Source organism: Periophthalmus magnuspinnatus, chromosome 16, assembly GCF_009829125.3.
Source record: "Periophthalmus magnuspinnatus isolate fPerMag1 chromosome 16, fPerMag1.2.pri, whole genome shotgun sequence".
Lineage (NCBI taxonomy): Eukaryota > Metazoa > Chordata > Actinopteri > Gobiiformes > Gobiidae > Periophthalmus > Periophthalmus magnuspinnatus.
In genome coordinates this window covers 31,018,643-31,090,344 of record NC_047141.1, presented here as the reverse complement: position 1 = coordinate 31,090,344, position 71,702 = coordinate 31,018,643, and the positions used below count along the sequence as shown (strand labels likewise).

Sequence of the window (71,702 nt, the reverse complement as noted above, 5' to 3'; positions counted from 1 at the left end):
TTTATTTATCTTGCATTGATGTTTTGCTTGGTTTGCATTGTGATTTTAATGTTTTTTTTTATTCTCTAAAGCACTTTGAATGAAATCTTTTGTGTTTGAATTGTGCTATACAAATAAACTGGCCTTACTTTTAATCACCACAGATGTTTTTTATTGAATATAGCCTGAAAAACAAGCATTTGTGCTGTGAAATGGCTCGCTTCTCCACAGATCTGACCTGCAGCTACATGCAAAATTATAATAGTGAGTATGCAACTAACTGGGGCTTTTGTGTTTCTGTGTAAAATGAAATTAAAAGTGTAGAATTAACACATTAACACACACATTTCTGCAAAAATATTCAAGTCAAAATACATACATTCAGATAATATTGTTTTATTTGGTCAATTATTTTATATTTATTAATTACATACAGAAAAATTAAGGCACTTGCCATTTATTTTGTGGTTTAAGTTTGAAAAATCAAGATTGTGTTTGAAATGCAAATTGTAAACACGTCCAAGAAAGTTTGAGTTTGAGAAAAGACTGAAACCAGGACTGAACCAGGACTAAAGCAGGACTAAAGCAGGACTAAAGTAGGACTAAAGCAGGACTAAACCAGGACTAAACCAGGACTAAAGCAGGACTAAAGCAGGACTAAACCAGGACTAAACCAGGACTGAACCAGGACTAAAGCAGGACTAAAGCAGGACTAAACCAGGACTGAACCAGGACTAAACCAGGGCTAAACCAGGACTTAAGAGTAAAAAGTAAAAGTATTTCACACAAGTATTGTTCAAATGTAGTGATATTTTGGTCACAGTCACAACACGAATCAGTTTCTTCATTTTTTTATTTTTTTTAATGAATTTTGTGTGTTTATTTTTGTTTTGCTCAAAGTTGAAGCTTGAACTCGAAAACTTTACTCAGGATGTTTCCACGAACATGGTAAAAATAACCCCTCAAATCATTAAAAAAGTACTTTTACTTTTCAGTCCTGTGCAAAAACGCAGTGCAGTAGAACGTACACACACTGCTCTCAAATGTACTGCAATAAAAGTAAAAAGTACACACTGTAAAAGTAAAGTACAGATACCTAAAATTCTACTTAAGTCCAGTACTTTCCTACTTTTACTTCATTTCCTTCCACGACAGTCGACATCAATCACATATTTTGGTTTGAATAACGTCACCACTTCCTGAAGCTAAAGATAAAACATAATTGCCTTTTTATTTAATTATACTGACAGAAATTACTACTTACTACTTGAACTTTGCACCAGTTTTGTTTCACGTGAACGGGCTCTGGAGTTACACAGATATTAACCCGAAACGACGTCAACAAATCTGTAATCTGACAGTTAAACCATCAAATTCTGACCTGTCCAGCTCCATTTTAAACTACAGGGACTCGATAATGTGACGAAAACCGTGCAGTGCGATTGACTTTATCCCTCTCACACTGTTTGGATCGAAACGCTTCTAAACTTTCACTTTCGTTCATCTGGAAAAAGCGGTAATTCCATTCATTTAACTGGACTCAAGTGTTTAAGACGTTGTCAGGCACTTTAAGGCTTCCCTTAGACCTTCATCCAGTGACGGCTCTCTTTGGAGTCATGTTGAATCCTTATCACCTGACTAAATACCAACAAGACTTTGTGGCCTACTGTACACTCCTCGCTCGTAGACTAGTTTTATTAAACTGGAAAAATGCATTGCCTCCATCGCACTCACAGTAGATTAAAGACATACTATATTTTATGAAAATGGAAAAGATCAGACATACCCTTAATGGACACTCCAATAGGTTTTTTGAAATCTGGCAACCCTTTCTTAAATATGTAAAAGAAAAATTGGATATAATAATTTGATACAAGCCCTTTGTTATTATAGTTTCTCATTACATTGTAGCTCTTTTGTTTTACAGCTGGAGTTGATTCCAAGCTCCTGTGCTATGGAATCAACTCCCTGCTGATGTTAAACAGGCCCCCACAGTCTCTGTATTTAAGACCAGGCTTAAAACCTTCCTCTTCGGTATAGCGTATGACCAGGTTACTTAGTGAGGGAGTTAGGGTTATTAAAACCCGGGATAAGATAAGCTGCAGTAGGAGTAACTAGCTGGGGGAAGTATGGCAACCTGAGCACTATCCTCTACTTTGCCCTATTTTCTCATCAGCAATGCTATTCACATGTTGTCCCCTGTCCCACTCCCCCTGTGGAGTGTATCTCTTTCAGATGCCCCGATGACAGTTGGACCTCCTCCTTGCCTGGCTCTCCTCCTCCTCGCCCGGCTCTCCTCCTCCTCGTCTGGTCTCCTGGCCGATTTCTTATGTTGTCTGATTTTTCCTGTTGTGTCTGATTTTTCCTGTTGTGTCTGATTTTTCTTGTTGTGTCTGATTCTTCCTGTTGTTTTGTTTTTTGTGTGTTGGTGGCACGGTGACTGAGTGCCATCACTCATGTCTCACAGCAAGAAGGTTGGTTGGATCCCCTGGTCACCAGGCCTTTCTGTGTGGAGTTTTTCATGTTTCTCCCCGTGTCTGGATGGGTTTCCTCCGGGTACTCAGGTTTCCCCCATCAACCAAAACATGAACGCCCTTCGAGACAACTGTTGTTGTGATTTTGGGCGTTACAAAAATAAATGAATTGAATTGAATTGAATTGAGATGTGTCGAATTTATGTAATTATTATAAACCTATTTTGTTTCTTTTTATTGCTTTATTAGTTTTTTGTTGTTTTTTTTGTTGTTGTTTTTTTTTCTTTCTTTCTTTAGTTTACTTTTACTTGCTTCCTATTTAGTTTTATTTTGTCTTTGTGTGACTTTTGGGGTTTTCTGTGTGGGAGGGTTGGGTTCTATGCTGTGTTCATGTATAACTGTTGTCATAATGCCTCTTTGTTTAACACAAAAATCTTTATAAAGTTAAAAAAAAACAAAAACAAAAACAAAAAACTGGAGAATTTGAGAAAAGTTTTGTCGCACAAATAGCTACGTCTATTCATGATATCTGTCTGAAGGGGGAGGAGCTAACTGCACGGAAACCTGTTTGTTTACAGTGTTTGTAGACTCGGTTTAATGAGCTGTAAGTGTGAACTGTCCCTGAGTCATATTTGGCCTGAATCATTATGCAAAATATGCCTCAGTGATGTGACCAAACCTGGAGAAGCGGCTTGGGTGAGCAGCGAAATGAAAACGATTTTTCCAGGTCACAGAATGGAATTTTTCACACAGATTCTCCAGGAGGTTTTAAAAATGGCTCTTTAGTCCATTTAGAAGTTTGCGTAATCGCTCATTTGTTGAAGTCTGATCCAGAGTAAAAGAAAAAATCTGTCAAGTGGACAAAAAGTTGTAGGAGTGAAGACGTTTGGCTGCTCGTCCAAGCTTGGACGAGCAGCCAAACGTCTTCACTCCTACAAGCCGCTTCCTCAGTTCTAGTCAGATTACTGCCGGACACTGCCTTATATCTGTCTGAAGGAGGCACTAAACTACACTGAAACTAACGCATAGACCTAGCAAACAAACAGAAACCGTAGTGTCGCCCAAAAGTCAGTGACAGTTGAAAAAAACTCATAACTCTTTTGTTTCTAAATATTTTTCTTGTATTTTTCCAGAGCATTTAGAACAATCCTTCCCACATTAATCTGAGAAAATACAGCACCGAGGAACGAACCCTCATTGTACAGTGGAACTTTGAGTCACATGGGTCAAATTTGACCCAATACCAGAGATGCCCCGAGCGTAAACGCCATTAAAGGAATAATAAGTGTTTTTCAAAGACAGGGGGCAGTATGTGATCTCCACAGACCTGACTAGTCCTGATTTCTTCCTGTGGGACGATCTTAAAGAAAAGGTGTTTGTGAATAAACCTCAGACGACTTAATAAACGACTTAAAACGTAATATCGAGGATCAAATACGCCCGGAAATGCTTTAAATGTGACGTAAAGTGAGTTGGATCGGGCTGTTCAGGGACAAACCGAACATTTTTACTTCCCCTAGTTTAAGTCGTGACAAGTTTAAGTGTAAGTGAATAATTATAAAGGTTAATATTGCCAAAAATCTCAGAAGATTCAGTTTATCTAAGGCTAAAATTTGGTGAGTTTAACTTAAGAATTATAGGAGCGACTGAAGATTTAAAAGTGTCCACGTGTAATCTGACCAGAACTGAACAAGCATCGTGGAAGAGCAGCCAAACTTTTGTCCAGTTTGTATATTTTTTTTATTTATTTTTTTAATACAGTCCATGTAGAACTTATTTTAGGTCAACACCAGCAGCTTTATGCAAATTAATACAACCACGATGACAATAGCAGCGCCCACGGCAACTTCCGCAATTAAACGAATAGTAATATGCACATGACTCACCTCTAAGAGAAATCCATTTTTTTGCAGGTGTAGAAGTGACTCCAGAACGAGCTGAGGGGTAAAAACAGACAGATGAGAGGTAAAAACAGACAGATGAGAGGTAAATACAGACAGATGAGAGGTAAAAACAGACAGATGAGAGGTAAAAACAGACAGATGAGAGGTAAAAACAGACAGATGAGAGGTAAATACAGACAGATGAGAGGTAAATACAGACAGATGAGAGGTAAACAGACAGATGAGAGGTAAAAACAGACAGATGAGAGGTAAACACAGACAGATGAGAGGTAAAAACAGACAGATGAGAGGTAAACACAGACAGATGAGAGGTAAAAATAGACAGATGAGAGGTAAATACAGACAGATGAGAGGTAAATACAGACAGATGAGAGGTAAACACAGACAGATGAGAGGTAAACACAGACAGATGAGAGGTAAATACAGACAGATGAGAGGTAAATACAGACAGATGAGAGGTAAAAATAGACAGATGAGAGGTAAAAACAGACGGATGAGAGGTAAATACAGACAGATGAGAGGTAAAAACAGACAGATGAGAGGTAAACACAGACAGATGAGAGGTAAACACAGACAGATGAGAGGTAAAAACAGACAGATGAGAGGTAAACACAGACAGATGAGAGGTAAACACAGACAGATGAGAGGTAAATACAGACAGATGAGAGGTAAAAACAGACAGATGAGAGGTAAAAACAGACAGCTTACATGTCTGATCACCAGGAGTTTGTTAATGTAGATGAGCTCCGTGGACACAAACTCCCACAATGCATCCTGTTGATTCCTCTGAGTCTTTGTCATTAACTAAACAAAAGACAAAAAGTCAACAAATAGTACTTATATTTAGCCAGAATAGATAAGGCAGTTAATGAAGAACCAGAACTAAACTAGGACTAAACCAGGTCTAAACCAGGACTTAGCCAGGTCTAAACTAGGTCTAAACTAGGTTTAAACCAGGACTAAACCAGGACTAAATCAGGACTAAATCAGGACTAAACCAGAACTAAAGCAGGACTAAAGCAGGAGTAAGCCAGGGGCGAGAAAGGACAAAGCCAATGACAGAACCATTACTAAACCATGTCTAAATTAGGACTGAATCAGGACTGAATGAGGACTAAACCAGGTCTAAACCAGGTTTAAACAAGGTCTAAACCAGGTTTAAACAAGGTCTAAACCAGGAGTAGTGTACAGTTTTTAGGTATAGTTTTTTACTTTATTACAAGGGTGTCCAAACTTTTCTCATTAAACATACTCACATATAAAAACACAGACAAAGCTGAGGGTCGATTGAGGACCATAGACGAATACAGTGAGTATTTCAAATCTGTGTTATTATTACAAGTTAGACTGAACCACTAGACCTTTATTCACACTGACATCTTCAATGGGACTCATTAAATATTTAACATGAGCAGTAAGTCAATTTTCAGCAATGTACACTAAAAATTACTGTTTAAGGTAATATGGGCCAATTCACCTGGAACTTGAGGGCCAAGAAAAATTGGTCTGAGTGCTGCAATTGGGCCCCGGGCCACAGTTTGGGCATGCCTGCTTTATTAGATTTGACAGCTGGTATCTGTTCTTTCTACTTCACTACATCATGTTTGAAAAGTAAAGATTGCCTCAAAGGGCCAACGGGTTATTTTTTGAGCATATTCATGGTGACATCTTGGCTAATGGTTCAAACTAAATTAAAAAACATAAATTATTAAGTATCTGATTCAGCTTTTTTGGCCAAATTTTAAGTAGTTCTATAAATCCATGTGAAACAAGTCTCTCTGATCTTACTGAATGTGAGTGCACGATGTCGGTCCAGTTACTCTCCAGAGACGTCCCGTGGTTTTCTTCGGCCCATCTCCACCTCAGACTCACAGGGACAGTGAACGCCTCCAGACTTTGCTTCAGCAGATCCAGCTGCCCGGGCGTCTGCAAACAAGAGTACAATATTATACAAATGTTTTTTAAAGCATTTTTTTACATTGTTGGTGAGACAGTGGCTCAGGTGCTAGAGATTCTTGCCCACAAACTCAGAAGTTAGAGGTTCTACCAGTGTTTATTGCTATTTATACTATTGTGTTGTTCATGTGTATGTTGTGTAAAGATGTTTTATTTTATTTTATTCTATTCTATTTTATTCTATTTTATTTTATTCTATTTTATTCTATTTTATTCTATTTTATTCTATTTTATTCTATTTTATTTTATTCTATTTTATTCTATTTTATTCTATTTTATTTTATTCTATTTTATTCTATTTTATTCTATTTTATTCTATTTTATTCTATTTTATTTTATTTTATTCTATTTTATTTTATTCTATTCTATTTTATTCTATTCTATTCTATTCTATTCTATTCTATTTTATTCTATTTTATTTTATTCTATTTTATTTATTATTATTATTTTTATTATTATTATTATTATTATTATTATTATTATTATTATTATTATTATTATTATTATTATTATTGCAAGACACAATTTAAGATGAGATGAGGTTGGATCCGTGAGAATGAAGAGATGTTTTGATTTAATTTATAACACATAAATTACTCACACTTAAAGAGCCCATGTTACACTATATTCTGATGAACATTTTGCGTAATACCGCACCTTTAAGTTCACAATTAGGCCTTACAATTATCAGTTTATTACTATATTTAAACCTGTCATTGTTGTACTATTGGTTTTTCAAACTCTGACTTCTCAAAGAGACATAAATCACCAACAGTTTACTCTTTTTGTGTTATTTTCCACATGTTTGCACAGTCTTGTTGCATCTCTTTTTACCTACCAGTTGGTTGACATGTCTCGCCCCAGGACACGGCTAAAAGTTTTCCGTTCGTGTGCGAATACTCTCCCACAAAGCCATTATTTTAGACTAAGTAGAGGTTTGTTTTGCGAATGAATCTTGTACCATTTTATTTCAGGCCGCGTCTTGTCTCAACATAAATGTGAGTCAAAACTTTAAGACTATTATGATTTTATAAACAAATACGCTCCCTGCTTTGTTCTAGGGTTGGAAAAAGTATTAAAAGTCGGATACTAATCGATACTGAAATCACAAAGCCCTGATCTCAGTCCTATTGCAAATTTACGGGCAGATCTGAAAAGAAATGTGTGAATAAGACGGCCACAAACTTGACTCAGTTACACTAGTTTTGTCACGATGAACGGGGCCAATTATTGTGAGAAGTTTGTGGAAGAATAACCAAAACTTTTGACTAAAATCAGTTTAAAGTTTAAATGTATATAAACTTGTGACGTTGAAAAAAGTCATGAAAAAATGTCTTTAAAAATCCTCGTCTCATTATTCTGGCTTTTTGCAAATAGAAATAATTTTGTTGATCCTAATTGACCAAAAACAGGAAAATGACATTCTATTGTTTAAAGACAGAGTGTTTTTATTATCGTCGTGGTATCGGAATCTATGTTAAGTATCGTGTCTATTCCTTTGAAAAGAAAACATATTTTTAATTTTCGTGACACAAATAGACGCCCGGGCGGAGGTTTAATCTGCTCCAGTGAAGCCTGAGGTTTGGCTGTTTGTCTGAGTGACACTTCAGGACATGTTTGAATCTGCAACAGAGCGAGAACCAGAGAGAGGACGAAATATGGACTAAACCAGGACTAGAACAGGTCTAAAGCAAGACTAAAGCAGGACTAAACCAGGACTAAAGCAGGACTATAACAGGTCTAAACCAGGACTAAAGCAGGACGAAATATGGACTAAACCAGGACTAGAACAGGTCTAAAGCAGGACGAAATATGGACTAAACCAGGACTAGAACAGGTCTAGAACAGGCCTAAACCAGGACTAGAACAGGTCTAAACCAGGACTAAAGCAGGACGAAATATGGACTAAACCAGGACTAGAACAGGTCTAAAGCAGGACGAAATATGGACTAAACCAGGACTAGAACAGGTCTAGAACAGGCCTAAACCAGGACTAGAACAGGTCTAAACCAGGACTAAAGCAGGACTAAATATGGACTAAACCAGGACTAGAACCGGTCTAAACCAGGACTAGAACAGGACTAAATATGGACTAAACCAGGACTAGAACAGGTCTAAACCAGGACTAAAGCAGGACTATAACAGGTCTAAACCAGGACTAAAGCAGGACGAAATATGGACTAAACCAGGACTAGAACAGGTCTAAACCAGGACTAAAGCAGGACTAAATATGGACTAAACCAGGACTAGAACAGGTCTAAAGCAGGACTAAAGCAGGACTAAATATGGAGTAAACCAGGTCTAAACCAGGACTAAAGCAGGACTAAAGCAGGACTAAAACAGGACTAAATATGGACTAAAGCAGGACTAAATATGGACTAAACCAGGACTAAACCAGGTCTACAGCAGAAGGAGTGTTACCTCTGGAGCCGGGTTCTTCTCAGACTGATTGAACAGGACTAAACCCGGTCTAAACCCAGTCTAAACCCGGTCTAAACCCGGTCTAAACCCGGTCTAAACCCGGTCTAAACCCGGTCTAAACCCAGTCTAAACCCAGTCTAAACCTGGTCTAAACCCGGTCTAACCACGGTCTAAACCCGGTCTAAACCCTGTCTAAACCCGGTCTAAACCCGGTCTAAACCCGGTCTAAACCCGGTCTAAACCCGGTCTAAACCCGGTCTAAACCCGGTCTAAACCCAGTCTAAACCCGGTCTAAACCCGGTCTAAACCCAGTCTAAACCCGGTCTACAGCAGGAGGAGCGTAACCTCTGGAGCCGGGTTCTTCTCAGACTGATTGAACAGGACTAAAGCCGGTCTAAACCTGGTCTAAACTCAGGCTAAACCCAGTCTAAACCCGGTCTAAACCCGGTCTAAACCCGGTCTAAACCCGGTCTAAACCCGGTCTACAGCAGGAGAAGTGTTACCTCTGGAGCCGGGTTCTTCTCAGACTGATTGAACAGGACTAAACCCGGTCTAAACCCGGTCTAAACCCGGTCTAAACCCGGTCTAAACCCGGTCTACAGCAGAAGGAGTGTTACCTCTGGAGCCGGGTTCTTCTCAGACTGATTGAACAGGACTAAAGCCGGTCTAAACCTGGTCTAAACTCAGGCTAAACCCAGTCTAAACCCGGTCTAAACCCGGTCTAAACCCGGTCTAAACCCGGTCTAAACCCGGTCTACAGCAGGAGAAGTGTTACCTCTGGAGCCGGGTTCTTCTCAGACTGATTGAACAGGACTAAACCCGGTCTAAACCCGGTCTAAACCCGGTCTAAACCCGGTCTAAACCCGGTCTAAACCCGGTCTAAACCCGGTCTAAACCCGGTCTAAACCCGGTCTAAACCCGGTCTAAACCCGGTCTACAGCAGGAGGAGCGTTACCTCTGGAGCCGGGTTCTTCTCAGACTGATTGAACAGGACTAAACCCGGTCTAAACCCGGTCTAAACCCAGTCTAAACCCAGTCTAAACCTGGTCTAAACCCGGTCTAAACCCGGTCTAAACCCGGTCTAAAGCAGGAGGAGTGTTACCTCTGGAGCCGGGTTCTTCTCAGACTGATTGAACAGGACTTGTCTCAGAGCTGCTCGGGGTTTGGTTGTTGCAGACGTCCCTTTGCTCACGGTGGCAAAGTCCGTCACCACCTTCTGCTTGGTTCGCCTCTGGATGAACAAAACAGCACAGGTTTTGGTTAAAGCTTCACTGTGACACTTTTCTGGTGGAGATCTGACTTTGCTTGTTTCCATGACAAATTAAATGTTCCACAGTGTCGCCTTAAACATGTCTACCTTGCATTTATTGAATTCCAAGTGTTTTTGTTGCAGACGATACCTTAAAAAACATCACCTCTCCACAGATCTAGCTTGTAATTCATGATAGTTTCCATAGAGACACTTGACTTAAACCGTGGAACATTCCAGTATGTTGATTTTACTTTTTAAAAATAAATCTACAAACAGAAAAGACCCAAAACTCAAACATTAAAACCTAAAACTTATAATAAAAGTGCATTATTTAACTTTTGTGGTGGATCATTGTTTTGACCTGAATGTTCCGCAATGAGGCCTTAAATTTATCTATCTTCATGAAAAAAGTAGATAACATCGACAGTCCAAGTTACAGGTCAGATCTGTGGAGAATTTAAGACCTTGATCATAGTAAAAATACATGTTTTTCAAGGTATTTTTTTGTCTTTCTTGCAGTAAAACCCTGTAATTGTATAAATGCAGCGTAGATGAGTTTAACACCTTTAAAAAGCCCATTTTTCTGTTTTCTGATCTTTGTTCTGATGCCGTTTCCTCGTCACAAGAGTCCATTTTGTGTAAAACAGGACTGAAGATGGACGTCTCAGTCTCTACAAACGTTTAACTCTTGTATTTTCTGATCCTTCCTTTAAAAACAGCAGCCCCAGACTCCGCTCGTACCTGGTAGCTGTAGAACTTCTTGTGGCTCTCCGCTGACCCCCGGTGGTGCAGTGTGGGTTCTACAGGAGCAGGAGACGCGTCCCCTGGGGTCTCTCTCACTTCACCGTCCCTCTGCCTGTCCCCCTCCGTCCACGGCTCCGCCCCCTCGTCCACAGAAGAGCCGTTCACTCCTCCGTTTAGGAGAGGAGCTCTGGAGAGGCTGGAAGAGGGAAACAAGGAGAACATGGAGATCTCAGAGGGGTTTTATGTATGTGAGTCTACGGACTAAAACAGGACTAAAGCAGGACTAAACCAGGTCTAAATCAGGACTAAACCAAGTCTAAACCAGGACTAAACCAGGTCTAAACCAGAAGAGGAGCTCTGGAGAGACTGGAAGAGGGAAACAAGGAGAACATGGAGATCTCAGAGGGGTTTTATATATGTGAGTCTATGGACTAAAACAGGACTAAACCAGGTTTAAACCAGGTCTAAATCAGGACTAAAACAGGACTAAACCTGGACTAAATCAGAACTGAACCAGGACTAAACCAGGTCTAAATTAGGACTAAATCAGGACTAAACCAGGACAAAACCAGGACTGAACCAGGACTAAACCAAGTCCAAACCAGATCTAAATCAGGACTAAATCAGGACTGAACCAGGACTGAACCAGGACTGAACCAAGTCTAAACCAGGTCTAAATCAGGACTAAATCAGGACTAAATCAGGACTGAACCAGGACTAAATTAGGACTAAATCAGGACTAAACCAAGTCTAAACCAGGTCTAAATCAGGACTAAACCAAGTCTAAACCAGGTCTAAATCAGGACTAAATCAGGACTGAACCAGGACTGAACCAGGTCTAAATTAGGACTAAATCAGGACTAAACCAGGACAAAACCAGGACTGAACCAGGACTAAACCAAGTCCAAACCAGGTCTAAATCAGGACTAAACCAAGTCTAAACCAGGTCTAAACCAGCTCTAAACCAGGTCTAAACCAGCTCTAAACCAGGTCTAAATCAGGATTACCTCTACATGCACTAAAATGACAAACACATGATCAGTTTTTAAGACTTTCTGTCTCTGGGTCACAGGGAACAACATGATTAAAGTCACAACAGACAATCATTTATTCTATTTATTGTATTTAGTGGTTAAAAGTTCAGAATAAAACTTTAAACGCAGAATGCAGAACCTCAGCTCATTGAAAATCCTCTCTGTGTCTGAGGTTTTCTCGTTGTTTGACTTGTGAGCTCAAAGCAAAGGCGTGTCTGTGTCGAGTGTTTGCTCAGGACTTTTAATGGAACATGTTTTATTTAAGACCTGTTTCTTTTGAAGCAGCAGGAAACGGACACGGAGCCATATTTACATTTGGAGGGTTGTCCAAAGTTTTATAGTAGTATTATAAATACTACATTATAAAAGTAGAATAAATGATACTAAAACTCAAAACTAGACATTTGATAATAAATAATACCAGGGCTAAACTCGGACTGAACCAGGACTAAACCAGGACTAAACAAGGTCTAAACCAGGTCTAAACCAGGTCTAAACCGGGACTAAACCAGGTCTAAACCAGGTCTAAACCAGGACTAAACCAGGTCTAAACCAGGTCTAAACCAGGACTAAACCAGGACTAAACCAGGACTGAACCAGGACTGAACCAGGACTAAATGAGATCTAAACCAGGACTAAACCAGGACTAAACCAGCACTAAACCAGATCTAAACCAGGTCTAAACCAGGACTAAACCAGGACTAAACCAGGACTAAACCAGGACTGAACCATGACTAAACCAGGACGACACCAGGACTAAACCAAGTCTAAACCAGGTCTAAATCAGGACTAAATCAGGACTTAACCAGAAAAAAGTCACATTCACAGAACAGAAATAAAGGTTTTCTGAAAATCTTTAGAAAATAGAAGAAGTACAACCTTTTAACGCTGAAAATCACGTTCTATTGTTTAAAAAAAGAGTTATTATTGTCATCGGGGCTGACATGTCAAAACGCAAAAGAGCGACAAAAGAAGTCCAAAAGAATGACGTTTATTTGAGTTAAAAGCTTAAATAAAACCTACGTATGATGGATGTACAACTTTGCATTGCTGGGCTTTTAAACATTAACAACTGTTGAGTCATTTTCCCGGGAGCGACCCCCAAACGCCTCTCAACGAGTCTTGGCGTGATTTTTCCCAGATTTGTTCCCTTGGCTTTGAGCTTTCTATCAATTTTTAAACTCGTTCACGGGTTTGTGGAGTCGTGGAAGTGGCAGCTCGGGTTTAGACGTGGGCAGAAGGACCACCCCAGAGACGACGTACGGCCATGTTTGGTCAGGGACAGGACGCAATTGTGAAGGACGAGATCGCAGACGAGGTAGAGAGTTGAGTTTTCCAGTTGTTAAAGCCCGAGAAAAGTGCCATCTATAGAAGGTCGGTCCTATTTACCACTGTCCGTACAAGCTCATAAAAGGATGTACCGTTAGCTGTTGACAGGAAGGTGGAATACGTCGCTAAAAGATGTTTGCAGTCACCGAAAAGACGTATTACGAGGCGTCTGTTCAACGTAAAGATGAAGAGCTGTGTCCTTAAAATACGTCTGTGTCGCATCCTACTGAGAAACAAGTTCCCCTAAATGTTTAAGACGCACAGAATTCAACACAAGTAAACACAAATAAAACTAAAATCATGGTTACAGAGGACAAAGGGACAGAGGACAGATGATGCGGTTACTGTTTTTTACTGTTAATATGTAAATATGTGTATATGTGTAATTAACTTATTTATTAGAACACGACAGCACTTTAAAATGACTGGAAGCACTTTAGCCACATACACACTTTAGAAATATGTACTTAGACTGTATGGAGAGTGAATTTTTTGTGATCTGTGGAGATGTTTGATTGTTGTTTGTGTCGTCCTGTCTCTTGTCTCGTTTTAGATGTTGAGGGACTGCGAATGAAAATTATCTGTGCAGCGAAATTCAGCACATTTACACGTGTATTTTTTTACTGGTGTTTATTAATGTGCATTGTCCCTTTTAAATAAATAAATAAATTAATTAATTAAAAAAAAAAATAAAATAAAATAAAATAAAATAAAATAAAATAAAATAAAATAAAATAAAATAAAATAAAATAAAATAAAATAAAATAAAATAAAATAAAATAAAATTAAATTAAATTAAATTAAATTAAATTAAATTAAATTAAATTAAATTAAATTAAATTAAATTAAATTAAATTAAATTAAATTAAATTAAATTAAATTAAATGGGAACGGTTTAACTGAAAATTGACACCATTTTGCTAAGGATAAACTGAACTGAACTCAGCAAAAGAACAAAAGAACTGTTGAATTTACCTCCATCTCAATCAACAAACTGATGGAACTGACTTCATCTACATGTGGCAATGTCCCTGGAACATCCACAGATCAGGGGTGGATGCTCCAGACCTGAAACCAGGGACTGAAACCAGTTTGAGCTCTGTGTATTGGACTAAACGGTTCACATTTAGAGACAGAAACAGGACAGTGCTAGAGTAAATAGAGTTAAGGTTACGTCATAAGATAGTGCAGCTTCACGAAACCCAAAACGCAGGGCTGAAGTTCTCCACAGTGACCACGTCTTTGAACGGTGATGGTGCAAAGTGCCCACGTTTGGAAGAGTTTGGAAGTGAAGCTAAGTGAGCGGAGTATAAGTAAAGATCACACTGAAACTCCTCTGACTCTTTGTGGCTTGGAGCACATCAAACTGAAACTTCTCCACCACTTTGCAGCTTGGAAGACACATCACACTGAAACATCTCCACCTGTTTGTGGACTGAAACACATAAAACTGAAACTTCTCCACCTGTTTGTAGCTTGGAAGACACATCACACTGAAACTTCTCCACCACTTTGCAGCTTGGAAGACACATCACACTGAAATATCTCCACCTGTTTGTGGATTGAAACACATAAAACTGAAACTTATCCACCGGTTTTAGTTTGGAGCACATAAAACTGAAACTTTTCAACCTGTTTATCGGTTGGAGCACATCAAACTGAAACATCTCCACCTGTTTTAACTTGGAGCACATCAAACTGAAACTTCTCCATCTGTTTGCAGTTCAGAGCACTGCCTTCATTCTCTCAAATGAACCCCAGGGGGCGCCACGCTCTGCAGACTTTTTCTAAGCAGGAGTCCGGTCTTCCCACGGGGAGAAAACGCCGCTTACTTCAAACTGCGGTATCGATTTGTCTAATAACCAACACACATCTGGTGCAACGTGCAAAAGATTTTCCAGTTTTCCAAAGTTCGACCTCTTTTATGGACATTTATCTAAACTTTTTCAGTCTGTGTTCACTTTGATTCAACGTCAGTCCCTAAAACTTTAAACGTCGACTTTATTTTTGGCCAAATTACATCTTTTTGGCTACAACTTTAATCTCAAAATATCACGACTTTTACGTTGAAATGTTACGACTTATTCTTTTATTTTCGTAGCTCGCGCATCATTTATTTTTTCAACGTGACACTTTTACGCCGCCGTAGAATCAGTATCGAGTATCGAGGCTTTTCCTGAGCATTTTGGCGTCATTTCTCCATCAAAATAACTGCGATTAATGACAATACGACAATAAAGTTTAATCCTTTGAGTAGTTTTGATGCTAATACGGTTTAAACTCTGTTCTAATGATACTTCAGTAGTTTTTTTCTGCATAATCCGGTGATATTTTGTCGATTATCTTTCTGAACAATCGCAGCTATAAACGAGAACCATGTCGTGTTCCATTTCAACCAGGAAACTCCCCGTTCTGTTAAACACAATGAGTTCCTGGTTTGTTTAATGAATAAACAGCAGCGTGACATAAAATCCACGTCCAGAAAACACCTGTCAGGACAATTAAAGCGACTATTTGCTGATATCGATCGAATAAACGTGACCTCTCTGCGCTCCCTAGAGATGCGATTTACTGTTAGTTTCAAAAGAATTGGACACGATGGACACGTCGTTTATGTTATAATTTAGTGTTTCGGTTCAAGACGATGGTCCAATCAGAGCCTCGTTTGTGTCTTTCATTTGGGTTTGCAGGTTCAACGCTAAAATCCAGTTGGTTTAAACCTAAAACGACTCATTCTGATCGGAATAGTCGCTCGATAAAACCCCCGTCAGAGCTAGTGCGGCGTCTGCAGCGGCGGGATACACTGTCCGTACGTTAAAACGCCGGAAAACTCGTGCGTCGTTTATCTGCAGGTTTAGGCTCTGGCAGCACAGGTTCGTTCGTGATGGAAGAACCTTTTTTTTTTAACCCTCCTGAGACCTGGTGTCCTCATATGTGGACAACACGTTTTTGGTTTGTCGAGGCCACAGTGCAAATTATTAGATGAAGAATAACAGCAACAATGTAAATATGTTATATATATTCATTTTTAACCGTTTAGAATGTTTAGAATGTTTTATTTACATTTTTTTTGTTTTTCTTCCTGCTCCTGTCAGCAGATCTTCACATGAGACACATTGTTCCAAGAGGCACAATTGTTGTTTCTCATTTTGTTTTTAGATTCAGGACAAATGTTGCTGTTTCAGGGTCTTAATAAATAGTTTTTGCAAATAATTATTCAAATGTTTTATCAAAATGAGTAAAATGTCACATATGAGGACGTTTGATTTGTATAATTTTTTCTCAGAAACTACATAATGTAAAAAGATAATTCTTTGTATTTAGACTCATCAGGTCCAATCAGCCCAAATAACAAAGAGAAATTAAAAAAGCGACGCAAGAGCTGGAGTCTCAGGAGGTTAAAACTGTAAACGGCCAAAACATGTGGACAATATATAAATGTAATGTCGTTTATTTTGTTATAAAGGTGTAAAATGTCCCGGTTTTCCCGTGTATCACTCCACTCTGAGCATTCACATTGTTCTACTTCCTGATTCAGTCACATTGTTCTACTTCCTGATTCATTTTTCTGATCTGTAGAACGTTAACGCCCACTGCTCGAGTAATTTAAAACACCGGTGCAGGCTCGAGCTTCTTCAGACTCCGTTAGACCCCGGCACAGTCTCTCCGTGTTCTGCCTTTACCCCGACAGAATCTCAATAACCGACAATAAACATCTACAAAACGATCCCTGTGCGTCTGCGTTCGCTCTTCAAGAAACAGAACAGAAACAGACAAACGCGTACAGTTTGTTTCATTATCAATAAAGATGAAGATGTGCAATATATTTAAGTGGAGAGGAGGAAGAAGATGAAGAAGAGGAGGAGGAGGGTAGTTATTTGTACTCGGATTCACTTCAAATCTCTCATAACTTTTGATTGAACCTCTTGTTTATGTTTGTGTTCACACTTCCTGTTCAATATCAGTTAGAGGAACAATTACTTTTACAGTACAAGCAGTAAAATACTGGACTTAAGTATCATTTTTATGTATCTTTTCTTTACTTAAGCACATTTTTACACTGGATATTTTTACTTTTACTTCAGTACATTTGAGAGCAGTATCTATTTCTACATTTTTGAACAGGACTGAAAAGTAAAAGTACTTTTCATTTGATTTGAGGAGTTATTTTTACCGTGTTTGACTAAAGTTTTCAAGTTCAAGCTTCAACTTTGACTAAAACAAAAATAAAAACATAAAATTCCTAAGAAAAATGAAGAAATATGTGTCATTTTAAACCAATATCACGACATTAAACACAAATGAACAACACTTTTACTTTTTACTCTTAAAGTACATTTATACTACAGTACTTTTACTTCAGTAGATTTTGTCATGTGATACTTTACGTGTACACACTTCCTGTTCAGTTTATTTTAGAGGAACAATCACTTTTGGGGTAGTATTTATCGTGGTACTTTTTCTTTGTAGTACTGGGACATTTTTGGTTATTTTTTCTGAAATATAAGTTTTCAGATGTAGAAGTTTTAATTATGAACCAAAACGACACAAACTAACGTCTTAAGAGTTTAATTCTTTATTTACACAGCGCAACATTATGTAACTTTATCGCACATTTAGAACACATATGTCAAACTCAAGGCCCGTGGGCCAAACGCGGCCCGCCACATCATTTTATGTGGCCCGTGATGAAGTAAATTAAAAGGTACGACTGTTTTAAAATGTCAGTTTATCATTAGATACACAGTTAAACAGACATTTGTTCATATCTATGCAAATCCATAAGCAATATTTGTCACTTGAATAAATAATAAATATAGATTAACACGATTCAAAATTAGTTGCATTTATTTTACATTAAATTTGGTTACATTTAGTGACATTTATCTTACAGTTAGTTACATCTGGCCCTTTGAGAGCGACCATTTTGTTGATGTGGCCCTTTGTGAAAATGAGTTTGACGCCCCTAATTTAGAATAACTTTTTGTGAATAATTCTGCTTCAATATTATCGTTTATCGTCTTTATTTACGTCGGCGACACTGTGTATCGCACTTTAATATGTGATATCACGACAGACCTTTGTGTATTTACTGAAACTTAATACAGTTTAGGGTTTTTAAAGCAGGTTTTGACGAGGAAAATTAGATTAAAAAAAAGTCAAACTAATGCGACAAAGACAAAAGTAAAAGATGCAAGATCGAAAGAGTTATGTTAAAATCTCCAAATACAAGCGACACTCTAAAAATCACTGTTAAACTGACCCGTGTCACCAGGTGTTTGCAGCACAAAGAGAAACCTGATTATCGCAAACTCACACCAGAAATCTGATCTAATTACTGGGTTATCAGATTATTCTAGTGACCAGATTTAAAGCGGAAGTGTGAAAGTGTAATACGAGTACGATTCTGTCTCAGTAACTTGTGAAATAATAAAAATACGTCTGTTTTCACGCACTTTTCCAGACGGACTCTTCGCTCTCTTCTTTCTCTGAGGTGACGGGCTGGAAAACGTAGCCCAGGGGTGTCAAACTCAGACGCTAATGAGCAAAGCATTCTGGGATTCGTAGTATTAGAGGTGTTCTATACTGGAGCTCTAATACGTGTTTGATGAGCTCGCGGGCCAAAAATATTTATATCGTGAGCCAAATTTGACCCATGGGCCTGAGTGTGACGCGTCATAGCCTAGACAGTGTGCGCATGTCAGAGGATTCGAACTAGCAACCTCGCGCTCCAACCACTAAGCCACTAAGCCTGTAGAAACACATACAGATACAATGTTTACGGTAAATAGTCACGTTTTTATGCAGCGCTTTTCCACTTTCAAGACACTTTACATCAAGAAACCAGTGTACACAAATACTAGGGGGAGGTGGGTTAAGTGTCTTGCCCAAGGACACAACAGCAGCATTAATCTGTGGGAGCTGGACCTCTCTAACGATGAGTTTCGAACCTCCAACCTCCAACCGAGCCACTGTTTAAGCTCTACCTCTGCTGCTTTAGTACACACATTTCAGACTAATACTTTGGACCAGTACTTGGTAAAATATGTGTCTAAATACTTTATATACTCACAGGAAGTAACTGAGGAAGAGAGAAAACAACTTATGGTCAACCATGATCTGATTTCTGTTTCATCATGATGTGATGAAGAAGAAAATATGGACATAATAATAATAATAATAATGGTAATGTAATAATGATAATAATGATAATAATGATGATAATAATAATAATAATAATAATAATAACGGTAATGTAGTAATGATAATAATGACAATAATGATGATAATAATAATAATGATGATAATAATAATAATGATAATAATAATAATAATAATGATGATAATAATAATAATAATAATAATAATAATAATAATAATAATGGTAATAATGGTAATGTAATAATGATAATAATAATAATAATGATAATAATAATAATAATAATAATAATAATAATAATAATTGCAATAATAATAATAATGATAATGGTAATAATGATGATGATAATAATAATAATAATGATAATGATGATAATAATAATAATAATAATAATAATAATAGTTTCATGCAGCAGAGTTGGACAGGAGTGTATATGGTCTGAACAGTGGCAGAAGTAATGAAGTAGAAATAGTAAAAGTACTGGACTTAAGTAGTATCTGCACTATCTGTACTTTACTTAAGTCCATTTTACAGAAGATACTGTACAACTTTTAAATATATTTTTTGCACTTTTCTCCTAAATTTGTTTGACTTTTACACAACAGAAAGTTATTTAAAGATCAGCTCATGCAAAAATAATTCAAGTACAAGAAGTAAAGTACTGCACTAAAGTAGGATTTTTATGTATCTGCACTTTACTTAAGTATATTTTACAGTGGATACTTTTTACTTTTACTGCAGTACATTTGAGAGCAGTATCTGTACTTTCTACATTTTTGAACTGGACTGAAAAGTAAAAAGTACTTTTCATCTGATTTTTTATGTTCGTGGCAAAATCCTGACTGAAGTTCTCAAGTTCAAGCTTCGACTTTGAGCAAAACAAAAACACAAAAAACTGATTGTATGTGTCATTTTAAACCAATATCAGGACATTAAACACAACACAAATGAACAACACCTTTACGTTTTACTCTTAAAGTGCATTTTTAAACAGGTACTTCAACAAAACGGATCACTTCCTCAGCTCTGGACAGACACATATCAGAGAGTTTCACATGTTTAAATCTCTGTCCCACATCCTTCACCTGACGTCACCTGACACACAGCCGCCGTGACACATGGAGACGAGGAAAGTCACACCAAGAACGCCTCGCTTTTCTCAGGGAGCTTCTGTCTCAGTGGAAATATCTGCACGAAAATGGTCGACTTTATGGAAGCGAAGGCGAGAAATCAAGAGAAAAAACTCCACAGAAACACACAGACAGAGACTTCAAAGCACTGATGCAACGCTTCTCATCACAAACCACTGTGTTTACTCTGCTCTCACTGGCAATAATCCAAATACTCACACAAGATAATGAAAGAAATGTGTCTAGATAATGATTTTTTACCAGATTATGTCTTTTAAAACCAGGAGGAGGAGGTTTGTTTTATACCAGACTAAATCAATCACTGCTTAAACATAAATTGGTTGGTAATTAGCATGACACAGACTCTAGAGAAAGTGACAATTCTTAAAGAAATATCTGCTGTACACATCCCAAACTAGTATAAATCAAACTAAAAGCACTTGTACTTTCATAGCAGTAAAACACAGGTCCAATCTGCAGCAGCTTAATCATTAAAAATAGGTTGTTTTTGGAAGAGTTTGGAAATGAAATGAGTCTGAATTAAAAGTCTACAAGTCCTGTCACTGCCCCAACACTATATCAGACTAAAATAATGATTTTTAAGAGAGTTTGTGAAAGAAAAACTAAGCCTAGACCAAAGCTTTAAGACGCAAACAGAAGAACAGAAGAGAGTGAACGAGTTTGGACAGAAGTTTTTGGCACAAATAGACAAGAAAAAACAACAAAAACAACATCAGCCTGTGAAAATAAACTGCTCTGTGCATTTCCACCAAACGTTTAAAGTGTCTTACCTGTTCTTGGCTGGATCCATTTTGTTTTACTCGATCATCTTTGGTTTCTCTTCTCTCCACCTCCTCCACCTCCACCTGGCGCTGCGCTCTCTGTGCGCACGGGTGCTTTGGGTCGGGGCCGCCCCTTTGCGCTTTCACCTGCGCCGGCCCACTCCAAAAAAACACTCACCGGACAGGAACAACCGGATCCGGCCTCAAATCTGAGCCTAGAGCCGCAGAAGGAGGCGCGCGGGGAGGGAGGTGCGGCGGGTTAATGCGGAGCGCGTGAAGGATTAAGCGCAGAGAGGAGAGAGGAGCAGAGAGGAGCAGAGAGGAGAGCAGAGAGGAGAGAGAGGAGCAGAGAAGAGCGGAGAGGTGGAGAGAGGTGGAGAGAGGAGCAGAGAGGAGAGAGAGGAGCAGAGAGGAGAGAGAGGTGTAGAGAGGAGAGAGAGGAGAGAGGGGAGCAGAGGTGGAGAGAGGAGCAGAGAGGAGCAGAGAGGAGAGAGAGGAGCAGAGAGGTGGAGAGAGGTGTAGAGAGGAGAGAGAGGTGTAGAGAGGAGCAGAGAGGAGCAGAGAGGTGGAGAGAGGTGTAGAGAGACGCAGAGAGGAGCAGAGAGGAGCAGAGAGGAGCAGAGAGGTGTAGAGAGGAGCAGAGAGGAGCAGAGAGGAGAGAGAGGAGAGAGAGGAGCAGAGAGGAGCAGAGAGGAGAGAGAGGAGCAGAGAGGTGTAGAGAGGTGTAGAGAGGAGTAGAGAGGAGAGAGGGGAGCAGAGGTGGAGAGAGGAGCAGAGAGGAGAGAGAGGAGCAGAGAGGTGGAGAGAGGTGTAGAGAGGAGAGAGAGGTGTAGAGAGGAGCAGAGAGGAGCAGAGAGGAGCAGAGAGGTGGAGAGAGGAGCAGAGAGGAGAGAGAGGTGGAGAGAGGAGCAGAGAGACGCAGAGAGGAGCAGAGAGGAGCAGAGAGGTGTAGAGAGGAGCAGAGAGGAGCAGAGAGGAGCAGAGAGGAGCAGAGAGGAGAGAGAGGAGCAGAGAGGAGCAGAGAGGAGCAGAGAGGTGTAGAGAGGTGTAGAGAGGAGTAAAGAGGAGCAGAGAGGTGTAGAGAGGAGCAGAGTGGAGCAGAGAGGAGCAGAGAGGAGCAGAGAGGTGTAAAGAGGAGCAGAGAGGTGTAAAGAGGAGCAGAGAGGAGCAGAGAGGTGTAAAGAGGAGCAGAGAGGTGTAGAGAGGAGTACTGTGAACATTGACTTTATCCTGTCGCTGCCCCCTGCTGGCCTCTTGCCCTGTGTCTGTGTGCGATTGTCGTGTGTGTGTGTGTGTGTGTGGTGGGGGTGTGTGTGTGTGTGTGTGTGGTGTGTGTGTGTCTGTGTGTGTGTGTGTGGTGTGTAGTTGAATGACTGTTTTGTCTGTCATTTTATATTAGAGTGTATATATTTCTCATCTGTTTTCTCTGTGTTTATTGTCTTGTAATTTTGACTCTTGTTTTTCTGTGTTTTTAGGTGAACAGAATCTGATGTCAAGAGACGACCGATGAAAAATAGACTTTGGCTAATTCTGCCATATTTACAGAAATGTCGATTAATATGCACTGTCCCGGAAATAAACAAATAAAAAACAGAGGTGTAGAGAGGAGCAGAGAGACGCAGAGAGGAGTAGAGAGGAGCAGAGGAGCAGAGAGGTGTAGAGAGGAGCAGAGAGACGCAGAGAGGAGTAGAGAGGAGCAGAGAGATGCAGAGAGGAGCAGAGATGTGTAGAGAGGTGTAGAGAGGAGCAGAGATGTGTAGAGAGGAGCAGAGAGGAGCAGAGATGTGTAGAGAGGAGCAGAGAGGTACAGAGAGGAGCAGAGAGGAGCAGAGGAGCAGAGAGGAGCAGAGAGGTGTAGAGAGGAGCAGAGAGGAGCAGAGAGGTGTAGAGAGGAGCAGAGAGGAGCAGAGATGTGTAGAGAGGAGCAGAGAGGAGCAGAGATGTGTAGAGAGGAGCAGAGAGGTACAGAGAGGAGCAGAGAGGAGCAGAGGAGCAGAGAGGAGCAGAGAGGTGTAGAGAGAAGCAGAGAGGAGCAGAGAGGAGCAGAGAGGAGCAGTCAGTTTCCTCCTTGTCGTGGCCTCGTTGTGTCGATCAAACTTATTGATTACACAAACAGAAGTGGGTCAAACTGTTTAGAGAAGAGACTGATGTTTAAAAATGTCCCCATATTGTTTCAAACCACGGTGCATGAAGTTCTCAGTTCTGTCAGTGAAAGTAAAAGTAAAAGTAAAAGTGCAGATACAGAGGTAAAAAGTTACTCAAGTAAAAGTATCACATGACAAAATCTACTTAAGTAAAAGTATTTAATTACCTGTTTAAAAATGAACTTTAAGAGTAAAAAGTTTTGTTTAATGTGGTGATATTAGTTTAAAACGACACATATTTTGGTCACGTTGAAAATATTAACCAGTTTCTTCATTTTTCTTATGAATTTTATGTTTTTATTTTTGTTTTGCTCAAAGTCGAAGCTCAAACTCAAAAACTTTAGACGAACACGGTAAAAATACCCCCTCAAATCAGAAGAAAAGTACTTTTTACTTTTCAGTCCTGTTCAAACATGTAGTGGAGTAGAAAGTACAGATACTGCTCTCAAATGTACTGCAGTAAAAGTAAAAAGTATCCACTGTAAAATATACTTAAGTAAAGTACAGATACATAAAAATCCTACTTTAGTGCAGTACTTTACTTCTTGTACTTGAATTATTTTGCACGAGCTGATCTTTAAATAACTTTATACTGCGATCAAATGTACTGCAGTAAAAGTAAAACGTATCCACTGCAAAATATACTTGAGTAAAGCACAGATACATAAAATTCTACTTTACTTTGCACTTTACTACTTGTACTTGTTGAGTTTCCGTCAGTGGTTTTCAAACTCCGTAAATCCTTTTCTAAAACAGGAAGAATGAGTCGGAGTTTGAGTGACATTTCAGAAACCAGGGCAAATATTAGTTTAACGTGATTCAGATTTTGTTAGAAGAGGTCGTCCCGTCTCAGAGTTTAAACGACACGACGGTTTACAGACTGTTAGTTAGTGAGTTAGTTAGTTAGTGAGTTAGTTAGTTAGTTTATTCAGACACACACATAAAAACAAACAAAACGATGTCACAGTCGCACAGAATCCGTCCAATTGTGACTGAAAGGCGTTGGCTGAAGCTAAACTTATTTATGCCTAATTCCACATTTAAATAACAATAAACACAACAAGAGAAAACACAACAATTTCAAATAATTATACAACACAGAAGAAATACATTTGTTTTTATGTCTTACGGTTTCCTCTGGGTTTATATTTATACATATAATAATCATTAGTCCTTATTATCATGATCATAGGTGTTATTTTTAATCATCAACATATTATTATTATTATTATTATTACTATTTTGTTTTCTTATTACATAATTTATATCACGTCAGACAAAGTTTGTACTATGTTCATTAATGTTCAGTTCAGTTGTCATAGTAACAGTTTTACTATTGCTCTATATTTTTCTAGAACTTTTATGGTAATTTGTACATTTTTTTTAATACTTTAATTCAGGGGCGTCAAACATATTTTCACCGAGGGCCACATCAGCAAAATGTCTGCTCTCAAAGGGCCAAATGTAAAATAAATCTAACTAATTTTATAACTTGTTAATTAACTGTTTCTGTATTTATTACTTATTCAAGTTACAAATATTACACGTGCATTTGCCTCGACTTAAAAATATGACTGTGTATCTGCAGATCTCCTGATACACTGAGATTTTAAGACCATCATACCTTTTAATTTACTCTGTCGAGGGCCACATAAAACGATGTGGCGGGCCGCATTTGGCTCGCGGGCCTTGAGTTTGACACATCTGATTTAATCGATGTGCAGCTTTTTAATTCATTATCCAGACGATTCCATAAATTCCCCCCTGTAACTGAGATGCAACGTAGTTTTTTGGGGTTTTTTTTGTAGTTCTTGCCGTAGTTTTTTGGAAGATCCCAGTTCTCCTCAGATTATAGCGACTCTCTCTGGGTCTGAACAGCTCCTGGACACAGTGTGGAAGCGTTTAAACAAAACAACTGCTGAATTAAACTCCACAGGATCGTTTAGTTTGAATGTTTTTAGTTTAATAAAGAGCGGGTTAGTGGGTGCGTCATATTCTGCTTGACGGACAATCCTAATCTCTTTCTTTTGTGTTTTTTTTGTCTTTTTTTTGTGTTTTGTGTTTTTGTATCTACACAGACGAGGCGCCGTTTAACCCGTTTAACATTTAATATCCTAAAGTAAAATACACAAATACTGATCTTCATTTATTCTTGTGGCAGCACGTGTTACTTTACTGCAGAGGTGGAAAAAGTACTCCGTTTTGTTACTTAAGTAAAAGTACATATACCGAAGATACTCAAGCTTTACATGAAAAAAATCAATTTAACTAAAAGTATCTGTAAAAAATACTTGTTCTTATTTGTGTATTTTTGCTTTGCTCAAACTACGAACGTTAGAAATAAACTCTTCTTTTTTCTATATTCGTAGTATTAATATATGTACGTGTGTATTTATTCTTTATTGTGAAAACTCTGAAAATAAACAGTTAAAAAATAAATAAATAAAAAGATGAACCCTCAGACTTTTCAGCGCGTCTCAAACTATTATAAAAAAAAAAAACTTTTACTTTTCAGTCCTGTTTAAAAATGTAGCGCAGTAGAAAGTACACATACTGCTCTCAAATGTACTCAAGTAAAAGTAAAAAGTATCCACTGTAAAATGTACTAAAGTAAAGTACAGACACCAAAGATACTCAAGTAAAAGTTTCACATGAAAAAACTGACTTAAGTAAAAGTATTTTTCTTTTGTTTCTATATTCGTAGTATTAATATATGTATGTATTTACTTTTTACTCTGAAAACTCTGAAAATAAACAGCTAAAAAAATAAAAAATAAAATAAAAATAAAAAGAAACCCTCAGACGTTTCAGCAGGTCTCAAACTATTATAAAAAAATACTTTTACTTCGGAGCAATGTTCAAAAATATAGTATCCACTGTAAAATCTACTTAAGTACAGATACCTAAACTGCATACTCTAGTACTTGTACTTCATTACGTTGCATTACTTTATTGCTCTTTTTCAAATGACGTCACAACTTTCATATTTAATACAAACGGGGGAAGTGGAGCGGTGGAAAAAACAGTTAAAATGCAGATTTCTGTTGTAATTCTGTGAGTTTTTGAGTCTAGTCTCTACAGAAAAGCTCAAGTTCAACATTTGTGCGTTTACTTTTTGAATATTCGACCCCAAAGTACAATCAAATAATCGATGAGGACGTGAACGACAGGACGACAGATCAATCACACTTTACACTTCTACTTTATACCATGAAATATCTAGAAGGTAAAGAGGAAGGAGGAAATTACTTTGGCCAGACGCAGTATATTCCCACAAAGTTTAATAAACACGGTGACTATGTGGAATGTGGTTCTTCGAGCTGCTTTTGTCGAGTTAAAATCATAAAAAAAGCTCATTAGGCTGAAGAGTTGTCAGCAATTCCTAAGTATGTAAAGAAACAACAAGCAGCGCGCATTAAAAACACAATAACAAACATGTAATAACGATACTTTTATTCAAAAAAATCAGAGAATATAACATTGATCTTTGCTGGTGGAGTAAATGCCGCGGCTGCAGGAGGATTAAAATACAAGACGTGTTAATACCGTGCAATTATAAAAGTGATAAAACTGTTTTGCGCTTGGCTGAGTGTGATTCACGAGCGTGCACAGACTGGTCTTGAGTTCCTGGCACAGACGAAAAAAGGTGTGTCCCGCTGTTTTTGCGTCTGCCGAATGTGTAATACTGCGATGATGGGGCTTAAAGGAATGTAAATGCAAATACTCGACTCAAGAGGGTTAGAGTATACAGTTATGTCACAACAGTTAAAACGCACAAAACAGAAGCGGAATGAGCGGAAAAAACGTTAAAAAGCTGCGTTTATATCATAGACTGTATGTATCAGGCGTGTCCAAACTGTGGCTCCGGGGCCAAATGCGGCACTCAGACTGATTTTTCTCGGCCCTCAAGCTTCCCCCGTGTTACTTTAAACTGTACTTTTTACTGTACATTTCTGAAAATCTACTTTAACAAGCTCATATCAGATATTTTACGTGTCCCGTGAGGATGTAAGTCTGAATAAAGGTCTAGCGGTTCTGTCTAAGTTGTAATAAAAACGCGGATTTGAAGTATTCACTGTATTCGCGACCCTCAATCGGCCGTTAGCTTTGTCTGTGTTTATAAATCTGGCCCTTAATGAGAAAAGTTTGGACACCCCTGGTTTATATAAAGGGACGTAGCTAAACTGCTAGCCATCGTGCGCCAAATAGAAAGTGAAAATGGGCGCGATTCCGGCTCCATCGACTCATTTTCCATGTAAAAACTCGTAATTTTGCTTTAAATGTTCGTATTAACCCGCTCTACGTGATCCTGGGGGTTTTATTTGTCGCTATAGTGACCGTAAAAACAAGATATGAACACGAATAAAAGACAAATTAGGCTCCAAAGTCGCTCCTGCTAGCGTTAGGAACAAGTTTGATTGACAGCGTTGCTAAACCAGCGTTGTGGGCGGGAAGGGGCGTTACCTTCAACAGCCTCGCTCCGGATTGGCTCTTTGGTTGCTATGATACTAACTGCTCTAGCCTCGACAAGCTTCATTTGGAGCTGAACGCTGTCGGCGACGTCGCACTCACTTAATCCACTTATTTTACACAATTTCAGGTTTTAGGTCCATGCTTCACTGCGATTGGTTAAATCCAGCCGTCACTCGCGCAGTTTGACCGAGGTGGACCAATCAGAAGAGAAGGTGAAATCCTGATCTGGTCATTTTACAAAAAAAGCACCAAAACGTCCACATATTTACCCGATAAAACACATGACAAAACAGCGGGCGAGCGGCAGAGTTTTACTTGCGAAACACGACTTAATGTTGAAATCCTGGGTTTATACTCGACTGTAAGACGTCGGACAGTTTCCTATGAATTTCACGCTTCACTGTGATTGGTTAAATCCAGCTGTCACTCACTCAGCGTAGAAAAATAGGAGGAGTCGATGTGGGAAAAGTGTCCGGAGAAAAGCATTAAATCCATCTAAAATATTCAACCGTTGCTTATTCATAAACGTTCATAAAATACTGCAATCCAGGGGTAAGAAAGTAGCACCGTTGCCATGACAATTAATCATTCAAATACAGTATTACATCTTTTGAAAAAGGTGAAAAGTGCTCAAAATGGCGCCTATAAACAGGAAGTCCAGTACAGAAGAAGACACACGTAGCTATTGCTTTACTTTCACATCTTGCTTCGCTTGTGCAAAAGGGTTTGTTCACACACACAAACTGCACCAAAACTGGGTCTAAACCTAGAACTAGACCTGGACTAGACCTGGACCGGACCAGGACTAAACAGGACCAAACCGAGAGTGACCCCCGCCCCACGTAAAAACCATCACCAGACATATTTTCAAAAGTATCAGCTCCTTTAAACAGGATAAACAGTGTCATGTGACTGTCCTTATGCGAGAGTTTACTGGTCTACTCTGTGAAATGGTGGTTGCGTACAATAAAACAGCTATTTGAACAGTACTTGGCCTTTTAGTGCGGTTTTATAACGCGACTTTTACGCTAACCCCCGTTTTCTGCTATGATACAACACTGTTCACCGTCAAAAAAAAAGTTGAAAAATAATCCTTGGAGTAATCCTGTACAAGACGTGCTCCTCTGCGTTTTAAAGTCCATAGTTTAATCCTCCATCGTTGCTCGCGACTACGGAATCTTTCACGCCGCTTTAAACTCCCCACTGTTGCCAGCAGAGGGCGCAGCGGCGGCAGCGTTCCTATTTCTATAAACTTTCACTTTCTCAGTCGATCTACACAAACGCTGAGGTGCGCGCGAGCGTTTAAAGCTGCACTATGTAACCTTTCGGGCTTGGAAGGTCGGTCTGTCTGTCCGTTGCTCGTCTCCATGGCGACGTTATCGGGGTTTTTTCCCCCGGCGTGTTCCGCAGTGTGGCATTTTTTACTGATCCATCATCGATCACGTTAATTCAGAGGTTTCTGTTGCACGAGAAGGTAAAAAAGGTGTATTCTTAGTGTTACCGGGATCGCCTCTCCGCGGATTTAACCTGTAACCGGACCTGATTGCATAGGTAATTTTAATGCCATACTGTGGGACGCTCGACGGAAAGCGGTAACATCTCCACGGAGACGCAGCGCACCTTTAAAAAGACAGATTTAAAGCGTGATACGGGGCTTTTTTTGATCGTGTGGCTCCATGTCGTGTCCATTGATTCACAGCAGGTTGAACTTGGCCTCCAGCTCCTGCGCCGTCTGCTCCAGGTACATCAGTCTCAGTTTGTCCAGCAGCTCTTGCAGTTGGGGCAGGTGCAGCACCTGTCCGCCCCCTCGGCAGGTGACGCTCCGCTGCTCCGCCCAGGCCTTGAGCATCTGGTAGTGGGCCTCCTTTGTGCAGCGGTGGTCCAGCTCCGCCCGCTCGATCACAGTGTCACTGACCCCCAAGGAACGAACCAGCTGCTTGACCTGGAGAACCGGCACCAGGTCCAGAAGAGAGTAGATCATGTCCACCACTGCACCATAAACAAATATGATTAATAAACAAATAAATGATACATAAACACATAAACTAATAAATACAATACACAAGTAGATCACGTCCACCACTGCACCATGAATAAACAAATATGATTAATAAACAAATAAATATGATACATAAACACATAAATACGATAAATAAATACATAAATATGATAAATAAGTAGATCACGTCCACCACTGCACCATAAATAAAAAAAATATGATTAATAAACACATAAATATGATAAATAAATGTCATGGAGCCTGCATTTCCTGTCCTCCTGTGCTTTCTCCCCCTCCCCTACCTGTCTGCCTGGAGCTGGGTGGAGCTCCTGACTATTCCCGCGCGCACCTGGAGCGCATCTGTGCATTTACCGTCACCTGCTGCCGAGTATATGAGGGCTCAGCAGGAGACACTCGGGGCCAGACCGTCCGCGTGTCAACGTGATGCTCCAGCTTTAGTTTTTGTATTTTGTTGCCTGTCTGCCTGTTACTCATTGGACTTTTTGCCACCTTCCAGATTCCTGCTCTCGCTCGTTCCTGCCTCTGTGCTCCAGCTCCAGTTCAGTCATCCTTCTGTCTTGCCTCCTGTCCCGTCTTGGTCTCCGGCTTGCTCCTCGTCTCCTGCCCTGTCTCCCGCTCTCTGGACTACTCCAGCCCGTCCTGCTCCGGTCTCGTCCTGATCCTGTCCTCGCTCTGGTCCTGGCTTTCCCGTCCCTGCTCTGCACTACGCCCGTCTGGTCTGCCTCCCGCTCCCTGCTCCCCGTGTGTTAAATGAACTATTAAGAACTGAATTTCACCATTTTGTAAATAAACGCTGTCAACTTGCCCTGAGTCTGCACTCCTTGGGCCGCACCCGCACCAGCCGTTACGACAATAAACAAATACATATATAAATAAAACACATAAATGTGATAAATAAACAAATATTATGAATAAACACATAAATATGATAAATAAATACAATAAATAAACTAATAAACAAATAAATAAATACAATAAACAAACATAATCAAATCTGGAATAACTCATGAGGAAAAATATGTAGAAATGTTTAAATAATGAAATGTGGCTCCAGACTGTGTCATAATGTGGTGACTTTGGTGTATTATAGACTAAAAATAGATATAAAAAAATAAAAATGTAATAATAAGAAAACAATCTAGAAATGTGTAAGTAATTACAGATCATACAGATCAGATCTGTGGAGAGGAGAGCTGGCTTACAATGGAAATGGTTGTTTTTCAAAGTATTTTGAGCAATAAAAACAACACAAAAACCTGTGATTGAATAAATGTAAACTCCATCAGTTTAATGCCGTAGTAGTGAACGTTCAGGTGAAGCAATAACATCTCCATGGAGACGGACACTCCACCAGAAAGTTACATTATTTTTACATTACAGTTATTTTACATTAGGTGTGCACTGGTTTGGACTAAATTTAAATATAAAAAATTAAAATGTAAAAGGAAAATATAATGCTGAAATGTGTAAATAATTACACCACCACTGTGTAACTTTTAGCCAAAAAAATTTACTGTACGAAAAGTTTTATTGCCATTTTGGATGTTTTTTTATTGCAAACCTGACGTTTATTTGGCCTGGAAATGTTCCCCTCGCTGTAAAATTTAACAGTGAGATAAAACGCGTCAAAACGTCATTCAAAACGTAACAAATGAAGGGAGTGGAGGTGTGAGAGGAGGGATGGGAGGATGGAGGGAGGCGAGAGGGAGAGAGGGATGGGGAGAGGTATGGGAGAGATGGAAGGAGGGAAGGGAGGAGGAATGGGAAGGATGAGGGGAGGGATGGAAGGAGGGATGGGAGGAGGAATGGGAAGGATGAGGGGAGGAATGGGAGGAGGAATGGGAGGAGGAATGGGAGGAGGAATGGGAAGGATGAGGGGAGGAATGGGAAGGATGAGGGGAGGGATGGAAGGGAAGGAGGGATGGAAGGGAAGGAGGAATAGGAAGGATGAGGGGAGGAATGGGTTGAGGGGAGGAATGGGAGGGAAGGAGGGATGGGAGTGGGCAGTATATCATTTCATTTTTTTGTGTTTATTGAATGTGACAGTTTTATTTGTGCTGTTTTTTTATTGCATTTGTTCAGTTTAACTCGATGCAGCTGTGAATTTATGTCAACACTTAAATACTGACAGGACATTTAAATAAAAAGAAAGAACAAAAGAAAATACCAAATGTATCATATAGGACCAACCATAAGAAATAAAAAATATCACTCTGAGCTGGATCAAATCTACAATCAAATCTAAATCACTATAAATCACAGGAAAAACTATAAAAACACAACATTTCATAATTAGAAATAAAAATCTGCTCTACGTGCTGTTTTCTGATGTTCTAATGTCGTTTCCTCGTCACAAACAGACCTGGAGTTGTGTTTTTTTTGTTTCATTCACACACGTTTAACACACAAACCTGCACATTTAGGCTTAAAACACTCTGTTCCACCTTGTGATGTCATCATGTGGTAAAACAGGAAGTGCTCCGGTGTGTTTTTAAACTCCACACACCTTCATTTCTAGAATCATTTGGATGATTTCAACCCTGGAATCGACAGGTTTTACTGAACTAAAGGTAAAAAAGGAGCTGGGAACATGAAAACTCCCACGTCATGACATCACAAGGTGGAACAGAGCGTTTTGAGCTTTGCAGATGTGTGAATGAAACAAAACGCACAACTCCAGGTCTGTTTTTGAGTCCATTTTGAGTCATACGGGACCTTTAACGTCTTTATAACTGACCCACTGCATGTTCTGACACCAGCGCACGTCTAAACACTTATGAACATCCACATTTTGTCATCAGAAAAAACAAAATCGACTCGTCTTACTCTTTATTTCCAGGGGGACGCAGTCGGGCAGGTTGGACGGATCGTGGCTCATCAGATGGAGCGACATGGCCTGAGACGGAACGCACTGGTTTAAAGACTCCTCATGGTGGACTGTCAGCTCCTGGCAAAAAAAACAAAACCATAAAACAACCAACAAAAACATGAAATCTGTGCAGTCATTACTCACAGGAGACATGACAGTTACGTAACACAATCAGGTCAATTTTGTAATAAGTTATGTGTGTTTTTGAGAGGAAAAAACGACATTTAACACCCACATCGACGTTGGTTAATATAAATTCTTACAAACGCGACGTCGTTTTATTGCGTGGATTAATCAAAAGCGTTTGGAGAGTTAGAAAATACGCGATTAAATTTTAAATCTTTGAAGGACGTCACTTCTAAGGTCGATAAATTACTCGCTCTCTTCCTTCTCGAAGACGTAGACGGCAAAAAGCTGCTGAATTAAATGACGAGCAGTGGAGTAATGTTACAAATACTGTCTGTCTAACAACGTCAAACAATAAAATATTAGAAATTATTATACATTTTTTGCACAGAGTGTATCTGACCCCATGAGGAGGAGTAAAATGTTCGCTAACGTGTTTCCTAAATGAAACAAATCTCATAAATCTCACACAGGTTCTTTCTTTCACATGTTTTGGAAATGTAGTCAACTGAGAGAGCTCCTGATTGGCTCTTTGGTTGCTATGATACGAACTTCTAGTCTCGACGAGCTTCAGTTGGAGCTGACGTCGCACTCACTTAATCCACTTATTTTACACAATTTTAGGTTTCGATTCACTATAAGAGGTCAGGCATTTTCTTATTTTGGTAGTCAGGGAGGAACTGTTGTTTTTTTGTTTGGTTCCGCTCGACCTGCAAAGTGTGGCGTGTCTGCAAAGTATATTAAAGTTAATCAAAGTAAAGCTCATTCTACCTCCTAAATTTGGGTCCGCCAGCGAGGTGTGTGTTTGTAATTTCATGCGTTTACTTTGTCTTTTATTATTATATTTCTAATTGTAATTTATGTAAATGATTTAGTTCGACGGTCGTTCAAGTTTGCACATATATCAATTAAAGATTCATCCAACCATCAGTAAAATAACTCTTTATTGACACGAGGAGGTGGCGTGATACTATCCAAAATCTGGAATTTAACACACGACTTTACTGTTAAATTTGCCAAAAGTTTCCTTAAATTATCTCCTAAGAATCATTTTTGGCATTGAATATGATATGTATGATGTAGAAATTAATCCACTATTACAGAAACAGTTGGGAATCGTGTCATACTCATCAGAAAATGTATTTTAACCCAAGATTTTTTTCTGAAGTGTTTTTATTCTTCTTAGGACATGAAACAACATTGTGAACTGCCTGTAAAAATGAATTAACTTGTGTTCTATTGTAAATAAAGTAAATATACAAACACATGTTTCTTTTTATGCTTTGAAAAACATTTAAACAACTTTTGGGAAGTTTTAACACTGTTTAGGCCTGAATAAGAAAACTAATTAGAGGAAATTTACTTGTAGTTACACCGACTGACCACTGAATTGATCTCAATGGAGTGTGGCAGCAGAGAGCACTCTAGAGGCTCCACCATAAACCAGTGCATTAAAGAGAAAGTTGTTTTAGTTGTTGTCCACTGCAGTGACCGCTGTGCACCAGAGGGTTAATTAAGTGAAACACAGACATTTGGAATATTTCAGCAGCTTCTACAAGATATTTCTCATTTAAAAAGACTCAAACATAAGCGTTAAAACACAGGATGGACCTAAACGACGATTTATGGAGGCGAATTATTGACCTCTGACCTTTCAAATTTAGTAAGTCCAACTCCTGACCAGAAAAAAAACAAACAGCTGTAGCTAGTATCAGTAACAGAAGTGAAAAAAGCTATTTCCCTGTTTAGTACGATCACATGAATGTTTTAAATGCAAAGTGTCTGATGTAAACGCGTTGAAATCCCAAATTGAAAAGTCCCAGAGTGAATAAAAACACGTAAAAACACACCGAGTATCACCTTCCCTCATCAGCACAAACCTGGTATATTTTCGGAGTCTCTTCAAACTGCGAGGACGACCGCAGCTTTCTCTTCGTTTGACGTTTCGTAGCAAAGTGCGTGACGACGACGACCAGCACCAGAGTAAAGATGACCGCCACCACCACGCCGGCGATCACGTTAATCACAAACGAACTCGTGTCGGGTTGTTCTGGAAAAGAAGAAAACATCGATTATTTAAGTTTAATCATTCCCCTGCACAGATGGTCGGCTCATACTTCAGACACGGAGCTCGTAAACGCCGCAGATTAACAACTTTTACTGTAAAATACGGATAAAAAGACACTGAAATAGAGCAGACGCTTCCTTGTTTTTCTGTGAAGTGACTTATTTTCGCGAGTCTCCTGCTTGGTTAAAGTTCAAGACGTTTAAGAGGATTTAGTTGAAACAAATACAGACGCCTCAGGGCAGCTCTGGCTACAGCCGGAGCCGAGCCAACGTCGAGTTTGGAGAGAATGAGTCAGTGCCGCTCTGAAGCCGGACACGCCTCTAAACAGCAATACAAGTGTGTAGTACATTATTATTTACTCATTTACATTTTAGATCTGTACTTTCTACTTTATATATTTAACGAACAGTTTTAAAAAAGGTTCTAAAATCTACAAAAACAGCCAGGCTTGTGATTTTGGTCTTAAAATGTTCGTATTAACAGCTTTTGTCTCCATTTTCAGCCTTAACGACCCTATTCCACCTTTAATGGCTGCTTATTGTTCTCTTTGTTTCCCGTTTGCTTTGGGTCTTTCGCTCTGGATCAGACCTGGACGACAGGTTACACTAGGAGTCTCAAACACGCGGCCTGGGGACAAATTGCGGCCCGCGAGACGATATTTTGTGGCCCGCAGGACAATATGAAAGTTTTTAGCATTAGCAATTTTAGCATGTTGTGTGTAGAAAGTTCCGCCAAACCGGTAAACTCCCCCAAAAAACACAGATGTCACTCGTGCCGTGTACTCCCGTCACAAAAGAGTCAACAAATAGTGATGTATATCCGTAAAATCTACAAGAATTGCGATATTTCCTCATGATTGTTGAAAACAGCGATGACGTTTACACAGACGTTAGCAACGGGTTTGATTGACAGCGTTGCTAAGCGTCCACTCCCCGCTAAACCAGCAATGCGGGTGGAAAGTGGGCGTTACCTTCAACAGCCTCGCTCCTGATTGGCTCTTTGGTTGCTATGATACTCGTAGTTGGACTTCTGAAAATAGGACTACGCTCCAAATTATATATAGCTATAACTTCTAGCATCGATGAGCTTCCGCGTCTTTATACAGTCTGTGTTGTTAAAAGTAAAACCTACATTTGATTTGGACATGTTTACGTTGTATTAGGGACACAGAAAAGTCACATACTGTTCCTTTAACTGGATTTAAAATAAGTCTCAAGAGTATTCACAGTTTTGGTTTCAGGTTTTGTAAAAGTACATTCCGTCGGCGTTACCTTTGGTCGGCTCTTTGCGTGGGCAGTGGTCTGGACAGTCTTTGGTACAACTGTAAAAAAAAAAGAGGGAAATGCTCGTGACTAAAGGAGGAAGCGGAACAATGTGAGAGGAAGAGATAAAGAGAAGTGCAGCGGAGAGGTGAAACTTTGGGCTCAACGCAACGCACTATAGCACACTGAAACACACTAACGCACTATAGCACACTGAAACACACTAACGCACTATAGCACACTGAAACACACTAACGCACTATAGCACACTGAAACACACTAACGCACTATAACACACTGAAACACACTATAACACACTGTATCACACTATAACACACTGAAACACACTAACGCACTATAGCACACTGAAACACACTAACGCACTATAACACACTGAAACACACTATAACACACTGTATCACACTATAACACACTGAAACACACTATAACACACTGTATCACACTATAACACACTGAAACACACTAACGCACTATAACACACTATCACACTATAGCACACTGAAACACACTAACGCACTATAGCACACTGTAACACACTATAACACACTTTAAAACACTGAAGCACAATATAGCACACAATAACACACTGAAACACACTGAAACACACTGAAACACAATATATCACGCTGAAAAATCCACTAACACTGTAAAAAACTGAAACAAACTGTCTGTGCTGGTCTGAGTGAGTCAGGGATTAAGTGAGTCTAGTCTAGATTAAAGTGTCTGTCTGTCCATCTGTCTATCCATCTGCCAATCTAAATGTCTGTCTGGCGTCTATCTGTCCATCTATCTATCCGTCTGTCTATCCGCCTGTCTGTCCAGCTGTCTGTCTATCCATCTGTCTGTCTGTCTGTCTATCTATCTATCTGCCTGTCTGTCCATCTATCCGTCTGTCTATCTATCTGCCTGTCTGTCCATCTATCCGTCTGTCTGTCTATCCGTCTGTCTGTCTATCCGTCTGTCTATCCATCTGTCTGTCTATCCATCTGTCTATCCATCTATCCGTCTGTCTATCTATCCGTCTATCTGTCTGCCTGTCCATCCGTCTGTCTATCCATCTGTCTATCTGTCTGTCTATCTATCTATCTGCCTGTCTGTCCGTCTATCCGTCTGTCTGTCTATCCTTCTGTCTATCTATCCGTCTATCCATCCATCTCTCTGTTCATTTGTTTTATTTTCCTGTAGATCTTAGTGTTTTCACTGACCACACAGAACATTTATATAAAAGTTTAAACATGTGACTTATTCATAACATTAAAATGATAATTATTCATATTCAGAACATTTTTACCGTCAAAACTTTAATCGTCACGGCGACAGAATCATTAACCACAACTATTCATTTCAAACCATCAGAGAATCAGCTCCAGACTGAAACTGTGGAGCTGAAACTTTTTATTAGAAATTTATTTTGTGAGATTAATTAATTTGTACACGGCCCCTAACAAAAAAAGAAAGAAAGAAAGAAAAGAAAGAAAAACAGACAGAGAGAGGTCAAGTTTATGAAATTTCCTCTTACAGTTTCTCTAAATCAGGTTTATCTTTTATTTTTGCCTTTTTCAGATAAAAACTTAATTGTTTCGAGATGTTTCTGAGGCGTTTGAGTCTGTTTTTAAAAGATCACTGCACATATCAGTCTCACTTTGTCACTTCCTGCACATGTTTTTTACTTTGCGTCACATTCCACAAACATTTACAGGAAATGGGGAAAAAACTAAAGTGAAACCAACTAATTCAAGGATGTCCAAACTTTTATCACGTGTAATGAAACATGTTTGAAGCAGAAGACGACAAACCAGTGTCAAAACAGGGAGTTAAACGCTGCATTTAACAGTTTGGGCAGAGACATTGTACCTTTCATAAAAAAAAGCATGGAAAAAGAATGAAAAAAGAATGAAAAAAGAATGAAAATAGCCTCCCCAAAAAACGAAAAAAGCCAGAAAAAAGAATGAAAAAAGCCAGAAAAAAGAATTTAAAAAAGCACGAAAAAAATGAAAAAAAAAATGAAAAAAAGGGAAAAAAAATTTTAAAAGCACGAAAAAAGAATGAAAAAAGCCCCCCCAAAAAATGAAAAAAGCCCAAAAAAAAGAATGAAAAAAGCCCAAAAAAAGAATGAAAAAAGCCTGAAAAAAGAATGAAAAAAGCCCAAAAAAAAGAATGAAAAAAGCCTGAAAAAAGAATGAAAAAAGCCCCCCCAAAAAATGAAAAAAGCCCCAAAAAAGAATGAAAAAAGCATGGAAAAAGCCAGAAAGAAAGAATGAATAAAGCCAGAAAAAAGAATGAAAAAAGCCAGAAAATGTATTAATGTACTAATGTAATGCATAAAAAATGAAAAAAAAAATTGAAATAAACTAAAGCTAAAATGTTAAATATAATGATCTAATGCTGAGGAGTTTTAATTTGAAAAAAAAAACAAAAAAAAAAAAACAACAACAAAAAAAACAGCATATATATATTTTTTAATTAGTTTGACAGATGTAAGTTGGAGACTAGTCATTTCAAGATAAACTAGTTAACTAGTACTAATTCTCTATTTCACTTCACGTTACTTCTCACACATGTTTTTGTAGTTCTACGTGTTTTAATTCACATTCCCAAAAAATATTTACAGGAAATGGGAAAAAATGAAAGTGAAACCAACTCATTTAATGCATAAAAACTGGGGGAAAAATAATTAAAAAATGACTGAAGTGAAGCTAAAATATTACATATAATTATCCAGTGCTGAGGAGTTTTAATTTGATAAAAAACAAACAAACATATATTTATTTTTTAATTAGTTTGACATATTTAAGTTTGAGTCAAAAGAGTCATTTCGATATAAACCATCTCATTTCATCATTTTAACCTTTATGATTCCAGTTGTTTTTGTGATTTAGTGTTAAATTTACGCCTCCTGTGACGTTTTTGTTGCTGACAGTGATGGAATTATGGTTTTACGCAGGTCACTTCCCCAAAGGGACGTTTGAAATAGTCTAGACCAAATAAGGTATGAGTCAAAGCTGCGTACTTGGTGCAGGGCTGGCACTTGTGGTTCACTCTGTAGTAGTTTTCTTTACATTCACAGACGGTGTTTGAGTCGGGAGAACCTGAAACGGGCAGAAACGGACCACAGTGAAACTTTGAAAGATTATTATGTGACGTCACTGAAAAAAGCATGGGAAAAAGCACAAAAAAGGCAGAAAAAAAGCACACAAAGCACGAATAAAGCATGAAAAAGGCATGAAAAAAGAACGAAAAAAGAAAGAAAAAAGCATGAAAAAAACACGAAAATAGAAAGTAAAAAAGCACGAAAACATGAAAAAAGCCTGAAAAAAGAATTTAAAAAAGCACAAAAAAGCACGAAAAAACAATGAAAAAAGACGAGAAAAAAGCATGAAAAAAGAATGAAAAAAGCATGAAAAAGAATGAAAAAAGCACGAAAAAAGCATGAAAAAAGAATGAAAAAAGACAGAAAAAAGAATGAAAAAAGCCCCAAAAAAAGAATGAAAAACGCCTGGAAAAAAGCACGAAAAGAGCATGAAAAAAACATCAAAAAAGCCTGAAAAAAGAATGAAAAAAGCACGAAAAAAGAATGAAAAAAGCACGAAAAAAGAATGAAAAAAGCACGAAAAAAGAATGAAAAAAGCACGAAAAAAGAATGAAAAAAGCCTGGAAAAAAGCACGGAAAGAGCATGAAAAAACCATCAAAAAAACATGAAAAAAGCCTGACAAACCCTCGCACACGCTACAATGACTTCAGTTTGTTGATCTGAATTTGAGCCGTTTTTATCACGTTTGCTCAAATATTAATTAAAATATCCACAATCCTATAATTATTATTTTTTAATGTGAACAAAATGAACTAGAAACTTTATGTCTCTAAACACGACTCAGATCGACTTCCCACGACTAAAACCAGGACTAAACCAGGACTAAACCTGGACTAAACCTGGACTAAACCTGGACTAAACCAGGACTGAACCTGGACTAAACCTGGACTAAACCTGGACTAAACCAGGACTGAACCAGGACTAAACCAGGACTAAACCTGGACTAGAACAGGATCAAACGAGAACTAAACCTGGACTAAACCTGGACTAGAACAGGACCAAACGAGAACTAAACCTGGACTAGAACAGGACCAAACCAGGACTAAACCAGGACTAAACCAGGACTAAACCAGGACTAAACCAGGACTAGAACAGGACTAAACCAGGTCGGCCTGTCGTTATGTCACATGTTGAAGTTCGATATATCGCTGGAGTAAATAAAGATGATAAACGATAATATTTAAACTCATTTCTGACACTGACACACAAACCCACGGGCCGATCCCTCTCCATCTTGAAAATAAGCGATTAAAGATCAAACCTGCACGAATCAGCTCAAAAACAACTTAAGAGAAGAAAAAGGAAACGACAGTGACGTGAAGCTCCGCAGACGTTCACTTTGTTCTGCTCAGACTTACATTTCTCTGTTTGTCGTTCGTTTTCTTTACACGTTGAACATTTGCGACATTCGTACGTTTGTCTGTCGATGTGACTTTTGTAGTATCCCTCGATACAGCGGCACACGGCGTCTTTCTTCGGCTGACACTTTGACACTTCGACTTCAAACAGATGAGCTGACGACAAAAAACAACAAAGAAAAAAAGAAAAGAAAAAACTGAACATCTAAGTTTTACACATTTTTCTGACAAAACTTTGAGTAAACCAGGACTAAAACCAGGACTAAAACCAGGACTAAAACCAGGACAAAATCAGGACTAAACCAGGACTAAACCAGGACTAAACCAGGACAGAACCAGGACAGAACCAGGACTGAACCAGGACTAAACCAGGACTAAACCAGGACAGAACCAGGACAGAACCAGGACAGAACCAGGACAGAACCAGGACAGAACCAGGACAGAACCAGGACTGAACCAGGACTAAAAACCAGGACAAAATCAGGACTAAAACAGGACTAAAACAGGACTAAAACAGGACTAAACCAGGACTAACCCAGGACTAAACCAGGACTAAACCAGGACAGAACCAGGACAGAACCAGGACAGAACCAGGACAGAACCAGGACAGAACTAGGACAGAACTAGGACAGAACCAGGACTGAACCAGGACTAAACCAGGACTAAAAACCAGGACAAAATCAGGACAAAATCAGGACTAAAACAGGACTAAACCAGGACTAAACCAGGACAAAACCAGGACTAAAACAGGACTAAACCAGGACTAAACCAGGACTAAACCAGGACTAAACCAGGACTAAAACAGGACTAAACCAGGACTAAACCAGGACTAAACCAGGACTAAATCAACACTTCCGATCGGGGGCAGGAGCCTGTTTAACCGTTTATGAAATAACCAAACAGAAAATCTATAATGTTGAATATTTTTTGTTTAGGGCTCGTCCATATTTGTTTTATTTACATTATAAAGACGTTCATGAGACAACAGCACAAAAGAGAAAGAGAAGTGAGTTAGCTGAAGATTTTGTACTAAGATTAAACTCACAGGATTCTCAAGTATTTATATAAACACTGTACATAGTTTCCTGGTACTTTTTCCTGTGCAGATATCTGTTTTTGCTTACCTCATCATTGTGCCACGCCCCCTTATGTGAGACTTCGACAAAGAATTACTTCAGAATAAATTAGTACTACCTTGTTCCGTGCAGAGGTTGAGTAACAATGGAGATGTTAAAGGGCAAATATTACACAATTTCCTGATGTTCTAATGTTTCCTCGTCACAAACAGACCTGGAGTCGTGTTTTGTTTTGGTTCTTTCACACAAAACCTGCTGATTTAGTCCGACTTTAACCAAAAACCATGTCAAAATATGATGATTTTGAGTTAAATCTTCTGCCTCCACTTCAGTCTTAGAACAGTGAGAACATAGACAAAAGTAAAGTCAAGGGAAAACCATGGAACAAAAAAATAACATCTACACCACATATGTCAAACTCAAGGCCCGGGTGCCAAATGCGGCCCGCCACGTCATTTTATGTGGCCCGCGAGAAGATATTTTAAAATAACAGTCATGCAATTTAAAATAAGTCTGAGCTGCTTTAATGTTTGCACTGATAATAAACTAATGAGATTTTCCCAGCAAGTGGAACTGAGAAATATTTGCAAATAATCATCACAAAATGTTCATGAAGAGGAAAATTGTCGGCGTGGAAGGAAGAAAAGTGAAGGTGAATACAAGTTTGAGCTTTGAGGAGAAAGGGGAGTCCTAAACGAGTCCTAAACCAGGACTAAACCAGGACTAAACCAGGACTAAACCAAGACTAAACCAGGACTAAACCAGGACTAAACCAGGACTAAACCAAGACTAAACCAGGACTAAACCAAGACTAAACCAAGACTAAACCAGGACTAAACCAAGACTAAACCAAGACTAAACCAAGACTAAACCAGGGCTAAACCAGGGCTAAACCAGGGCTAAACCAGGGCTAAACCAGGGCTAAACCAGGACTAAACCAGGGCTAAACCAGGGCTAAACCAGGACTAAACCAGGGCTAAACCAGGGCTAAACCAGGGCTAAACCAGGGCTAAACCAGGGCTAAACCAGGGCTAAACCAGGACTAAACCAGGGCTAAACCAGGGCTAAACCAGGACTAAACCAGGGCTAAACCAGGGCTAAACCAGGGCTAAACCAGGGCTAAACCTGGGCTAAACCAGGGCTAAACCAGGGCTAAACCAGGACTAAACCAGGGCTAAACCAGGACTAAACCAGGACTAAACCAGGACTAAACCAGGGCTAAACCAGGGCTAAACCAGGGCTAAACCTGGGCTAAACCAGGACTAAACCAGGACTAAACCTGGGCTAAACCAGGACTAAACCTGGGCTAAACCAGGACTAAATCAGATCTAAACCAGGAACCAAATTCTTAGCCTAAATCTGCAGGTTTGTGCGTTAAACTTGTGAGAATGAAACACAAAAACTCCAGGTTTGTTTGTGACGAGGAAACGACATTAGAACAGATCAGGTGCTTTAAAGTACAATCTCTTTAGGCTGTTGTCACATGACCCCAGACGATGGCGGTGTAAACTCACGTCTGCAGCGTCGGCAGCTGAAACAGTTTGGATGGTAGTTCATCTGGTCCATGTACTGTCCATCGGGGCATTGAGTGCAGTTGGTCCTGTGGTTTGACCCATGGCATTTTTCTGCGAGTTTAAAACCTGTGAACCACAAAGAGTTTAGTTAATTTGGTTATTATAAGTCTGAGGTCATTTAAATAAAACTGTGCAATGTTTTCTGGAAATAACAAATGTGTAATATTATGTGTTTATATCTGAATTTTGAGGTGTAAATGTCAAAAAGCTGCACTGTGGGCGACAAGACACAACAAAACACAATCTGAGTTTGACAGATTTTTCTGACAGTTTAAGTTCATTTCATGCAAAACTTTAGCCAAAAATGTCACTTCTGTCTCTGAGTAAACCAGGACTAAACCAGGACTAAAGCAGGACTAAAGCAGGACTAAAGCAGGACTAAAGCAGGACTAAAGCAGGACTAAACCAGGACTAAAGCAGGACTAAAGCAGGACTAAACCAGGACTAAACCAGGACTAAAGCAGTACTAAACCGGGACTAAACCGTGACTAAAGCAGGACTAAAGCAGGACTAAAGCAGGACTAAACCAGGACTAAACCAGGACTAAACCAGGGCTAAACCAGGGCTAAACCAGGACTAAACCAGGACTAACCCAGGACCAAAATGGGGTTCTATCAGGACATGCAGGACTGTACTTTACAATGAACAAACTGCACGGGGAATGAAACAAAACAAAACTCCAAACTCTGATAAAGTTCACCCACGTGGCCTCGTATGAATGTAGCGTGTGCGTGAGCGTTTGATGCTGCGCCGAGCGGCCGATGGCACAGACTGGCAGCCTCGCTTCTGTCAGTCTGTCCCGGGGCAGCTGTGGCTCGCTCGTGGAGTAGAGGTTATCTCAAAAGGCGCTGTCTAATTCCACTGTTTCATGCAACTTTGGACCAAAAAAACGCAACTATTTTCTCTTAATGAATAACTGTTTTGTGAAATATTTGCATTAGTTCCGTGTTCTCGTTTTCGTACGCACCTGGAGGACATTTATCGCAGCAGATTTTGTCCTCGGTGAGAAACTCTCGTCCCTCCTGGCATTGGATGACGGCAGCGGGGACGGACAGGGACTGGAGACGAAGAAGAGGACAGATTATAGACCATTTCAAGAGAGTTTTTCCAGTACTTATACTCCGAGAAAAGTACTATCTATAGACGTCTGGTGCTATTTACTAATGTCTGTACAAGGTCATAAATGGATATAGAGTTAGCCGTTTACAGGAAGGTAGAAAACGTCACGAAAAAGAAGTTCACAGTCACTGAAAAGACGTATTACAAGAACTCTTTTCAATGTAAAGATGAAGAGCTGTGTCATGAAAGTAGCAGGAAGTAGCAGGAAGTAGCAGGTTCCAGTGTAGACGTCTTAAAATAACTACAGTCTGTGTCGCATTCTTACAGAGAAACAAGTTTAAGTCGATGTTTAAGACGCACAGTATTCACCACGAGGTTTAAAAGTAAAGAAATAAAACTAAAATCATGGTTTCGAGAGTCGATATGGCTGTTAAGTATCGAAAATCAGATACTAATTTATACTAAAACTAGTGTCGAAACTTGAAACGAACCTTTCCTGAAGCTTTAGAGCGATTTTGCATTGTATCAGAACAAGTATAAGACACACAGATGAGTATATACACACCCCCTGGACCACTATGAACCTACTGGACAAAAGGAAGTACTACAATTTAATGTTGAAAATCACCTTCTGTTGACTAAAGAATGAGTGTTTTTTTCCTTTGAGTATCATTGTGGTTTCTAAGGAGGCCTGGGGACGCTTTGGGGTCCCATCAGAGGAGCTGGAGGACGCGTCTGGGGTGAGGGAAGTCCAGAAGTCCCTGCTCAGACTGCTGCCCCCCGGATAAGAGGGAAGAACACGGATAAAACGACATCGAGTCTATTCGTTAACATCGAAAAACACCTTGAAATTTCAGTACTGCGACAAAACTAATACCCGAAAAACTCTCATCTCTCGTCTCAGTTACGAAACAAAACCCTAATCGCTGTTATTTGGGAGATCAGAAGAGTTTCAAGTGGCTCGTCTACAGTCAAACGTTGACTCCTCGCCGTGTTTCAGTGGTAAATTTAATCAGTTTCTCACCGTGAGAAGCAAAATCGATAATATCACATGTCTGTTTTTCTCCAGCACCTCCATGTTCTGCTTCAGTCCATCAGAAACAACCTGCAAAACATCAGAAAAAACACTCAAAATTAAAGACGCACCGTGTTTTACGCAGTGCGGCATTAAACGCATCAGTCTCCATGGGCACAAAAGATAGATAGCGTGATAGATGTTTAATGCAATGCTGTGGGACATCTCCATGGAGACGAGCAGATGCTGGACTGGACCACCTCCCACAAAAGTGACATTTTGTTCATTTAAGTTGTTCCACGTGACTCTGAACTTCCATTTGAAAGATTTTGGTAAAAAAAATGAGTGTCCTGAGTAAAAATATTTTGATTGCTTTTTTTTGGGTCACGGGAAGAAAAAAAACAAAATAAACAGAGTCAAAAGCGATTTGGGTTTCACTTAAAGCGCAATACTCCACTGCTCCACTTCCTACAGGCTTCACCCTCGTCCTACAGGCTTCACCCTCGTCCTACAGGCTTCACCCTCGTCCTACAGGCTTCACCCTCCGTCCTACAGGCTTCACCCTCCATCCTACAGGCTTCACCCTCTTCCTACAGGCTTCACCCTCTTCCTACAGGCTTCACCTTCTTCCTACAGGCTTCACCCACTTCCTACAGGCTTCACCCTCGTCCTACAGCGCGCACAGGCTTCACCCTCATCCTACAGGCTTCACCCTCTTCCTACAGGCTTCACCCTCGTCCTACAGGCATCACCCTCGTCCTACAGGCTTCACCCTCTTCCTACAGGCTTCACCCTCTTCCTACAGGCTTCACCCTCTTCCTACAGGCTTCACCCTCTTCCTACAGGCTTCACCCTCGTCCTACAGGCATCACCCTCGTCCTACAGGCTTCACCCTCTTCCTACAGGCTTCACCCTCTTCCTACAGGCTTCACCCTCTTCCTACAGGCTTCACCCTCTTCCTACAGCGCGCACAGGCTTCACCCTCATCCTACAGGCTTCACCCTCGTCCTCCAGCGCGCACAGACTTGCTTCACCCACGCCACAGTGAACCGGACACGTCCACAGCTGTAGTGACTCGTATCAGCTGAGTTTTTGTGTTTCTGTCTTTTTGGTCTTTTGGTCTTTTGGTCTTTTTGGTCTTTCACGTGTGGCCTGTTCATCTTCATGACTAAATAAACTTTTTCACATTCTTATCCGCGGTTTCGTTTTAGTATCACACCACAAACGCCCACAGCTCAGCCTCAAGTCAGATATGAGTCTCCTTTTCCCACAATGCCCCACAGACGCTTTACCGTCACTTACCTGAGTCTGAGCCACGGCGCGCGCACAGGTGAGCTCCTTCAGCTGCGCCACATTCTCACAGGTAAATCCAAGTTTCGCGTAAAATGGTGAAAGTTTGAGCTTCTTGGTCCAAACGGAGACGCAGCGCTCGAGCCTCAGACAGAAAAGGGGCGGGACTAGACGGGAAACAACTGCGTCACGAGCTTCAAGGAATGAAGAAATGTGGCACTAAGCTGCTGTTTGAGTTTGTAACAAGGTGTTTACAGACTTTAACTTGGTCTATGTTTGGCTTTAGCTTAAGAAAATATCCTGTAACTAATAAAACTGGTGAGGTTTGTCTGAAAATCCCTCATAGATGTTCTCTGTTGATGCTGTCGCTTTTAAAATGTGTTTAAAGTGCATCATGTTTGCTCTTTCTGTCCAAGCTCTTTCTGTCAGAGCTCTGGGGAAGCTGTGGGACTGCTGGACACTCACATCTTTAGGAAAACTTAACATAAACCTACAGCTTAACGCAAAATATTAACTTTTTGGTGTTTCCGGAAAAGATTGTGCAGCAAAAATCTTCAATCTAATCCAAATCCTTTCAAAAATCATACTTACTGCTGTTAATTTTCTCACCAGAAACACAAATTCATTATATTTCAATCCTTTTATCGTCTTATATGAGTCTCTAAACTATTGCACGAACCTAAAAACCTTGAAAACAAAAGCTCTGTGTGCACAATCTCAAATATAAAATGTATTGTTGTATTTCTTTTTCTATTTGTCACTTTGAGAGGAGCAGTTGAGGCGGCTCGGGCATCTGCTCATGATGCCCCCTGGAGGACACTCTAGGGAGGTGTTCCGGGCCTGACACACTGGAGGAGGCCCCAGGACACACTGGAGGAGGGACTATGTCTCTGGGCTGACATGGGAACACCTTGGGGTTCCACCAGAGAAGCTGGAAGACATGTCTGGGGTGAGGGAAGTCTGGGAGTCTCTGGTTAGACCGGCCCCGGATAAGAGGAAAAAAATGGATGGATTTGTTATTAAATTGTTATTATTATTATTATTATTATTATTATTATTATTATTATTATTATTATTATTATTATTATTATTATTATTATTATTATGTGTTTATTTTTACATGTATTTTTTAATTTTTTTAAAATTATTATTATGTATTTATTTTTACATGTATTTTTTATTATTATTTTTTATTATTATTATGTATTTATTTTTACATGTATTTTTATTTTTTAAAATTATTTTTATTATTATTATTATTGCACCTGCCCTGTAAATGGAAATGTAAAAGCTTAAACTTCTTGCTGGTCTTTTTTTTATGCCATTATATGTTTGAAAAAACAAAACACAAAAAAAAAAAAACACAAAGATATTCCACATTAATCATAATTAAATCTGTATTTTTATGTGTTTTCTGCTCATGTAAAGCAGCAAATCATCTATTTTTTTTGTGAGACTAATGAATTTTTTGTACACGGTTCCTGACAAATAAAGAATAAAGAAAGAAAAAGAAGAACGTGAAGGGAAAACAACAGCACAACAAACAAACAAAGTGAAATGAAGGACCAAATGCGCACGGTCCTCAACATGGCGCCCGGTTGCAGCTGCACACACCGTCACAACGACCTCAAACCCTCTGAACATCACATCACTGCACTTTTCTTCGCAGTAGGTGAAAGAGGTCGCCGTCTTCCTCCGAAAACCCACATCCTCTCCTCTTCTCTGAGCAGAATTCGCTCCTAAAAGCCGGAAACGCACGTGCACACACTTAGGGTTTCCAGTCGTTCTCACACACACGCACACACACACACACACACACACACGACCCTGACCACAGCCCTGGAGACGTTCTACTACAGCCAGACCGTGTACTTCAGGCCTAAATATAGTTTTGTGTAAACAGCAGAGTGTGCAGCTGTTTTTACGAGTAAACTTTGGCTTATTCCGGTCAAACTTGTTAAAATGAAAACTGTAATGAGTCTGTAATGAGCTCATCCAGGCTGTTCGTTTACACACAGTCATTTCTGAGCTCGGGTGAAAGAGCAGAGAGAGTTTATGAGTCGCTTCGTACTTATAAACCAAAGTTAAACCCCCCCAAAAATACATGAAACCCACAAACAGCAGCGGGACTGTCCTTTGTGTTTGTAAACAGGACAAAGAGGATAACACAAGTGCATCACAATCTCACTGATGATATGTTTGATTATTGGATTTGTCAGAAAACTCATCTGATTTGGGTTTTATTTAAATGTGCAGGTTTGCAGGTTTTTGTTAAACACGTCAGCGATGTGTCAGCAGGTGTTTTTGGTGCACACTTTACTGAAAAAGTCAACAAAAAGCAGATAATTATTAGGTCTGATATCGTAGACTTTTGACATCTTCTGGTCGTGGAAATGTGCAAACTGTTTACTTTGAAATGTGGTCGTCTGGGTGGAAAAATCCAAAGGTTTCACAAAACAGCCGGGGTCTCAGCAGCGGAGGGCAGTGTCAGATCTGTGTTTTATCTCATTTACATCGACAAAGTGCAGATGGAGGTTTTTCAGTTTGAGTCAGAGTTTGACTTGTGACAGATAATGAGTTGACACACTTCTGATCCTCGCTCAGTCTCAGCTCAGAGGGTCCATGTCTCAACATCAGAGAGGTAAGAGTTCAACCCGACAGACTCGAGGGAATTGTACAGAAAAATGTGTTATGTGTAATATCTGCTTAAAATGTTAAAAAAATCTGTCTTACTTTGTGTGAAACTTTACAGTAAACTGCTATAAACTGCATTTAGTTCATTACAGGTGTTTATATTGTTCAAAAATGATTTAAAAAACTGTTTTTACTGTGAGAGAGGGAGGTTCTCCACAGATCTGACCTGTAACGTGGCTGGGGGTTTGTTTCTGTGCGAGTTTCTCTGTGGACCAGCACTGAAGAACATAAACCAGGACTAAACCAGGACTAAACCAGGACTAAACCAGGACTAAACCAGAACTAAACCAGGACTAAACCAGGACTAAACCAGGACTAAACCAGGACTAAACCAGGACTAAACCAGGACTAAACCAGGACTAACTAGGACTAAACCAGGACTAAACCAGGACTAAACCAGGAGTAAAACAGGACTAAACCAGGATTAAACCAGGACTAGACCAGAGCTAAACAAGGACTAGACCAGGACTAGACCAGGACTAGACCAGGACTAGACCAGGACTAGACCAGGACTAAACCAGGTCTAAACCAGGACTAGACCAGGACTAGACCAGGACTAAACCAGGTCTAAACCAGGACTAAACCAGGACTAGACCAGGACTAAACCAGGTCTAAACCAGGACTAAACCAGGATGAAACCAGGACTAAACCAAGACTAAACCAGGTCTAAACCAGGACGAAACCAGAGCTAAACCAGGACTAGACCAGGACTAGACCAGGACTAGACCAGGACTAGACCAGGACTAAACCAGGTCTAAACAAGGACTAAACCAGGACTAAACCAGGTCTAAACCAGGACTAAACCAGGTCTAAACCAGGACTAAACCAGGACTAGACCAGGACTAAACCAGGTCTAAACCAGGACTAAACCAGGATGAAACCAGGACTAAACCAAGACTAGACCAGGACTAGACCAGGTCTAAACCAGGTCTAAACCAGGACTAAACCAGGACTAAACCAGGACTAAACCAGGTCTAAACCAGGACTAAACCAGGGCTAAACCAGGACTAAACCAGGACTAAACCAGGTCTAAACCAGGACTAAACCAGGACTAAACCAGGATGAAACCAGGACTAAACCAGGACTAAACTAGAACTAAACCGGGACTAAACCAGGACTAGACCAGGACTAAACCAGGGCTAAACTTGGACTGAACCAGGACTAAAGCAGGACTTGAGTTTCTGCAGCTAAAACCTGGATCATTCTTCCTGAAGATGAGACTCAGGCCTCGACTTTGACAAAGTTTAAATCCAGACTCAAACTGTTCTGTTTATTCTGTGACTGAAAGGGGTTTATTCTGCACTTTCCTCCTTTAATGTTAATTTCATGATGATTATTTACGTGTTGATTCGTTGTATTATCATTTTAACGTCTTTCTTTTTCTGTAAAACACTGCGCTGTCCAAATAAACTCACTTTTCCTTCCCGTTTGCTTATCTTCGAGGAGACGGTATCGATTTAGGTAAGTTCAAAGTCATAAGTAGAGTTTGCAGTTTCAGAGACGAGCAGGTGGCAGAAAAGTGACACAGTGCAGCTTTAATGCTCCAGGGACCTGACATGTGTGTTGTGTTTTTACAGATGGATTGTTCTGTCTTCACTTTGTCTCTGCTGTGTCTTCTCCCGCTCGTGGACCTCATTGCGTCTCTTGAATGCAGCTCAACACAATACGCATGGCCAAGTGGAAACCCTCAATTTTGCTGCGACAAGTGCAAACCAGGTAAAAAAAAAAACAGATTTATTTTATTTATTTTGTGTTTTTTTTAACCTTCAGATGTGTGATGTTGACAGAAAGTAATTTAAAGCTCCTACATTACCCAAAACGGACTCTTGTGAGCTTTAATACACTGTTATAATGTCGTTTACCTCCTCTAAAACACTTTATTTTTACTCTGTCTACATCTCCAAAGCTCAAAATGCTCCTTTACACCTTGTGATGTCATCAAGTGGTAGTTTCAACACCTCCTTTTACCTTTACTTCAGCAAAAATTGACAATTCCAGAAGCTGAAATGATCCAAATTATACCAGAAATGAAGGCGTGTGGAGTTTAAAAACACAGCAGAGGCACTTCCTGTATCGCCACATGATGACATCACCAGGTGGAACGGCGTGTTTTCAGTTTGAGAGGAGAAGAACTCGGTCTAAATCTGCAGCGTTTGTGCGTTAAACGTGTGCGAATGAAACAAAACGCACTGAGGAATCTGCGACGAGGAAACAACATTATAACATAGATCAGAAAATGGTTTAAAATTACACTTTTAAACCATTTTGTGTGAAAATTCCTCACACAGGAACATACATAAAATCACGTGATAAGACGACGTGTACGATCGACTGTCGGCCCTGCACTGGAAACCTCTACACGGACACATACAACGCCAAAGAATGCAAAAACTGTGGAGACTGCGACAAGGGTGAGTGTGAAAACAGGATTATTTTTGTTATTTCCGGGTTGGTTTTTGTGGAACTGAAAGTGTCGTACTATTTGTTTAATTCCCAAGACACACAACTACAATTTTCTGCATCATTCATGTAGTGTTCACTCTCACGGGGAGAAGGGGGGGGGGGGGGGGGGGGGGGACACGTGTGGCCACAGCTGCCCTGAGTTTAGACCGACCTAAGTGTGGCGGTGGATCTGTGCCTCTGTCCTGTCTCTCTCCACAGTCACACACAGGATTCAACTGCAGCTTCAGACGTCACATTTCACCTGGTTTAGTCCTGATTTGAGCCCAGTTTAGTCCCAGTGTGGACTTTTCTAGAGTGCAGGAGTAGTCCTGGATTAGTCCTGGATTAGTCCTGGTTTAGTCCTGGTTTAGTCCTGGTTTAGTCCTGGTTTAGTCCTGGTTTAGTCCTGGTTTAGTCCTGGTTTAGTCCTGGTTTAGTCCACAGTTATGTCCAGGTTTAGTCCCAGTTTAGGCACAATTTTGATGTGATGGGTGAGTATCTGTGCACGCGCAATAGAAACTAAACCAGGACTAAAGCAGGACTAAACCAGGACTAAAGCAGGACTAAAGCAGGACTAAACCAGGACTAAAGCAGGACTAAAGCAGGACTAAAGCAGGACTAAAGCAGGACTAAAGCAGGACTAAAGCAGGACTAGACCAGGACTAGACCAGGACTAGATCAGGACTAGACCAGGACTAGACCAGGACTAAACCAGGACTAGACCAGGACTAGACCAGGACTAGACCAAGACTAAACCAGGACTAAACCAGGACTGAAGCGGAACTAAACCAGGACTAAACCAGGACTAAACCAGGACTAAACCAGGACTGAAGCAGAACTAAAGCAGGACTAAACCAGGACTAAACCAGGACTAAACCAGGACTAAACCAGGACTAAACCAGGACTAAACCAGGTTATAAGACACATCTGAAACCCAGGTGTAGATTTGGTGTAGATTTGGGGTAGGATCGGTCAGGTTACGGTTACGGTTTAGGGTTAGCCATGTAGTAGCTACGGTTACGGTCAAATCAACAGGAAACAAATGTGTGTCAGTGTAACGTCCCCAAAGAGCACGGCAACCCAGGAAGTGTGTGTGTGTGTGTGTGCGCGTGCGTAAGGTTTATACGGCACAAACGCACAACTTTCAAGATTTGTTTATTAGAGATAACGTTTAGTCCAGGTCTGATTCAGAAGTTTCTTGTGAAATACATCTGCACATATCAGGAAGTTGTTTTTGTCTGAATCATTAATTTACAGTGACAGAAAAGGTGAGATTCATCCGGGTAAAGGAGCCGTAAGCTAGTCCGCTAACTGTCAATCATTTCACAAGTTTACCAGAAGTCGGGGGGGCTTTCCCATTCACGTTCTCAGGGTGGGAGCGAGTCAGAAAGTCTAGAACCGCGGCTGTTGTGCGGTTCACGCGCTTCCTCCGGCGGTACTCGGGGTCTTCTGACTTCGTTAAATTGGCAGATATCGTTTTCTTTTGAGTTAATCCGAGTTCACCGCCGCTTAGAGGGGCTGCACCTGATTTTTACTCTGTCAAAAGTGTGAAAAAAACAAGACCCGGAGTCCAGCGTTTGAGTTCATGGTAATGCTTTCAACAGCTAGCATGCTAACCGCGCACTTGCTGATTAGTACAGCGTATCTGGGGCAAGGGAACAGTCCGGTTATGTTCAAATTTGTCGAGTTTCAGCGCAGATATGCAACAAAAGCGGGTCAAAATGAGAACGCTGTGTCCCGTCCGCATTAACTATACAGTGTTTTTTTGTCAAAGAATCAGTTAGTGCGCAGTTTGCATGCTGTTTGTTTAACTACGGCAGCGAAACTCGTCCGAAAGCTGCGTTAAGCTCTTATAAACTCATCAAGGTGAATACTGAGGATGTTCTGACAGCAAAAAAGTAAAGAAGTAACTTTTTTTTAAATGAAATCGCTCTGTTTTTCGCATTTTTAAAGTACAAATCTGATAAAATAAACGTATTAACTTGAGTTTTTTTACGGAACATGAGCGTTTTCGGACCAGCGCTCGGGTTTGATCAATTAAAGTCAAAGTTTTTCTGAGTTTGTAGTCGGTGTGAAGCGTAAAAAGCCCCTTACATGTAAAGAGGAAACCACACTTAATGAACCGCAAACAATGGAAATAACATGTTTTTGAGTTTAACATTTATAAATGTCACAAAACCGAGGCTGCGTTCAACTGAATTGTTTGATCTGAGCGTCTGCGTCCTATTTAAACCAAAGCACTGTACACCTGGGACCAACAGAACCGAGTCGCCCACACGTCCCACGGCAAAACCACAACACAAAAACGACCAAAACGCTGAAACATGCTTTAATAATTCACTTTTACCACGTTAAAGCGGAGGTATTATGCAAAATCCACGTTTTAGAGCGCGCGACCAGAGTTGTTCCCTCATCAGAAACACATTTAAAGACGATTCAGATCTTATTAATGTCTTTATCGTCTCTTCATCGTTAGCTATGGTTAGATTCTGTGCGAAGCTCCACCCACAAGCCCGCGTCACCCGTGTCCCCGCGCGACGGTTTGACGCAAATATACAAAAACGTGACGAAACACTACGCTATGACTTCACAAACCTGATGCGATGTGTAGTAGTTTCATTAGCGGAATGTGTGGAGATTGTAATGTGATGGAGGTCTGAAGGGGGAGTGGCTTAGAGCGGAGAGCAAAGGGAGGGAAGCACGTCAAAAACTAAAGTCAACTGTGATAAATATGTTATTATGATGTTTTTATTATGATGTTTTGGGTTAATACCCCACAGAAGTAAAACACCTCCTCTTTAATACCCCACAGGACTAAAGCACCTCCTCTTTAATACCCCACAGGAGTAAAACACCTCCTCTTTAATACCCCACAGGACTAAAACACCTCCTCTTTAATACCCCATAATAGATGTAAACACCTCCTCTTTAATGCCCCATAACAGACATAAAACTCCTCCTCTTTAATGCCCCACAGGACTAAAACACCTCCTCTTTAATGCCCCACAGGAGTAAAACTCCTCCCCTTTAATACCCCACAGGACTAAAACACCTCCTCTTTAATACCCCATAATAGACATAAAACACCTCCTCTTTAATGCCCCACAGGACTAAAACTCCTCCTCTTTAATGCCCCATAATAGATGTAAACACCTCCTCTTTAATGCCCCATAATAGACATAAAACACCTCCTCTTTAATACCCCATAACAGAACACCTCCTCTTTAATACCCCATAATAGACATAAAACACCTCCCCTTTAATACCCCACAGGACTAAAACACCTCCTCTTTAATACCCCATAATAGACATAAAACACCTCCTCTTTAATGCCCCACAGGACTAAAACTCCTCCTCTTTAATGCCCCATAACAGACATAAAACACCTCCTCTTTAATACCCCACAGAAGTAAAACACCTCCTCTTTAATGCCCCACAGGACTAAAACTCCTCCTCTTTAATGCCCCATAACAGACATAAAACTCCTCCTCTTTAATACCCCATAATAGATGTAAACACCTCCTCTTTAATGCCCCCAGCAGACGTTTGGGGTATGTTTCAGTGCAGGTCTGAAGCTGTGTGCGTCCTGGGACATGTCTCAGAGTCAAACATGTCTCAGAGTGTGGACAACTGTCAGAGCGTTTCTCTTCAGGACAAACTCGAGTCGTGTCTTTACGGTCGATGCGTCTTCGCTGACTCATCTGTGGATCTGCTGAATCATGATTTAAGTCAAACAGTCAGAACTTTAAGAACGATGTCAAAACTGCACAAGGCGTGTCGCTTCTGAAACATGTCGACGTTTATCTGCGGCGTCGGTGAAACTGCAGAAGTGAAGGGTCAGATACTGCACCTGTCTGGAATGTTACACAGTACGACATTAAAGTTAGATATCTCCATGGAGACGAGCAACAGGTCAAGATGCAGCGTGCACTATTTAAAGGGACTAAACCAGGACTAAACCAGGACGAAACCAGGACTAAACCAGGACTAAACCAGGACTAAACAAGGACTAAACCAGGACTAAACCAGGACTAAACCAGGACTAAACCAGGACTAAACCAGGATGAAACCAGGACTAAACCAGGACTAAACCAGGACTAAACCAGGACTAAACCAGGACTAAACCAGGACTAAACCAGGATGAAACCAGGACTAAACCAGGACTAAACCAGGACTAAACCAGGACTAAACCAGGACTAAACCAGGACTAAACCAGGACTGAACCAGGACTAAACCAGGACTAAACCAGGATGAAACCAGGACTAAACCAGGACTAAACCAGGACTAAACCAGGACTAAACCAGGACTAAACCAGGACTAAACCAGGACTAAACCAGGATGAAACCAGGACTAAACCAGGACTGAACCAGGACTGAACCAGGACTGAACCAGGACTGAACCAGGACTAAACCAGGACTAAACCAGGACTAAACCAGGACTAAACCAGGATGAAATCAGGACTAAACCAGGACTAAACCAGGACTAAACCAGGACTAAACCAGGACTGAACCAGGACTAAACCAGGACTAAACCAGGACTAAACCAGGACTAAAGCAGGACTGAACCAGGACTGAACCAGGACTAAACCAGGACTAAACCAGGATGAAACCAGGACTAAACCAGGACTAAACCAGGTCTAAACCAGGACTAAACCAGGACTAAACCAGGATGAAACCAGGACTAAAGCAGGACTAAACCAGGACTGAACCAGGACTGAACCAGGACTGAACCAGGACTAAACCAGGACTGAACCAGGACTGAACCAGGACTGAACCAGGACTAAACCAGGACTGAACCAGGACTGAACCAGGACTAAACCAGGACTAAACCAGGACGAAACCAGGACTAAACCAGGACTAAAGCAGGACTAAACCAGGTCTAAACCAGGACTAAAGCAGGACTAAACCAGGACGAAACCAGGACGAAACCAGGACTAAAGCAGGACTAAACCAGGTCTAAACCAGGACTAAACCAGGACTAAACCAGGACTAAACCAGGACTAAACCAGGACTAAACCAGGATGAAACCAGGACTAAAGCAGGACTAAACCAGGTCTAAACCAGGACTAAACCAGGACTAAACCAGGACTTAACCAGGACTTAACCAGGACTAAACCAGGACTAAACCAGGACTAAACCAGGACTGAACCAGGACTGAACCAGGACTAAACCAGGACTAAACCAGGACTAAAAATGTAGAATCAGTGTTTCAGTTTTGTTGATGAGACTCAGGCCTCGACTTTGACAAAGTTTAAATCCAGACTCAAACTGTTCTGTTTATTCTGTGACTGAAAGGGGTTTATTCTGCACTTTTCTCTTTTAAGGCTAATTCCATGATGATTATTTATATTTTGATTTGTCGTATTGTGATTTTAACGTCTTTCTTTTTCTGTAAAACACTTTGAATCCCTCTGTGGTCCCTGCCTCTGTCGTCTGATTATATTTGCATATTTTACATTTCAGAAAACATGGAGGAGGTTGTGTCGTGTCGCTCCACTCACGCCATCGAGTGTCGGTGCAAAGCAGGATTTAACTGCGGAGACGACGAGTGCAGCTACTGTACAGAGACCCCAGCCACAGCAGCGCCCTCTACTGCCACCAGAGGAACTACAGGTACGACATTTATCCAGAACACGCAGAAAACAAGGCTGGACAAGCAGAAAACTGACTCAGGTTTATTTTCTTTTGCAGCTGCCTCTACAAACTCCACCCAAGGTATAACGAATAAACTCATCCTGTTTATGCGTAATCCATGAGTGAGTCTTTATCACGAGTTTGTTTTTGCAGATACCGTCTGGTTCATGATCATCATCTGTCTCTTGTGTTTGGGCATCGCTCTGGTGATTCTGACGAAGATGAAGACTCTGCTCCTCCGCCTCGTAAACAGTAAAAGTACGTGCACCTTTAATAATCATGTTACCGTTTTTATCAAGGTGTGATTCGCCTGATTTTACTCTAAACCAGCAGCTTCTGTGTCCAGACTTCAGCCTCTACTTTGAAACTTTAAGATTCACTTTTTCATCCTTCGTTTTGTAACAGGTGTTAAATTTAAAATCCAAGAGGAAGAGGGGGAAGAGGAGAAAGAGGAGGAGCCATCTACCCCCGTCCAGGAGGTGTGCGGCAAATGTGACCAGCTCATCGACGTCTGAAACACCAGTGTGTCCATCTCATCGACGTCTGAAACACCAGTGTGTCCATCTCATCAACGTCTGAAACACCAGTGTGTCCATCTCATCGACGTCTGAAACACAAGTGTGTCCATCTCATCAACGTCTGAAACACAAGTGTGTCCATCTCATCAACGTCTGAAACACAAGTGTGTCCATCTCATCGACGTCTGAAACACAAGTGTGTCCATCTCATCGACGTCTGAAACACAAGTGTGTCCATCTCATCGACGTCTGAAACACAAGTGTGTCCATCTCATCGACCTGTGACTCAAAACTAAACCATGACTCAAACAGTGGAGATAAAAGTCGATCAGAAATGACTTTGAAACTGACACTGTGTCTGAAGAAACTGCAGCTTCCTGAGGAAACGGAGCAGTTGACCTCAGAACGTCATGTTACTGTGTACTAAAGTACACTTTACTGTGTACTAAAGTACACTTTACTGTGTACTAAAGTACACTTTACTGTGTACTAAAGTACACTTTACTGTGTACTAAAGTACACTTTACTGTGTACTAAAGTACACTTTAATTTACTATGTACTAAAGTACACTTTACTGTGTACTAAAGTACACTTTACTTTACTATGTACTAAAGTACACTTTACTTTACTATGTACTAAAGTACACTTTACTTTACTATGTACTAAAGTACACTTTACTATGTACTAAAGTACACTTTACTGTGTACTAAAGTACACTTTACTATGTACTAAAGTACACTTTACTTTACTATGTACTAAAGTACACTTTACTTTACTATGTACTAAAGTACACTTTACTGTGTACTAAAGTACACTTTACTGTGTACTAAAGTACACTTTACTGTGTACTAAAGTACACTTTATTGTGTACTAAAGTACACTTTACTGTGTACTAAAGTACACTTTACTATGTACTAAAGTACACTTTACTATGTACTAAAGTACACTTTACTATGTACTAAAGTACACTTTACTATGTACTAAAGTACACTTTACTGTGTACTAAAGTACACTTTACTGTGTACTAAAGTACACTTTACTTTACTATAGTGTACACTTTAGTTTAGCATGTACTATAGTACACTGTACTTTTGTATGTACTATAGTACATGCTAAAGTACAGTGTACTAAAGTACAGTGTACTAAAGTACAGTGTACTAAAGTACAGTGTACTATAGTACATGCTAAAACACAGTGTACTATAGTACATGCTAAAGCACACTATACTTTAGCATGTACTATAGCACACTGTACTTTAGATTGTACTATAATACACTTTACATGTATTTACTGTTGTACATAAAAGACTTTGACCCAAATATGTTTGTTAAACTTTGTACAGATGTAGACGTTTGTACATTTTACTTTATAATAAAAGTACACGTGTGTCCATGTCAGACTCACTGTGGGCTTCTGTGACGTGAGCCGCCATTTTGAGGACTTTGGTCATTTATAATGTTCAGACGCTATGGCAACAGTCCCACATGTTCATCAGACCAGACTCATTACATAATGACGTTGTGTAAAATGTTGTGTGGCTCAAAGTGACGTCTTGTTCAGACAAACAGTATAAATACTTTTTATTCTGACACATTTTAAACACTTTTTCAGTATTTGTGCTTTTCTCTTCAACACATGAGATTTAAATATCAGATTCTCCATGGAGCTGTTATTGCTTTGCCTGTAATGTTCCACAGTACGGCATTAAAGTATCTATCTCAGCTGCACCGCGCAAGAGACGCCACTCGGCCAAGTTACAGGTCAGATCTGTGGAGACGCGACTCCCCTCACAGTGAGAAAACAAGTCTGTAGAGTTTTTTTTAAACTATAAAAACACTTGTGATTGAATAAAGGTGAGACAGTGTAACGCTACACTGTGGAACATTCCAGGCCAAGCAAAAACATCATGGAGAAAAAAAGAGGTGGCAGACCAAACCTCTTACATAAAAGTTACATAGTGCACCTTTAAAGCAGCCCTATTGTGCTGGTGTCGCTCTGCAGTTTTAAACGACGACAATCATGGATCTTTACGTGATAATTTACACATTTTAAATCACAATATTCATCTACAAAGACTTAATAAAAAAAACTGCGGCGTCCGATGGGAGCTGACGTCGCCGTGAACGTCACAACAAAGAGATTAAAGCGTAAACGTTGAGGAGAAACAACCATAACACGATTAAAAGTCCAGTTGCATAATAGGTCTGCTTTAAGATAAACCCGCAGCACTTTTCCACAAACATCATCACGGCATTTGCCCGATAAACAAAACAGTTTTCCCTTTTTTGTAACCGAGCCTCATCCGGTCCGCTCTCACGTCGCTCGGGTTGCATCAGTGACCATCGAGTGTCATACCCGGCAAGCCCCTCCCCCTTCAACGCAGCTCATTGGCCGCCCAAATTTGAACAAAATCAAACTCCTCACCTTCGAATTCCGCACTTCGTTCACCGATTCTGCAGAAATCCACGTTGTTTTTCAGTCCCTGTGATATTTTTTCCTTTTTGTTTTTTTTCCTCGTAAGCTGCCACGTTTGTTTCGACACGAACAGACCATGCACGTCCCTGATTGGCTCATCCACCTGTCAGTCAAATCCCCCTGAACTCGGTATAAGTGCGTGTTCTCGTTTTGGTTAATCGCGTCATAGCTGCTCCTCCATCGACACGTGGCTGTCCTTGCCCTGCTCCTGAGAGGGGAAGAAGGCGGAGTGCATGTCCTCCACCGGGTGCTCCTCCACCGGGTGCTCCTCCTCGGACAGGGGGAGGGTGGGAGAGGGGACGGGCTGACACACGGTGCAGTACTCTTCGTCTCCACTAGGCCGTGTCACGTCTGGTTTCTCTTCTTTCGCTTCGCCGATCTGTCCCGTGAACTCGCTGAGAAGACTGAAGATAACTGTGCCGGGGTTGTGGACATGCACTGGACCTGAAAGAAGTATTAAAAAGTTAAAATATTACTTAACGATGACAATAATGTGGTTATCTTCAGCGACAATACGAGAAACGAGAAAAATGAATTAATTAAAGTGCACATATTATGCTATTTTCTGATGTTCTAATGTCGTTTCCTCATCAAAAACAGACCTGGAGTTGTGTTTTGTTGTTTCATTCTCACATGTTTAACGCACACAACTAGGCTGAGTTCTTCTCTCAAACTGAAAACACTCCGTTCCACCTTGTGATGTCATCATGTGGTGAAACAGGAAGTGCTCCGCTGTGTTTTTAAACTCCACACACCTTCATTTCTAGAATCATTTGGATCATTTCAGCGCTCTAATTGCCACTTATCTCTACCGAACTAAAGTTAAAAGGAGCTGTTAACTTGAAAACTACCACTTGATGACATCACAAGGTGGAACAGAGCGTTTTGAGGTTTGGAGATGTAGACAGACTAATAATAAAGTGTGACTCAAACACATGTGAATTAAACAAAACACAACTCCCGGTCTGTTTTTGATGAGTTAACAGCATTAGAACATGACTTAAAACTCACAAGAATCAATTTCGTGTAACGTAGGAACTTAAAATTTTAAGAATTTTTAAAACGTGCTCAAAGTTTGGTCACCAAGGTAAAAGAAAAGTAGTAAACTAGCATTACTCCCTCAATATTTAGCTTCTTAAATACGATGAGAGCTGGTCTAAGATTAGAAACTGGTGTAAAGTCGAGTTAAAATGTAGATCTAAACCTCCAAAAAACTGATTTTCAAGTATAAACTGGAGCGTGAGTACCACTAGAGGTCGCAATTTTCTGATGGTACTTGTACAAATATTTGAGAAACACTGGATTGGGGACAGTTGGTGCCATCGTGCATCTTTCAAACAGCTTTTCTTTGTCTTTTTTTTAATATCTACTCATAATTTGGGCACTTATTGCAAACGTTTCCTTTGGAGTTTACATTATTTTACATTAGCGACTAGAACCAAGATGGCGGCAGAGGCGTTTTTGTCCCGTCTGGCAAAAATAATAGATTTCTTCAAGTTGATCCATTTTATTTTATTGTGACATAAACGAAAAGCTACGATACGGCTGCAACTGGCTCTGTGGACGGGAGCGTGCTAGCTAACTCGACGTGTCTCAAAGCTAATGCTAACTTGTATTAAAAGCATAAAGTATAAAATAATCAACCAATAAAATGTCTGTGTCGTCCCTCTGGTCCATAGCAAAAGATTAACGACCCTCTTCAACCTTTAATGGCCCTCCTATTGTTCTCTTTTGTTTCTTTTTTTTTGTTCTTTCGCCTCAAACCATTTCTTTTCTTTGAGAGGGGAGTTAAAGAAGCTGTTTTTGTTCGGAAAGAAAAGAACGGAGACCTGAGACGTCTCTTACAGATCTAGAACTCCATCCTCAGACCCAAAGCAAACAAAAAAAGAACAAAAGAGAACAACAGGAGGGCCATTAAAGGTTAAATCCCTTCAGACGGAGATTTAAACTTCGTCTTTTGCAAACCTATTAAAATAAAGACTGTTTGATTGTTTTTATAAGTAGATTATTTCACAGTTTGAGGTGATGTTTTATCATTTTTATGCCTCAAAATTAGCACTAGCGTTAGCATTGGCACACAAACACCTGCTTTTCTAAACACAAAGGTTTTTATTTCATTTGTTTGGTCTTCAACATGTTGTTTTCAGAGACAGAACTGAACAGCACGTAGTGACGCTAGCACTGAGGCCGGGCGCTAACGTGTACAGTCACTTTATACTTATTTTATGACTTATTTTATTATTTTTAAATCATAACATGTCGTTTTATTTCGCATTAGGCCTACCCATGTTCGCTGTTGCCATGGGAACTGTCTGTTGCGTTTCACTCGTCGTCTCTCGTGTTATATGTGCAGTGTCTTTAGTTTCCTGCAGAGAAAAAATGAAAAAAAATCAGCCATAAAAGCAGAAAGTCCAAACATGAGTCACAATGAGGGTCACTTACCCCAGAGCACAGCTTCTTCACGGCTGAAAAAAGATTCATCATGTCACTTTTCATGGATAAAAAACATGCCCTAAATGTGTAAACTTAAACTTACTTTGCTTGAATCGTGTCTCGCGTCCGAGGCATCCCAAACAAAACAGCAGCATCAAAGCTATGCCTCCAACGGCCAGTAGAGGGCAAAGGACGACCAGCAGACGCTTTGAGGTTTCGGCTGGAAAATAAAAATGAAATAAATAAAAATAGATAAAAATAATAGATAAATGAATAAATAAATAAATAGATAAATGAAAAAATAAATAGATAAATGAATAAATAAATAGATAAATGAATAAATAGATAAATGAATAAATAGATAAATGAATAAATAAATAAATAAATAAATAGATAAATGAATAAATAGATAAATGAATAAATAAATAAATAAATAGATAAATGAATAAATAAATAGATAGATAAACGAATAAATAAATAGATAAATAAATAAATAAATAGATAAATGAATAAATAAATAGATAAATGAATAAATAAATAGATAAATGAATAAATAAATAGATAAATGAATGAATAAATAAATAAATAGATAAATGAATAAATAAATAAATAGATAAATGAATGAATAAATAAATAGATAAATGAATAAATAAATAAATAGATAAATAAATAAATAAATAAATAGATAAATAAATAGATAAATGAATAAATAGATAAACAAATAAATAAATGGATAAATAAATAGATAAATAAGTAAATAGATAAATAAACAAATAAATAAATATACACATACACAAAAAAATAAAAATAATAATAAATAAAGACTTTTAGATCGTCTTTCATTTGACTTAAATCTACCACGAGCTCCAACAGTCAGAATGTTTCTTACCCGTCTCGTGATTTGTCGTGTTTCCTAAGATGAGCTCTGAGCTGCGCCTAATGATGAAATAAAAAAATAAAATTCTGTGCAATAATCTGTTCAAGCCCTGTCTCTTTTGTTTCACTGGGTCCTTGGTATTTCACAGTTTACAGTTTTAAAGTTGTACAGTGTCACTTTTCTGCCCTCTGCTTGTCTCCGTGGAGATGTTTCTTTGCCTGGAATGAAAACTATTTATGAAATACAAACATCTGACCTGTCACACAACCCCATCCACTGTGGAACATTCAAGACAAACCAATAACAAATCCATGGAGACAAGCGCTTAGTGGAAAAGTTACTTTGTGCAGCTTAAATTATTACACAAAACTGACTCTTGTGAGCTTTAAGTCATGTTCTAAAGCTGTTTCCTCCTCAAAAACAGACCTGGAGTCGTGTTTTGTTTCATTCACAAATGTTTGTGTAACACTTTATTATTAGCCAAAGCTCAAAATGCTCTGTTCCACCTTGTGATGTCATCAAGTGGTAGTTTTCTATGGAGCTCAACACTGATTACCCAACCCTCCATTACACAAATACATTTCTCTCTTTTTTTCTTTATAAACTGGTACGTTATTAAAACACTTTGCTGAATCTTGCATTTTAAATTCGCTTTTTGGACTTTTTAAACCACATTATGGATTTCGAAAATGTGCGGAGGCCGAACATTCACCCTGATCATTCTTTGAACCATTAATATTAAAAAGCACGCAAACTATTTAATTCTTTTTTACTGAGACTTTCAAATTTATTCACCTCAGAAGGCAACAAATAAAAAACTGAGACTGAAACTGAGATCTGGACTGTCGTAAATAAACCAGGTCTGGCTCAAAGACGGCGGTTTGGACTTGCAAAACGTCACGGATAACGGATTGTTAAAGTTCATAACCGAGAACCAAACAAACTCAGCATTTTCTTAGCAAATTTTTGAATTCCTTTAAACCTGTCGCCTTTATCCAGTCGGCGATAAAAGTCAGCGAGACCTCGGAGCACGACCCGGATCTGCTGCCATCTGCTGGTGAAATATAAAATCGCTTGTACGTGTGTATTTTACATTGGTCAACGCTGCAACGGGCGACACATCATTATTTTTATTCCAGAGGCTGCAGGGCCAGTGGAGATTTGTACATGGGCCGCAATTGGCCCACAGGCCGGAGTTTGGGTCTGCCTGACGTAGCTGGTTATCCTCCGCAACGCCTTTGAACTCTTAATACTCCAAATGATTCTAGAAATGAAGGTGTGTGGAGTTTAAAAACACAGCGGAGCACTTCCTGTTTCACCACATGATGACATCACAAAGTGGAACGGAGTGTTTTCAGCTTGAGAGAAGAGCTCAGCCTAAATGTGCAGGTTTGTTTGCGCGTTAAACATGCGTGAATGAAACAAAAAAAAACATATCCAGGTCTGTTTGTTTGGAGTTAAGCACTAAAAAGCCTAAATATACAGGGTTTCTACGACATGTAAGAAAAAAAATATTATGAAAGACTCACTTGGAAGAGGTGCAGGGCGGTGTCCACGCTCTGCTCGGGCCTGTGGAGGCAAAGGAAGGAAAAATGTTTAAACGTTTTGGCTCGGACCACGTGGACAATGCCAGACTCGCTCCTGGCAGGTTCTAGATCATAGTGTGTGTTTGGGGCCCTCTACTGGTGAAGAGAGAGAAGTGCAACCAGGACTGAAACTTAGATTACACACACGAGGAAACCAGCTTCCTCCCATCACACAACTGCAAATACGTTTCAGTTTGTGGATTCAACCGGTGACGTTTTATCCCGTAACATCTCAGACAGTTCGCTCGTCTTCAGTGACGTTCAGCCAGCGATGGAAGAAGTAAAAGAAGTCCATTTTTCTTACGGAAAAGTGCAGATACCAGAGCGAAAAAGTAAAAGTATCACGTGAAAACAATCTACTTAGGTAAAAGTATTAAAGCACCTGTTTAAAAATGTACTTAAAGAGTAAAAAGTAACATTTTGCGCAGATTTTGAGTCTAATAAAGCTTCAAATGTGGTGATTTTGATAAAGATTTGAGCTGATTTTGTTCAACAGAAACGATCGAATCAATTGTTTTTATCTGTGTGTTTTTGTTTGCTCAAATTATGGTTGGGTTTTAAACAATAATAAAAAATACTTTCAGTTTTCAGTCCAGTTCAAAAATGTAGTAAAGTAGAAAGTACAGATACTGCTCTCAAATGTACTGAAGTAAAAGTATTTTTTACACTGCGTTCAGGTTACAATCTTACTGCACAGAACATATATTTACTTCAGAATGTGTGTAGTAGTTTGAAGTAGAAGGTAACAAAGTAAAAGTAGTAGAATTCTTAGGTATCTGTACTTTACTTAAGTACATTTTACAGTGGGTATTTTTCACTTTTACTTCAGTACATTTGAGAGCAGTATCTGTACTTTCTACTCTACTACATTGTTTAACTGGACTGAAAAGTGAAAGTATTTTTTTATTATTATTTGAGACCTGATCATAATTTGAACAAAAATACAGATAAAAACAGCTGGAAAAAACGGTTCAATTGTTTCTATTGAACAAAATTCAGCTCAAATCTTTATCAAAATCACCACATTTGAAGCTTTATTAGACTCAAAATCGATGCAAAATATTTAACTTTTGACTCTTTAAGTACATTTTTAAACAGGTGCTTTAATACTTTTACTTAAGTTGATTGTTTTCAAGTGATACTTTTACTTTTTCGCTCCGGTATCTGTACTTTTGCTTAAGTAACAAAATTGACTTCTTTTACTCTTATTTTTTTCTTTTGGCTGAAAAAAAAAATAATAAAAAAAAATAAAATAAAATAAAATAAAATAAAATAAAATAAATAAAATAAATAAAATAAATAAAATAAATAAAATAAATAATAATAATAATAAATAACTAAATACAAAATAAAATATTAAATAAATAAATAAATAATACAATAAAAATATATATAAAAAATAAATAAAAATTAATAAATAATACAATAAATCTGTACTTTTACTTAACAAAACTGAGCACTTCATCCACCGCTGTGATGCCTCTTTAACCACCGGCCTTTACGATACGAAACAAACTCAAGCGATTTTATTCTGGAGCTGTCAAGTTTGACAAATTTGTATTGCTGCTGTTATATGTGTCGTTTTAATCAATACCACTACATTTAACACTTGAGTACTTCCTCCACCCCGCCCCCGCCCGTGTGCTCCTCCGCTCGTGCACAGATGTGTTACCGGTTGTGGTCGAAGTCTGGCTGGGTCGACATTTTTCGCAGTTTCCCGAGGCGCGGTCCCGTGAAACGCAGTGAAATCCCTCCTCGCAGACGCAGCTCTGGTCTGACGTTCTGCTGCAGTTCGAAACCACCTTCAAGTGTAAACCTGTGACAAAAAGGAAACAATGATAAGGCACTGGGTTTGTTTGGCACTTTCACAACGCGGCGTTACTCATTCATTCCACAATCGGTGATGTAAGATTCTACCGTCGCCTCAGCTGCTCTGGGACAGACTGACAGAAGCGAAACGGGACGTGTGCCGCCCTCGTGACCACACCGTTAAACACAAAAGTAAAAGTATGGACGGTACACTCAATATTCACATTGTGCGCGTCACCCAAACAACTTTTCCAATATAATAACGTTTTCAATAGGACTTCTGTATTTACTTTTACTTCTCTTGTCATTTTTTTTGTAAAGTATTTGATTAGGGGTATAGTAAAACATTCTGGAACATTCTCTACATGAAAATTGCATATTATAGATTTTGTAACGGGGCCTCTCTCCGCTCTGGACCCTGAGTACATGCCCTTTTCCCCCCCCTCCAGTCCGACGCCCCTGTTCGCTACTTTATCCAGGGCCGGTTCAGACTATAACCAGACTGAGCAGCTGTGTAGGGCCCCGAGACCAGCAGGGGGCCCCCGAGAGTCCATAAATTTAAACAGAAAATAATATAATATATAAAGGAATAAAAGGAAACGGGCTTGTGTGTTTACAGCAGCTTAAATATCCCTCACAAGCGATTACATTAGTTTTATATCTATAGTGGTAAAATCTGCTGCTGCTGCGTTTGTTTTTGAGTCGGGCAGAGGTGAGGGCAGCTCTGTGTTTACACCGGAGTGAGGACCCGACATAATGTAAATGTAAGAAACACTGTCGCAACTGAAACACATTAAAATCCAACAGAAATAAAGAAAAAATGTCTAGAATTTAAAAAAAAGTCTTGTTATATGTTTGCGTTTTGTTGTTGCGTCTGTTGTAGTTGTGACGTTCTGGATGTTTTCAGTCTGATGTTGCTCAGATAAACACAAAAACAACTGGTCAAAGTGATGAGAGCAGAGTCAGAATGTGTCAAATGTGAAGCACAAACAGCTGAACCAGGAGCTTAGGGCCCCCTGAAAGCTGGAACCGGCCCCGACCGTGTACCTTTCTGTCGCCTAAACACAGCGAATAAACCCTTCTGTTTTCAGAGATAGTGTTGCACCTGGTTTGCAGTCTCCGAAGCATCTAACACAGCTTTTATCACAGCTTCTCTGCGACTTGTAGGTTCCGCTGGGGCAGGGTTCACAGCCGCATTGTTTGAGGTACTCTCCTACAACAGACACACACAGAGGTCACAGTTCGCACAACAGTCCAGTGAGGTTTCATTCATTTTAATAGATTCTTTTCCCAGACCAAGGTTTAGTTTGTTTTCACACCTAAACAGACGTAAACAGGTTTGGGTTTTGTCTTCATACGACAGCGTAATTTAGTCCAATTTCTTCCAAGTTCGAGTAAAAAAAAGCCCCAGTCCATAATAAGTTCTCTCTTTTGCAGTGCTCAGAAATGGCTCCTGCTTTGTATCTTGTTCCTCGTGTGCACGCCGTTGCTTTTTCCTTCTCATATTCCGTCCTAAATGTCTTTTTTCGTGTCCTGAAACCCCTCCCCGTTTCCCCGATCTATGTTTTATTGTCGTCCCGCCGCTACTGGTAGAAAGACGGCGCCGAAACCTGCTTAAATCAGCTGAACGGACACGCCGCAGCGACATCACGTGACCGCTCTGAGGAACAGCGCTAGCCTTAGCAACAGGTTTGATCGACAGCGTTGCGAACGAGATTCTGATACGAGGGAGAATACGACTTTGACGCCAACACTGAGAATGAAATAAGCAGATTTTTAAAAACTACTGAATGTAAATACTTTGTTTAATCGACCATTTGGAAACTATTCGGGGAAGGTTCAATGTTCAAGCATGAATATCTTCTGAGATTAGTGTGTTTTGATAGTTTTAGTTTTAGATATTGCATTTTTTGGCCAATCTAGTAAGAATATTCAAAACTGATTTACACTGTATTTAATTAAAGCTCCTACATGATGCAAAATTGACTCTTGTGATGTTTTAAGTCATGTTTTAATGCTGTTAACTCCTCAAAACAGGCTGAAAACACTCTGTTCCACCTTGTGATGTCATGAAGTGGTAGTTTTCAAGTTAACAGCTGCATTTTAGTAGAGATAAGCGGCAATTCCAGGTGCTGAAATCATCCAAATGATTCTAGCGAAGATGTGCAGAGTTTAAAAACACAGTGAAGCACTTCCTGTATCGCCACACGATGACATCACGGGGTGGAACGGAGTGTTTTTTTTCAGTTTGAGCGAAGAACTCAGTCTAAACATGCAGGGTTTGTGTGTTAAACGTGTGAATTAAACCAAAAAAACACAACTCCAGGTGTGTTTTTGCCGAAGAAACAACATTATCAGATCAGAAAACAGTGTTACGTGAGCTCTAACTTCCCGCTCGCATCTGCTTTGAGACGCCGCATCACATCTTCCCGTGCACTTCTAATCTGTCCTCCATCTCAGAGTTAAACGAGGTTCTGGCTGGTGCATCCTCCCCAGTACACATGCATACTGTGTATTAATAAAGGATGTGGTCAGGTGCTGAAGAACATGCAGTGCTTTCTCAGACACCTTGCGATTTAACAGCATCTTCCAGCGCTCAAACTGAGGCTGCGTTCACTTTAAAATCAAGACTGATCCCCCCAAAACTAAACCTGTATAAGATCATGGCTAAACGAGGACTAGAACGGAACCAAAACAAGTCCACGTCAGAGTTAAAACCATCTCCAAGTCGAGCTAACGAAGGATAAACGACATGTACGCACAAATGATACTAAAACTACACCAAAAGTCACAAAATGTTGCTGTATTTTCTTACCTGGGCCACACTTTGGACAGTTCTGGTCTTTCCACCTACACGTGTCCCTCTGTAGAATAGGTATTTATAAGATTTACGTGACATTTGCAGCAGGAAATGTGAAAACGTAAAATAGATTTGACGTGTCATCTTGAAAAGCATCTTACCAGGGCAGAGGTGAGGACCACAGCGACAGCCATAAACCACAGGAGTAAGCGTATCGCAAGTCGCATTGTGTTTTGTAGTTTTTTCTTTTAGTTTAGCGGTGAATCCGTGGCCAAAATCAACGTAAATTTGCACGTACGCTGTTAAAAAACACCACGATTGGATCAATTTACGTAATAGGTCTAGTTATTTTATTGTTTTCTTTTGTCTCATCTCAAACAATCTTATCTAGTTCTGAGTCAAGATGGCAGCACTTTCTGAGTTTTCTGGTAGATATTTGAGATATTTGAGGTAGTTTGAGATAAAAATAAACTCTGAAAACACTGTACAATATATCAACAAATCTCAACGAGCTTAAAAAACGTCTGAATTCTGAAAAAATCGGGTTACTTCATAAAGATTCTACTGTGTACGTGCGAAATTGGCGTCAGTACAGCCTCAGAACTTTACCTAATCAGTACATAAATAACAAAAATACATTTACTACATGAAATAATCACTTAAAAATCAATATATTTAAATGTACCTTGGTTTTTCAGGTCCCAGGACTTGTTATATGTCGTTGTTTTTCGGTTTGTCTGTTTGCGTCTGCTACCAGCCCGAGTACCACAGTTTCCTTACCTTTTTTTTTTTTAAATATTTCCTGTCTGAAGCACTGCCTCTACTTTATCGTACACATCTCTGACTAACGTTTACATCTAAAACCAACTTTTCCCACGCAACCTGTAAAGATTTGCATCACTGTTTTGTAAATTTCTACAGAAGACACATCACGGGGCAGGTTTTCTTAGCGGTTTCTTTATTACCTTTCCCATACAGTGCAGTACAGTTTAATCTGCACTTTTTTTTACATTATTATCTTATTTCAAGTTCTCGTAAAGGGCAAGAAAATGAAGCACCATTTCTGTCCTTTTACAAAGAAGCGACATTCATTTATGCAAACTCTAAAACGGAGGTGTCCAAACTTTTTAGACTGAAAAATGAACGAGAAAAAACGGAAATTATATCGTGACGTGACGTAAAATGACTTGAAATTGATGACAATGATGATGTTTTTTTTGACTGGGACGTATTTATTACCAGCACCTACACTGTTTCACGACGTTGCATAATTTGTTCCATAATTTGGGCAAAGTGAAGAGGAAGCTGCGCGACTCAGACGACACATGGAGGAACTGTGTCTGCAGGGTCGGGGTTGTGTTCTCGAGACGCGCCACAAACGGAGTCGACCAGTTCACAGGTAAAACCACGTGGATCTGCGGCAAATTCACTGCTCCAGGGACACGGTCTGACCTTATTACACAATGTTTTGAAATCCGTGTGGCCTTGGTACAACAGTTACTCCGATTTAGGGGTAAGGGTCAACCAAAACTGTCCCGATGGCCCCAGATCATAACCGGACTTTACTCTACAGAAGGTCTCAGGTTGGAAACTCCACTCTCCATTGGGCTTTTCTCGTCGAGTCCGAAAGTGTTCAAGTGTGTTCATTTATGAGCGAAACTGACCAAGGTTTCAAAACTCCAAGATGGCGTCCAGTTTGCTCCACTGATGTTTTCATTTTTGCTCTTTACTCAGTCTGCATTATTTACCATTTAAACGTAAGTAAAAGGAAAATTAAAATTTGCCAACTGGACAAAAAGTTGTAGAAGTGCAGACATTTTGC

The 71,702-nt window shown here is 39.7% G+C and overlaps 4 protein-coding genes across 5 annotated transcripts in view; 1 reads left to right on the top strand and 3 right to left on the bottom strand.

Moving 5' to 3' along the window:
* The window catches only part of plekhg6 (pleckstrin homology domain containing, family G (with RhoGef domain) member 6), a 34,508-nt gene extending 13,243 nt beyond the window's left edge, over window positions 1-21,265 (bottom strand). The window contains exons 1-6 of one of the 2 annotated variants that reach the window (XM_033981564.2): window positions 21,175-21,265; window positions 10,728-10,926; window positions 9,837-9,965; window positions 6,146-6,283; window positions 5,066-5,161; window positions 4,340-4,390 (exon numbers count right to left, since the gene is read on the bottom strand). In XM_033981564.2, the coding sequence (XP_033837455.1) occupies window positions 4,340-4,390; window positions 5,066-5,161; window positions 6,146-6,283; window positions 9,837-9,965; window positions 10,728-10,926; window positions 21,175-21,194 (633 nt within the window). In that variant the 5' untranslated portion in view covers window positions 21,195-21,265. Of the gene's footprint in view, window positions 1-4,339; window positions 4,391-5,065; window positions 5,162-6,145; window positions 6,284-8,734; window positions 9,041-9,836; window positions 9,966-10,727; window positions 10,927-21,174 lie in introns of those variants that run through there. The other variant, XM_055228120.1, reaches the window with a different exon arrangement.
* Window positions 21,266-24,101: 2,836 nt separating this feature from the next.
* Window positions 24,102-48,634, bottom strand: tnfrsf1a (tumor necrosis factor receptor superfamily, member 1a). The gene is made up of 12 exons (XM_033981113.2): window positions 48,538-48,634; window positions 48,190-48,351; window positions 46,625-46,779; window positions 45,332-45,412; window positions 44,216-44,306; window positions 43,189-43,314; window positions 40,599-40,754; window positions 39,159-39,237; window positions 36,137-36,186; window positions 34,678-34,847; window positions 32,629-32,749; window positions 24,102-29,771 (listed from the first exon to the last, which is right to left on the bottom strand). The coding sequence occupies exons 1-12, from the start codon at window positions 48,632-48,634 to the stop codon at window positions 29,476-29,478; spliced, it is 1,584 nt and encodes a 527-aa protein (XP_033837004.2). The 3' UTR covers window positions 24,102-29,475.
* A 546-nt stretch (window positions 48,635-49,180) lies between these two features.
* cd27 (CD27 molecule) lies at window positions 49,181-57,896 on the top strand. The gene is made up of 7 exons (XM_055228103.1): window positions 49,181-49,253; window positions 50,884-51,022; window positions 51,595-51,717; window positions 57,211-57,360; window positions 57,439-57,462; window positions 57,535-57,639; window positions 57,787-57,896. The coding sequence occupies exons 2-7, from the start codon at window positions 50,884-50,886 to the stop codon at window positions 57,894-57,896; spliced, it is 651 nt and encodes a 216-aa protein (XP_055084078.1). The 5' UTR covers window positions 49,181-49,253.
* A 1,671-nt stretch (window positions 57,897-59,567) lies between these two features.
* si:dkey-260g12.1 (uncharacterized) lies at window positions 59,568-70,107 on the bottom strand. Its single transcript, XM_033981647.2, has 10 exons — window positions 70,042-70,107; window positions 69,896-69,944; window positions 68,186-68,293; window positions 66,944-67,087; window positions 65,215-65,254; window positions 63,698-63,744; window positions 62,912-63,028; window positions 62,818-62,840; window positions 62,660-62,741; window positions 59,568-60,819 (listed from the first exon to the last, which is right to left on the bottom strand). Exons 1-10 carry the CDS (start codon window positions 70,105-70,107, stop codon window positions 60,539-60,541), a joined length of 957 nt encoding a protein of 318 aa, XP_033837538.2. The 3' UTR covers window positions 59,568-60,538.
* Between the last annotated feature and the right edge of the window lie 1,595 nt (window positions 70,108-71,702).

What these genes read in the sequence shown, in the direction of transcription:
- tnfrsf1a (XM_033981113.2), bottom strand. Translation starts at nt 48,634, where the DNA reads ATGACTGTGTGTAAACGAACAGCCTGGATGAGCTCATTACAGACTCAT. An exon ending in GCGCCGTGGCTCAGACTCAG is followed by an intron (nt 45,413 to 46,624) that starts GTAAGTGACGGT and finishes GATGTTTTGCAG; the next exon opens with GTTGTTTCTGATGGACTGAA. An exon ending in CTGCGATAAATGTCCTCCAG is followed by an intron (nt 43,315 to 44,215) that starts GTGCGTACGAAA and finishes TGTGGTTCACAG; the next exon opens with GTTTTAAACTCGCAGAAAAA.
- cd27 (XM_055228103.1), top strand. Translation starts at nt 50,884, where the DNA reads ATGGATTGTTCTGTCTTCACTTTGTCTCTGCTGTGTCTTCTCCCGCTC. An exon ending in CTGTGGAGACTGCGACAAGG is followed by an intron (nt 51,718 to 57,210) that starts GTGAGTGTGAAA and finishes TTTACATTTCAG; the next exon opens with AAAACATGGAGGAGGTTGTG. An exon ending in TGCCACCAGAGGAACTACAG is followed by an intron (nt 57,361 to 57,438) that starts GTACGACATTTA and finishes TTTCTTTTGCAG; the next exon opens with CTGCCTCTACAAACTCCACC.
- si:dkey-260g12.1 (XM_033981647.2), bottom strand. Translation starts at nt 70,107, where the DNA reads ATGCGACTTGCGATACGCTTACTCCTGTGGTTTATGGCTGTCGCTGTG. An exon ending in CGAGACACGATTCAAGCAAA is followed by an intron (nt 62,841 to 62,911) that starts GTAAGTTTAAGT and finishes ATCTTTTTTCAG; the next exon opens with CCGTGAAGAAGCTGTGCTCT. An exon ending in CATGGCAACAGCGAACATGG is followed by an intron (nt 60,820 to 62,659) that starts GTAGGCCTAATG and finishes TACTTCTTTCAG; the next exon opens with GTCCAGTGCATGTCCACAAC.